The sequence below is a fragment of the Haliotis cracherodii genome, unplaced genomic scaffold, assembly GCF_022045235.1.
Source record: "Haliotis cracherodii isolate W230 unplaced genomic scaffold, xgHalCrac1.p SCAF_12, whole genome shotgun sequence".
NCBI classification, from domain to species: Eukaryota; Metazoa; Mollusca; class Gastropoda; order Lepetellida; family Haliotidae; genus Haliotis; species Haliotis cracherodii.
Window position 1 is genome coordinate 10,237,565 of NW_027266267.1, and position 72,089 is coordinate 10,309,653.

General features: G+C 39.9%; 2 protein-coding genes and 2 pseudogenes across 2 annotated transcripts; 3 read left to right on the forward strand and 1 right to left on the reverse strand.

The window, feature by feature from the left end:
* The first annotated feature begins 19,618 nt into the window (after nucleotides 1–19,618).
* LOC139457961 (uncharacterized) lies at nucleotides 19,619–20,456 on the forward strand (annotated as a pseudogene).
* A 1,152-nt stretch (nucleotides 20,457–21,608) lies between these two features.
* Nucleotides 21,609–23,585, forward strand: LOC139456985 (uncharacterized; annotated as a pseudogene).
* A 12,931-nt stretch (nucleotides 23,586–36,516) lies between these two features.
* LOC139456986 (uncharacterized) lies at nucleotides 36,517–41,780 on the reverse strand. Its single transcript, XM_071238445.1, has 4 exons — nucleotides 41,568–41,780; nucleotides 41,262–41,435; nucleotides 41,033–41,125; nucleotides 36,517–40,593 (listed from the first exon to the last, which is right to left on the reverse strand). Exons 1-4 carry the CDS (start codon nucleotides 41,778–41,780, stop codon nucleotides 36,517–36,519), a joined length of 4,557 nt encoding a protein of 1,518 aa, XP_071094546.1.
* Nucleotides 41,781–42,404: 624 nt separating this feature from the next.
* On the forward strand, nucleotides 42,405–42,956 carry LOC139456987 (uncharacterized). The gene has a single exon (XM_071238446.1). It carries the CDS (start codon nucleotides 42,405–42,407, stop codon nucleotides 42,954–42,956), a length of 552 nt encoding a protein of 183 aa, XP_071094547.1.
* The last annotated feature ends 29,133 nt before the right edge of the window (nucleotides 42,957–72,089 follow it).

Below are 72,089 nucleotides of genomic sequence, written 5' to 3' on the forward strand. Positions count from 1 at the left end.
CTGGCCAAGAATCCCAATGACAGTTTCTTATATTTGAAACACATTCGCTCATCCACACACTCTTTGAAACAGAGAATCAGTGACAGAGAATCAGTTCAGAAATGTTGTTGGTTTGAAGGACAATTTCGCTCATCCACACACTCTTTGAAACAGAGAATCAGTGACAGAGAATCAGTTCAGAAATGTTGTTGGTTTGAAGGACAATTTTGTAACGCTTTTGTTTTTCTTGATCCATGCACTTGAAGATGGAAATATCACCTTTCTGGCTGACACCTTGTTACTGCTTTATGTCAGTTAAGACGTTCCTTTTAGTTCGACAGATCAGCAACATTTCGTTGTAATATGTTCTATTGAAATGATAGCGAACTAGATTGATTCACTCTGACATGAACTAATCATCATCACGTTTGTATAAAGCCGCTCTCAATATATTCCAGCTAAAAGATGACAACCTGTAAATTATCAAGTCTGACCTAGACAAACCAGTACTTTACATACTAGGTTGACAAGGACCTATACTTTTCTGCAATCCCCACGTATTATGCTTATCATCCATTCTCTTATACTTCTGCTAGTGAGTAGCAAACCTCATTCCGCTGCAGTGATCTGTTGATCCTAAACTGCTTTTGATTCCTCAAATCAACATTCTGCTGATGCTATATTTTTTTCTGTGCATTAAACTTAAAATTAGTGTGTAGATAATTATTTGATACAACAATAAGAACTATTCTGCAACTGCGCTTTATCTGTAAGGGAAATGTTACAGTAAATGACATCGAGAGTTGTTAGTCATAAAGCTGAATTGAGAATTCCGGTATCGACACATAAACAGACTATTTCGCTAAGAAAATCGTCTTATCGATTCTACTGAGATGCTTCTGCTCTGATGTAATTCGAATTTATTATGATGCAATAACATCGTGGGGTGTAAATGTCATCTTAAGGAACTATGTCGTTACCTGTTACGGCTGAGACTATAGCTATAGAATCATGGGACGTGCATTTAAGTGTTGACTGTTTGTTTGTTTGTGGTTTAACGCAACCTAGTTTAAGTGCGATTCCTGCTATATGAAGGCTGTCTGTCTAATACTAGACCAAACAATCCCGTAATTGACATTTTGACCACAAGCATGGGCTGCGGATGATCTATTTTAACCCAGGTATTTGTCCAATGGAGAGAACAGTTGACAATACTTCACATTCGAAAAGATACGAGGGCTGGTAAAACAATTCGAAGCCTGACTATTGTTCAACTGTGGGCCATAACAAAGTGAACTAGAACATGTCGTACATCGTTTGCATCGTTCATCACATGTGTATTTGGTCTGTTGAGGCCGTGTGTATATAAGTGACAGCCGGTTGAATGTGGTAGGGGTCCAAATGGACACTGACATGAAAAACACCCACGAGTATCGAGCAGTCATCAATGTTTTTACTTGAGAGAAAAGTACTCCCCAATAAATTCATGACCGTCACAAGTGTATGGGGATAAGTGCAGTCGCTATTGCACTGTTAAAGGCTGGGAAGCTATGACACCCCTCAACTTCCATCAGTGAAGATTAAATCAAGGAGATAGTAAAACTTATACTGTCAAATAGAGGAATAACCTTGTTGAACTTCTGGAAGACACAGGTCTTAGTCATGGATCGGCCCATGCCAATTAATTGGAGACTGAATTCGGAGGTCAGCATCACCAGATTGGCCCATGAGCCACCGCCTTCTGGGCATAGGGCTTTAAGTAAGTTTATAGATTCAGTAGTATAGGTAATGGGGGTTCTGGACCACTTCCACTGGAGCTGGATTCATATACCTATACTGCTACTACAGGGGGAATTTTTTATGTGTAAATGACTATGCGATTCAACGATAGTCATGAGATTCAGCTCCAGCTCACCAATACCTGGGTCCAATCATTGCTTTAGATGAGTCTAAATGGTAATAAAAATATTCTTCATTATTTTTATCTATAAAGTGATATTCAACATTTTTATTAAGTTCTTCGTTCATTTTACTAGGAGACCAGACTATATAACTACACTCTTTTTGTAAATTGATAAGAAACAATTGATTACCGTATTTGGTTGGTTTGACATCACTGATATAATAAAACCCTTGTGGTAATTCTCTCCATTTAATAGTTTTTTCCATTATTATATATTTATGTAAGCATTTGTCTAAATGTAATCACACGATAGTAAGCAATTTGTTTTTAATCTCCAACCAGTTCTTTGGTTTTGGCACGGAATAATTGACGCGCTTGTTGCCTCCCCTGTTCTATGAACTTTTTTTTATCGTCTTCGCTAATACCATTGGTCTTACGAGAATTTGATCGAATCTCCTGCTTCATTTTATTGTATTTTGAGAGTTCCGACATCACTAAACGAAACTCCTCCTCGGATATCTTACAATCGGCCATTGCTGTCGAAATATGATCCTCGATGCTGTTCAACTTTGCTTCGGCGAGTATCCGAATACTATCGTGTTTTAATGCTTTCTTTTGCAACCTACGAGAAATGAATTTTATCGCTATTCCTGCCAGTCCCGAGACTCCAGCCGCTATTTCCATGCCGAGCACGATAGGCGCGGCGATTATAGTTGATAGTAAACCGACACCGGCTACACCGAGTCCCATGCCAGCTACTACAAGAGCGGTGTCAACTCCGTCCAGAGCATTCACGACTCTGCGATACTTTTTATACAATCCAAGTCTCAACTCCCTATCCTTTTCTATTCGATGTTTTATGTCGCTTATTTGATGTAATCGAAATCCATCAACAGTTTCCATCATTTCATCGAGCGCTGGATATAAACTCATAGTGTATATTACGAATATATAATAGTCTTTAATTGGTCTTGCTTAAATGTTTTGAGAGTATACATCAACCTTATCAAATGTATATTATACGGCAAGAATATCTTAGAAAGGGAAATACTACCACTTTTAATAATTTGAACCCCCTCGAGGGATGTAACGGGTGATGCACCGACATGAATAATACTGCAACGTTGACGCTCGTGTTTCTTGAGCCATTTAATCGATAGACCTGGTAATATTTCGAAGGCATCTACCGGTGCATCTCCGAACAAGACTTCAATAATAAGCGTAGAAATATTAGGTATTGCACTCAAGTTCTGTTTAATATCATCGAATTCTGTAACCAAATTTAAACTAACATTTTGGATTGCCGGACGACTATATAACATATGACCTGGTTTTTCTGGCAGGGGAGTGACTAACACACTTTTTCGTTTTGACGGGATATAGGCCGCGAGTAGGATACCACTATTTATTATCTTAGTTAAATTATGTCCCTTACCCATCATCGCATAAGGTGGGGTAATGACGATATTCAGTAGCCACTTGATGTTTGCCTCAACCATAGTCCATTTATTCTCACTGTTGTAAATGATATTGTACGGAGTGGTTTTAAGGAGTCTACTAACGTCAACATCTCTTAAATCTTCTAGATTACCCGTGAATGTGACTTCTTTCCGCTTGTATACATTATCGTGTAAGTGTAAAGCGTATAACTTACCATTGGTACCGGGTTTACCGAATCCTTCCGTGTCTCCGAGATCGGAAAGCGCAATTGTATTACATTGTCTGAGCGTTCCAGGGCCTGATGCATCAACCATTATTTATAATATGGAGTGTTACACTTAAGTATCCTATATGTACAGGTCGGTGTTTTACATCTAATACAGAAATTTTAAGGTCTGAAATAATTCCACGCTTTAATTTTTTATATTGTAATGTTGAAAAAGATTCCGTTCTACCGCTATTGTATTTTTCATCTTTCACTGGAACACTTCTGAGTAGAGTTGAAGGACTTTCTTGTTGAATATTATCCGTTGTACTGATTTGATCAAGATGGATGCACAACTCTTTATAGGGAACTAAATCGGGTAAATAGAGTCCCTGATCTGTTGTCTTGATTACTGTTATTTCTCCTCTCCATCCAAGTGTGTATGCTAAGTTCCTGTAAAGCTTTACATCCTTTTTTCCAGAGTTTAAAATCAGTAACCCATTTGACTCATTTTGTGTTAGACTAATTCCATTAGGCTTAAAAAATTCATCATTGAGTGAGCATACGCTGTAATACCCATCAGGTATAATGTATTTTTGACCATTTATTTCTGTCTCATTATTATAACCTCTCGTAGCATTTATATTGGTCCACCGCGGGTAATACGTTACATCGCATAGAACTACTTCGAGTTGTCCATCCGAGTTATCGATAGTACGAAGCAGTTCAATAGACTGACTATTTGTTATTCCCAGGAGTGTAACATACATATCAAATATACAATGATACTATATCATAACTTAAATATGGAATCAACCATTATTTATAATATGGAGTGTTACACTTAAGTATCCTACATGCACAGGTTGGTGTTTCACATCTAATACAGAAATTTTGAGGTCTGAAATAATACCACGCTTTAATTTTTTATATTGTAATAACGAGAAAGATTCCGTTCTACCACTATTGTATTTTACATCTTTCACTGGAACACTTCTGAGCAAAGTTGAAGGACTTTCTAGGTGAATATTATCCGTCGTGCTTATTTGATCAAGATGAATGAACAACTCTTTATAGGGAACTAAATCAGTTACGCCGCCAATACTTCCCATATATGTAGTTCTGTCATTAAATATTATTTCCTGCCCCAATCCAAGTGTGTTTGCTAAGTTATCACCAATAATTATATCTGGTCCTTCATGGATGATTTTCACTGCCCCAGTGGACTCATTTTGTGTGATACTAGTTTTAGGAGGATGAAAATATTCCTCATTAAAAAATTCATCATTGAGTGATCTTATGCTGTAATACCCATCAGGTATAGTAATAGATGTATTTTGGTCATCTATTTTAAATATCTTATTATTACCTCTCGCAGCACTTATATTGGTCCACCGTTGGTAATACGTTACATCGCATAGAGCTACTTCGAGTTGTCCATCCCAGTTATCGATAGTATGAAGCAGTTGAATAGACTGACCATTTGTTATTCCAGGTAGTGTAACATACATATTAAATATACAATGATATTATATCATAACTTAAATATGAAATCGAGATACATTACTAATCAATCGATTATAGTAACTGCCTCTGGTGCTGAATTTTTAGTTAAATTCCCCGATATCTTTGAAAAATACAGAGTCACGGCAACTAGCGATAAAATGGTGCACGATTGGTTTCACAATCCGATGCAATTTTGGCAGAATCAGTTAAACTTTGCCGTATGGTGTGCCACAACGGGATGTGGCGTATCTCTTTACGCTCCAGGATTTGAACTGAATAAGTCTGTTATGTCATTTCACGTGTACTATCAGATTAGACGTATACTTAAAGAAATTAGTGCTCCATTACCGCAGGATCGAGCGTGGAATTCCACAAATAATAATTATGATAGGTCCGCGTATGAGCGTATTTGTCAGGAATTTAATGTTTCTACGAGTAAAGATTGGCGTATTAAAGGAGCAAACCATGGTCTAGGTGTTCCTTACACAGAGGAAAATAAATCCGTCAAAGAAGAAAGCGATTATGTATATAGAGAACTTAATAAACCTCCAGTTAATTTTGGTAAGTTGTATAGTACCAGCAAACTTTACGCAAGAATATATGATCATTGGCATAAAACTGGTGATTGGTATAAAGGCTGGGAACTTTATAGTAATGATTGGAGAGGGGATATTATGAGTTTTAAGAGTGGTTTAATTTACATTGTTACAAAATTTATACAAATGAACGATACCGCAAACGCTTGGAATGAATTTCTTAATGATAAAACTGAAAATAATTTTACTAACCCAGGATTTGTAAGAGTTAATGAATCGATAAGAACTTATGTATGGGCAATTCTCGGTGCGCAATCGCAAACACGAACGTCCATTATCGGTTCTGGGACGGCGCTCGATGCGCAAAAACAGTTTGTCGCAAACGTGGAGGACGCCATTAATTCGCCAGTTGACATACCATCGTCTATAAAGCGTTTTCAAGATGCATTACAGTACGCTCAATCCAAAGTGGACTTTGTTTATGCGCCGGGACTATACATGTCTCCGAGTAATATGGAACTTAAGATCGGTCAAGTGATAGGCTATAATAATAAAATTGTTATCGCTACCGATCAACAAAAACCAGGTATAAATTCAGATATGAACGTCGAATTAATAACGCAAACGATCACGGGCGAAAAGGGAATAGTCAAGCCGCAAACATCTTTTAATGCGCAACCATCTACTGATGCGCAAGTGTCACCGCATATTGCGGCTAAAAATCAACAACATATCGATGAAAAAACAGCGCTTGTAGTGGGTGGAGTCTCGGTTGGCTTACTCATGATTTGGTGGTTAAATAGTTCTTAGCGAATACGTACAACAACCCTGCAATTGCTACGATCAACCCCCACAAGTTTTGACTAAGCCAAGTGGTGGTCTTAGCTAATAAATTCAATAGCCAGGAAACAACACTCCCTATTATACCGGGAAGTGCAGCCGCGGCTTTCTCGGCTAGCTTTCCCAGTGCTGAACCTAATGCTTTTAAATGCTTTTTTATCCACTCTCTTATACCGTTTTTATCGTTAGGCGGTGATCCGCCTCCACCACCTGTTAACGAGAGAGTCAAAGTCGATATGATAAATCCCAACGCGGTTAAAATACTAGCAATTGTTATTCCCTGTTCTCTGAACAATGTTTTAATTTTATCGGCCAGTGTAGTGTCATCGTTGAGGACTTGATCGATAGTTTCTCGAATACGACTGATTTGCGAACGAAGTGCCTTTCCATTACTGGAAGCAGCTTCGAGGCGGGCCAATCTTTCCTCTTCTAGGTTACGCAATCTTTCAGCAACGCGGCGTCTACTGAACTCATCGCCCGCCTGTTCGAGTTTTGTTTTCTCTTGAGCTATATGCTTGTCGATTTCGGATAGCTTGGCTGTATTATTGATGAGTTCTCCCCGCATAGTTTGCATTGCCTTGTCAAGACCTCGTAATTCCCTAATACTGAACTCTGAATATGGTGGTACCTGTAACGTGGAATTATCGTAATAGGTATCTAAGATTTCTCCGAGTCCGTTCGAGGCCACCATCGAGGCTGCTTCCAAATCATCTGTATTAACGAGTTCTTTCCTCATAGTCTGAAGAGCCTTAGTAGTCTTCGCGGGAAGTCGTCCGTATTCTACAAAATCTAATTTATCATGAACAAACTGGCGGCTATATCTGCCGGCTATAGTAGACAAGGCTAGGGGCTTACGAGTATTATAATGCATAAGATCAATATGCGGAGAGTCACGTACTCGCAATGTTCCTTTACTATCTAGCATAAACTTTGAATAGTCACGACCTATTGGGATAACATAATTTTTATCATCTTTTAATGCATCGTAATAATCATCAACGGCTGATTGTAAAAGTTCATCATTTACGGTTGGGATCATAAAGCTGGTTTCATCAGTACCCTCTTCGATGGTAATAGTATCAAGATCAAAGTCATTATGTTCAAAATTAGTCATTTTTATATTAAACATAGGGTACATGTTTTCAATATAACAATGTCTTCGCAATACGGACGCAAGTTAAACCCACAACGCAGACTTCGGGATCCATTAGGGGTCAAAGCAATTCGTCAGTCTGTAACTATAACTAATAACCCTAGTACCATCGATCAGAATCAAACGCTTCTGGTTCGCTTTCCTAATCTCGGCGCACACAATGTGTTAGTTCCGGGAACTGTCCGACTATCATTTACGATTGTTTTGAATTCTACCGACGTTAACAGGGAGCCGGTTCAGAACTTAGGTCGTGCTATCGTTAAGAAAATCGCGATTAAAATTAGCGGTAATGAGGTTTTGAGTATCGACGATAGCGATGTATACTATTGTTACATGGATCTCTGGAGAACGGATAAAGAGCGGGAAAACTTACAGTACCAAGGTATTTGTAATAAGAACACATTGAGACTGCGCGTAGATGCTTCTAGTGGTGATGGTACCATCGTAAAAGATCAGGCCGTTGCCGACGCATTAGGTAACAGATTCTATATTCCCCTAGACTTTGAATTACTAGATTCCCACATGCCCTTTTATCAAGCATCCCTAGGCGATAGGTTAGAATACGAACTCACTTTTAAAGACTACGGTAGAGTAATCAGATCCGCTAATGTAGATGCTAGCTATTCCATTGACAATATCTCGCTCGAGTACGATATGATAACGGATCCCGAATTAGCCAGACAAATTCGTAACCAGTATTCGGGAAGTTTAGCCATTTTGTACGATCGCGTGCTGCGACACCGAAAGATCACGAGGGACAAAAAAGATATGTTGTGGAATATCAATCTAAACGTCCCCACGAGGTCGTTGAAGGGTATTTTAATGTTGTTCGAGGACCCCTCCGATGCGTTTAAAAGAAATACCGAGAAGTTCTACAATCCCAAGATTACGAAAGTAGAATTGACTATCGAGGGCGTTCCTAATCAACTATATAGCCAAGGAATGCTATCGCATCAACAATGGGATGAGATTAAAAAACTTCCTTCTATAAAACGTTCTCCGGAAGTTAACGCGGTCGTGAAAGATCTGTCTCCCGGGAGTGTATCGATGGGTGAATACCTCACCTCGAAGTACGCGCTATGGCTCGACATGCGAACAACGGACGATGACCAATTACACGGCAGTGGGAGGAGAATAGAAAATGCTAGCGAGGGTGTCACCATACAGATAACGAAGCTCCTCGAAACCGATGGTAAATTAAACATATATTTGTACGTGATTATGGATGCGCAACTTAATATACAAAATGGGAGATTCGTGCAAGCAATCTATTGATAATCTTTTACCTAAAGATCCGCACTGCGCTATCATATGCGGGCAAACGGGCTGCGGAAAAACAGCCTTTATTCTAGATATTTTAGAAAGTCATTATCGGGACGTTTTCGATCATATTATTATTCTGTGCCCGACTATAAGCGTTAATAAAACGTACTTATCGAGAGATTGGGTAATGAATGACGACGGAATACACAGAGTCGATCCGGGCGATCGTTTACAAGACTGTCTCCGAGTATGTCACGAAAAATACAAAGGAGAATCAACCCTTTTCGTAATAGACGACTACAGCGCGAGTAAAGAATTAACAAAAAAGAAAGATATGCTTTCGTATTTAGCATTCTCCGGACGGCATACTCAACATAGCGTTTGGGTACTTACTCAAAAATACAACTCTGTCCTGAAAGATCTCAGAGAGCAGACCAAATGGGTAGCGCTGTTTCATTGCAAAGATCAAGATTCATTCGAGGAATGTTTACGGGAAAATGACGTCATTTATACCAAGAATGAACGTGACAAAGTCAGAAAAGTGTTAGCAGCAACGAAGCACTGTAAACTCGTATTAAAAACCGATCAACCAGCTGCTTATGCAATTGCTTAGCAAAATGTAGCAAATTGTAGTAAAATTATAGCAAAAATGTAGCAAATTATAGCAAAATGTAGCAAAAATGTAGCAAATTGAACATTAGCGGTTAATATTACATAAAATGTGGTTCGAAATCATCATTCTTTCGCAACAGTTCATTATTACGGGATGTATTGGATACGTCATATTATATTATGTTAGACTTAAATATCTCCTTAGGTATTACATTATGGAATGCGACGAACTCATCGAACAAATTCTCAAAGAATCTGATCCTGATCAACATGCAGATAAACATAGAGAAAGACTCGCGGCTTTGGTAGCCGGTGGAAAATGTTCCCAATATTTGGGAGAAAATTATACCATCGAAAAAATTGATAACATGACCGACGAAGAGATTAAAAAACTGTACGCGCGTTACGAGTCTAGACTGGGAGCTACCATGACTAAAACTATAGGGTCGTCTATATTACAACTATACACAGTCGTAGCTAGTACGTTTCTCCCCATCCCGGCAGAACATCGCATGTATTTATGCGAATCTCTAGAGAAAGACCCATTCATCGAACACGCTATAAGCTCAGTGAGCTGTGAGTTTTATCATAGATTCGGAATGTTCTTAGCTCCGCTCACCACAGCTTTAATAACGGCTAGGTATTGTCAATTTAAACATACGTGCCCACTTAATAATATAAATGGAGACACAACAGGTGACACCACAACAGATTGCGGAAACGCAACAACAGATTGCGGAAACAGAACCACAAGTGAATGAGGAACCACCAGTGAATGAGAAAACACAAAAACAAGCTAGAGTTACTAAGAACCCCCAAAAAATAGCCGCAGGAAGGAAGGGAGGGCTGGTGCGCAAAGCAAAATTAATAAATAATTCAAATCCGATTAAAACATGGGCACTAGTAGGAGTTGCTGGTATAGCGGCTGTATGGTTCTTTTATAAGACCGAAGAAGAGAAAACGTCACCCCCGCCGCAACAGCAAGTTCAATTAGAGGTTAGTCCTCATATAATGCTATAAGAAGCATGACTACTCCAGTTACAGATGGTAAAATGTTGGTAAACGCAACTTATCATTCAGCGGTGGTCACCGGCTTGGCCATTGGCTATGCCCGTATGGCTAAAATGATTACTAAAGCCACACCTCCGAAGCTAGATTTTAATGGATTTGATATAGGTATGATGGTTCTGGATATTGGATTAGCTATGGCAACGAAGGATATGCTCATCAAACAAGGACTTATCCCGGAAGACATAATGAAGTAATTAAACATTTGAATATTTATATTCATATGGCATCAATTGCGATGATGGTCGGTGGAGCTGTTGTTAATGCTCTAGCTTTTTCGGGGAGTAATTATTTATTTTCCAGTATGAGGGAATCAAACGCTAAAGAAGTTGAAGAGGAGCGTAAACGACATAACGAAGCATTAGAACAATACCAAGCAGCCCAGTTACAATATACGCAGCAGAGAATGAAGAGATTAGACTTTATTCATGAAAAACTGATTAAGGAAGGACATTCAATTCAAACGTTTAAGGATGTTGAATCCGCCATGCACGAATACTACCTCGTTTATGGGAAAAAACTCGACCCAATACCGAGACCAACAATGAGTCAGTTTTATACACCGTCAGAGGCTCAGAAAGACCGAGAGGTCGCATTTGTTATTATTGGGTTATCCGCAGTATTGATTTTCAGCTATACACTAGTGTAGATGTAATTTGCATTTAGACAAGTGATATGATAGATGTATATACCATGAATAACTGCAAGTTTACACTCATGGGGAAGACGACTCTATGTAACCGCCGCTGTGTTGATGTTTACTGCGGTATACACAATTATTACATCAAACGTGGACACATAAACTATAAGTGTTCTGAATGCGGGATAGGGGTCAAAGGTCATTATTGTTTATGTAAGAAACACGGTGCTGATAGGGTCAGGAATCAGATTATTTATGCTAGGAAGAGAGATTACATCAATGAGAGGAATAGGTTGGGGAGGATACGTATTTAGATATATGAAAACAACCAATTAGACAAATGAATCATTTTGCATATACCACAATGTTTTTTGTCAGAGAGTTAAAAGCTATGGCAAAGCAACGTGGTCTACGTGGATATTCTCGTATGAGAAAAGCTGAATTGATTACCTTACTCGGTTTGGAACCACCCCAGACTGTTAGAGAACTCAGAGTTCGAGCGAGAAACAGTGGGCTGAGAGGTTATTCTCGAATGAGAAGAGCTGAATTGATCGCTTTACTAGATAATAATCAACAAGACGAGGATGATAATGATGATGATAATAATCAACAACAACAACAAGAATTAATATTTGTACCCACATCCGCCGGCGTTGGTAAATATCTAAGAGGTTGGAAGATGGATATTAATTCCAACATGGATGTTAACGATATTAAGCCCATCATATCGAGTAAAATTAACGAGGAATTAGATGATTTACAAAGTATAAAATACCAGCTGACGATTAAAATGACATTGAGTAAAAGTAACGCAGACGATAGCGTCGAATATACCGAACCATATTTCCGTAGCAATCAAGAAGTTATAACCGAATCCGATACTATAAACGCATCATTAGATACATCAATTCAGAGGATACAGGAAACTTTAGAACGCTGGACTAATAGAGGTTCGGGTTGGGGTGTGGATAGAATCGATAGTTTATATTTAGATATAGCGAATTATATGCCCTTCAAAGGTGGATCTTATATAGATTTACCCCCGTATTATAAGAAGAAAAAAGCCATAATTAATGTAAAAAATAAATCCGATGATTGTTTAAGAATGATGATAAGATCTGCATTGTTCCCCGTAGACAAGCATCCGGATAGACCTTCTAGCTATCCCCAAAACGATGGACTCAACTTCGATGGTATAGACGAACCTACACCAATATCGCAAATTGATAAGGTGGAAAAGCAAAATAATTTAGCTATAAATGTTTTCGGACATTCTAAAGGAATTGTTGTACACAGAATAAGCTCCGCTCCGGAACATATTCCCAGAATCAATTCATTTCTGATCGAAAAAGATGGTAAATATCATTATACGTGGATAAAGAGTTTAAACAGGGTGCTATACGATCAAACTAAATATAAGGGAAAGAAATATTTCTGCGAAAGATGCCTGCATGGGTACAGTAGACAAGATCTATTAGAATCGCATAAAGAAGACTGTAGAGGTGTTGGACAGACAGCTATCAGGATCGATATGCCTAAAGAGGGAAAAAATATATTAAAATTTGAACATTATTGTAATCAAATGCCAGTACCGTACGTAATTTATGCCAACTTCGAAGCGCTTATCAAGCCCATAGAAAATACCAACCATAATAATCAAGAGAGTAGTTTTACGTACAAAACTCAAGAACATATTCCTTGTGGGTTTGGATATGTAGTTGTAAGGTATGATGGGAAAACAAACACTCCCGTGATTTACAGAGGTCCCGATGCAGCTGGAAAGTTCCTAGAATATCTACAAAATGAAGAGAGAATAATCAGGGAAGAATTATCGTGTAAGAAACCCATGCGTATGTCGATAGATGATTGGAGGGCCCACAAGAAGTCAACGAGTTGTCACGTTTGTAATAAACCTCTGGATGGGGATTCCGTAAGAGATCATTGTCACGTCACGGGTAATTATCGGGGAGCCGCTCATAACGAGTGTAACTTGAAACTAAAAATGAATGCTCAAACAATACCCATCCCCGTTGTGTTTCATAACCTTAGGGGATACGATTCACATCTCATTATGCAAGCTATCTCAAAGACCGACGGCGGTTTAACGTGCATTCCTAACAATATGGAAAAATACATTTCGTTCTCGTTGACTAAACCTATACATTATAGGGACAAGGATGGGAAATCTAGAATAAAACAAAGTAATGGGCTTAGATTCATAGACTCCGTACAGTTTCTGTTATCTTCCCTGGACAATTTAGCTAAAGCGAACAATCCCGATGACTTCGCTATAACAAATAAATATACCGATCAGATAACTCGTCATTTGCTGCTGAGAAAAGGTGTATATCCTTACGAATATATGGATGATTGGTCTAGATTCGAAGAAACTGAATTGCCACCCCTCGAATCATTCTATAGTAACTTAACGGAATCTAGAATAACAGATGCCGATTATGAACACGCTCTGACGGTCTGGGATAAATTAGGTTGTAAGAATTTAGGTGATTATCACGATCTGTACTTAAAAACCGATGTACTGTTACTCGCCGATATATTTGAGATATTTAGAAAGACGTGTTTAAAACAATACGGCTTGGACCCGGCATGGTACTATTCCAGTCCCGGACTATCGTGGGATGCATTGTTGAAGAAGACTGGCGTAGATCTAAAACTACTCACAGATTACGATATGCACTTGTTTATTGAGAAAGGATTAAGAGGGGGTATATCGATGGCAGCGAAAAGGTATTCTAAGGCTAATAATAAATTAGTGGAAGGATACGATCCGAGTAAACCCGACACGCATATATTATATCTCGACGCTAACAATTTGTACGGATGGGCTATGAGTCAACCTTTACCCACGGGTGGTTTTGAATGGGTCAATGTGAATGATATCAATGTGAATGATGAGAATAAAGGGTACATACTAGAAGTTGACTTGGAATATCCGAGTTCCTTACATAAAGACCATAACAGTTATCCGCTAGCTCCCGAAAGATTAATGGTTAATAAAGACTGGATGTCGGAATATCAACGTTCATTGATGGGTAATAGTAGGTTAGCTAACGTAGAAAAACTCGTACCAAATTTGATGGATAAGACAAAATATATGGTTCACTACAGAAATCTCCAGTTGTATCTATCGTTAGGTATGAAACTTAAGAAAATACACAGAGTTCTAAAGTTTGATCAAAGCCCTTGGATGGAGCCCTATATAAGGCTGAACACAGATTTAAGAAAGATAGCTACCAGCGATTTCGAAAAGAATCTGTATAAGCTCATGAATAACTCGGTATTCGGTAAAACTATGGAGAATCTAAGGAAGCGTGTTGATGTTAAATTAGTCAGATCTAATGAGGAAGAAAGACTCAGGAAACTTATAGCCAGTCCGGCTTTTAACAGAAGAAAGATATTCGATAACGACTTAGCCGCGTTGCATATGCAGAAAAGTAATATAAAATTCAACAGACCGGTGTACGTCGGTATGAGTATTCTCGACTTGTCAAAACACTTAATGTATGACTTTTATTACAACGAACTTAAGAAGCAATACGGCGATAGATGCGAGGTGTTATATACCGACACAGATTCTTTGTTGATGGAAATACAAACCAAGGATGTGTATAAAGATATGGCAGAAAAAATAGATATGTACAACACGAGCGATTACCCTAAAGATAATCCACTGCACAGCGTTGTAAATAAAAAGGTATTAGGTAAGATGAAGGATGAATGTGCTGGGACCCCTATAGCGGAGTATGTTGGATTAAGACCTAAGATGTATTCTATAAAGAAGTCCGATAATGGAGAGATAAGAAAAGCCAAGGGTGTTAAGAAGTATGTGGTAAAAAAGCATATCAAACATGAACAGTATAAAGAATCATTATTCAATGGTAGAACGTTCAAACACGAGATGAACTCTTTAAGAAGTTACGATCATAGGATATATGGATTAAGAATGAACAAGACATCATTATCCCCCTTAGGTACAAAGAGATGGATTGATAATGATGGTGTAACTACCTATGCTTATGGTTATGGTGGTAATACCGTACCGTCGGGAACTATGAACAACTCTTCTCGTACAAATGCCCTACCCGGTCCATCTTGAAGATAATAAAGAATAGGCTCTCCTTCTTTCGTAACCAATCTACTAATGTTATATGTCTTAAGGGACCATATGGGATCGGTTGCGCGACGTAGGCCTCCTTCGAGTTCACCTGCCTGGTATAAATATCTTACCCTTACTCTATCCGGAAGTTTTTGTTCTTTGCCTCTCCTCGGTGCCGAAGATTCGGAAGTCACGGATTTCATTTTAATCGCATCGGATGGTTTCTTCCCTATTAATCTCGTTTCTTCATTATTCAGCGCTGATACAACGGCTGATAATCGTGTCACCCATTCGGTTGATCTCAATCGCTCGGATTTCATTTCGATCCCATACTGATAGCCAAACAAACGTTCCGCTAGAATCCGGTTAAATCTTTCGACGATAGCTTGACTGCGGTGAGCCTCTCTTTCACCACGGACGATTTTGACGTTGTGCTTTGTTAAGAGTTTAGTTACCGATCCCATAAACTCTCGACCGGGATCTACTTGAAATAGCTTAGGCCATTTTAGCGGTCCGCGTTTAGCCACTAGCCACATCCACTACTGTCAAAGCGTATTTATACGTTTTGCGTTTTACCTTATCGTGAGGAAGAAACAAGAGGTCAGCCTGATGAACTTCATTCGTCGTAAAAATATCAAACTTCTTCCTCGGTATATAACGCGGTGCCGGTAAATATATTTGCCACATCGCTTGTTTCTTTAACCAATCCTTGGCCACATTTTTAGATACCTTAGCCGCGGTGGCTAATTTTTTTATTGCTCCTACACCTTTCCAATATCCTCGTGGGCTATAGTAAATTTTATTCATTATTAATTAATATTGATGTTTCGTTTAATACAAATCATGACTATCGTTGAATCGCATAATCATTTTGGCATAAAAAATTCCCCCTGTAGTAGCAGTATAGGTATATGAATCCAGCTCCAGTGGAAGTGGTCCAGAACCCCCATTACCTATACTACTGATTCATACATTTAGAATTGACATTTTGAATAAATTTAGTTTGAGTGAGTGAGTGAGTTTATGCTTTACGTCACATCGGCAATATTTCAGGCATATCATGACATGACAAGCGATTGATAGAATCGGGCCCATTCTACCGCCCGTCAAGGCGAAGTTAGGGTCGAATTGGTGTGTTGGACTAAGGAGCACTATTACCAGCTTCTTCGCCCTCTACCACCAGAATCTCTTCCTCTGTCGACAAAGGGTCGCAGCCCACGGCAAATGGGCTGCCCAATTCGGTTGCCTTTTACGACCAGCAGTGGGGTGCTGAGGACACACTCTTGTTTATCTTCCTCGGTTCCCCAAGGGGAGGTTGAGATGGAAGAAGGGGATGGTGCTTGCTGAGTGCGGAACTCATCAATTCAGCTTGAAACACACTAAACGTGTATCCATTTACATAGTGTAAACGTATCGCAAGGCAATAACTAATTCAGTTGGTGATTTGGACAAAGTTATTTCTGGCCTCCGTCATGTTGTTGGGATATTGCTGAGTGCAGCTTTAAACATACAGACATAGATGAGTGTCACTCAGAAAGCTACTCTGCTTTGTGCTGCATATCCCAGTATGTAGTGTCTCGTTTCAATGCTGTGAATTCCATGCAACACGTATACATCCGTCCATGCTGGTGAGCCTGGACTTAGAGAAAGTCTTGCAAGCATAACCCTGGAAGTGATCGAGGAAGGTTCGACATGCTAACAACGATTTAACTAATTCGAATGGTGGCATACATCACCGAAGTGCACTATGAGCTATGTCAAACCATTCTAAGATGCCATTTCGTTCATTCTGTACCAGTAGTAGGCAATTGTAGGCTATCCCTCCTTTGGAAAGGGCCCTATGAATAGTCATGTACCTAGTGTTACACTAACATGCATGCGTCAGAGAAAGGTCATTGGAATTGTAAAATTAATTCTTCTTTAGCAATTCCTTATGATTATGAAAATGTATATTTTACTTCTTAAAGTTCTTCTCTTCTTCTTATTGTTGATGCTGTTCTTTCTTTCTCCTTCTTCCTCTTCTCTTGATGTTGTTCTAATTCTTCCTTTTGTCATTATTATTATTATTACTTTTCTTACTTTTATTATTATTTTTATTATTATTATGTACATATCAAAATAACAGATGCAGCAAAGAGGGTTTTGGGTGATCCTGGCACAGTCAGGCTGTTTAGGCTCATCATCAGCTCAAGGCCCTTGCCCCCTCTACACGCAGCCCAGACAGCGAATGGGACTTCTCCAAGGAAGTGCTGCCTAGTCAAACCCCCTTGAGCTTTTTCGGAGAAAGTGAAAATTCCCTAACACTGCAACCTTCTGCATTACCCAGATTGTCAGAAGGGCTGTATTTCTGGTAGCAAACGCATGTAACCCCCCCCCCCCCCCACACACACACACACACACCCACCACCACACACACACACACACACACAGCCCCCAATGTCAGTCAACAGATTGGAAAGTACCAAAACTAAGGCATCATGAACAATGGGGAATCGGGCAACCTGGTGCTGTAGATGCGAGCGTGGCATCCTCATATTTGCGATGTTTTTTTCTGAATCTTGTCAATCACAATAGTGTCAAATGGGACAGAATTCAATGATTATAAATGACTTCATTGGATTTATGAAAAAGACAAGATCACGCTTGTTAGCTCGGATAGGTCTGAGGCTGTATACAGGTCTATTCCAAAGAATTGTTTATTTATCAATTTCCTTGACGTTCACTACACATTCTTGGTATTACCATGGATGGACCTCTATGTCAAAACTAAAAGCATTGCGAGGACGGTGATAAAATGATCAAGCCACGCCATCACGACGATTAAGATACTGTGTTTGTGCCACCAAATATTACTATTATTGCTGTTGTTATTATTATAAGGACCGCCTCCGTGGTCTAGTGGTAGAGCGTCCTCCCGGAGAGTGGAAGGTCCGGGGTTCGATCCCCGACCGCGTCATACCAAAATACGTTAAAAGATGGTACTTGTTGTTACCCTGTCTGGCGCTCGGCATTAAGGGGCTTAAACAAGGACTGGTCGGCTCGGAGTCAGTATACTGTGTCTGAGTGAGGTATTCATCTTAAACTGCGGCATGGTATCTCAGTGAGCTAGCACTATAAATCGGCATCAGTCCGGACTAGTACAAGCAGCCACACACACACACACGTGCATGCACGTCGCTATATAAGTGCAATAATCTTGGACGCGACGTTAAACCCCATTTCACCTCACCTATTATTATAACAGTAGCATTTGCCTAAACCCTTTGCAATGTCGTTTACTTGTATAGTTGAAGGATTTAACTTCATTTGAAAACTTGTTCACTCGTTTTAACATTATAGCTAAAAGGAAAATGTTTGCAGATGGCGATTAGGATCATTGATATTCATAAACACTTTCCTTGATCATCATTGTCAAACAACTATCTGGATACATATTTTAATCAAATATATGGGACAGGGTTGTGTTACACTCACCTTGTTCCGCACCACAGCAGTTTAAACCGTTGTCTGTAACCATTGATTATAATGTGTCAGCGACTCAACACTTCAATTATTCCTGTAATCATGTACTTCAAAACACATTGATGGTATCCGATGGTATCCGATTACAACATTTCTCAAATATACAGATTCAGTTGAATCTGAAAGTCAAATATGAAACAAGATGAATATATTCAGCAACCTGAACTCTCCGTGCTTTCGTTTGACTGCATAATTGAATTGAGCCTGTTCTGATGAAGGCAGCTGAAGGATCAGTTTTGAACTGTCCAAATAAAGGAAAGAACGGGTTACTGAAAAATATATTTGCTCAAAGTAACCTTCACATTTCACTATGAGAGCACACACAGCGTGGAAATCACTTTTCGACAGTCAATTGATGACATCATACAGTGTTTTACAAGAAGAGTCAAATGTCGTAGATAAAGTACATTGTAGCATCACATTCGCAGTTGTCAGAATCAATTTGCATCTTTTCATAAAATATTCTAATTTGTGAAAGCCAGTATGAAACAAATTTGTTTAAGAGGGAGGTTAGGCACCCTACCACGGTTCAGTGGATTTGCATTCCTTACACCAGTGTGTTTGTAATCGCAAACCGATCACGTGACGCACATGACTGCATCAAGCCTCTTTCTGCGTACACAAGCAAGCAGCCAAACGCGAATTTCATAGGCAACATATTATTTATCGTCTTAGTATAATTCCTTGTCCGTAAGTTTGGTGAGAAGAACGATGTCAGGTCGGAGATCGAGGAAGCGGAAGATCCAAACATCCAGCGACCGGAGATCGTCGCGGAAATCAGCTCGAGTCAACAAATCAACGAATCGAAGTTCTCAACCCGGCGATGCAGACGACATGGCATCAACTACCGTCCCCCGGTCATCGTAGCCCGTCGACGCGAGGAATGGATCAGGTGATGTATTACCTCCTGTTTTTAATAATGATGCACGGTCTCATGTAGTGATAGGCTTAGATACCCCAACTATCCCACTAGTACAGTCGGTAAATCACAACACACACGCTCTCGCCTCTGTTGCCATTGACAACGGTACGCTTAACATGCCTAATGCTAAGATTGCATGCAGTGGTGACAAAATGGTTGCTTTGTCAGATGACAATGTTGGTTCTTCATCCACTAACCAATAAGGGATAAAATACACAATGGGGAATATGTAGATCTGGCTACCCTCATTAAGGGATTGGATAAGGAGCAAACTATGGATAGCACTATCAGAGTAAACTCAATGGGTCAATTGGAAATGTCACGCCAGTCGAAGGACATACAGTCAGTGGAAGAGTGGACAACAGCCTTTATCATATTTGTCAGCATATACCTGGAGAAATTCCCCGAAAGCCACCAGCAAAATTATGATAAACAGTTTAGGTTGCGCATAAGTAGATCCACAGACAAGGCATGGGGCACAATCAATGCGGAATTGTGGATGCAATACATGAATGTCACTCCTCAACCTGTGAACCGCAGTTTCACCACTTTCAAGCAGCCTTCACAATCTCCAACTGCAAACACCTAAAAAAATGTTTTTTGCTGGGATTTCAATGACCCTGGAAAATTTGGTCGCAGGCAACATTGCCGTTTTCCCCATGTTTGTTATCAGTGTGGTGGGAGCCACCCATAGCCAAAGTGCCGTTTAAACCAATCAGTTACAGGAAATAAACTAACCCCAGAGGTTAATACATTTCAGTTTCGCAACAGAAACCTCCCAAAACGTGCAAGCATTGGGCCACACACCTATCAATGTAGATAAGCTATTAGCATACCTGGAGTCCTACCCATTGTTAAGTGATGCCGGTGTTCTTCGTTGTGGTTTCACCGAAGGATTTCATTTACATTACACAGGGCCCAGAGAGGCCAGTTAAGTTTGTAATAATCTAAAATCAGCTCAAGATCCCAATATAGAGCAAATCATACTTGGGAAACTTTCCAATAAAGTACAATTAGGCCGAATGGCCGGTCCATATCATAACCCACCTTTTCCAAACCTGAGGATCTCTCCTATTGGAATTGTTCCAAAGAAAGAAGTAGACGGGTACCCCATCATCCACCACTTATGGTATCCAGATGGTATGTCGGTAAATGATTTCATCAGCCCCAGCCTTTGTTCTGTAACGTACTCATCGATTGACGATGCAATTTTGATGATTCAGCAGCTTGGTCCGGGGGCATACTTAGCAAAGGCCGACATCAAAAGCGCTTTCAGGTAATGCATGGTGCATCCTCATAATTTTCACTTACTAGGAATAAAACTCTTACATAAATATTATGTCGACAAAGCATTACAATTTTGGTGTAGTATAAGCTGCTCAATATTTGAAAAAAAAAATCCACTTTCATCCAGTGGATAGTTCAATCAAAGTTAAATTATCAAGGTGAGTTGATGCATTACTTGGACGACTACCTATGCGGATGATCTGCAAGTGATAAGTCTGAATGTCAGTTAGTCCTGTCAACATTATTAGCAACTTGCGACGAACTCGGAATCCCTATAGCCAGTCACAAAACAGTAACACCAACAACATTAATCAGCTTCCTTGGATTTCAGCTAGACACAGTAAGAATGGAGTTAATCATACCAGCAGACAAAATACAGGATGCTAAGGATAAACTCAGGTTTGTCTTGTCAAAGTTCAAAGCAACCAAACAGCAAGTCGAAAGTCTCATTGGTTCACTAAATTACATAGGTAGGGCGATTCCAATCGGCAGGGCCCTCCTACGGAGATCCATTGATTCGATTTGTGGTATTAAGAAGCCCCATCATAAAGTTAGGGTTACAAGGAATATAAAAGATGATTTTCAGAATAAGTTTTTAATTCCTGGACAATCATAATGGAGCGTCATTATTCGTGGATCAATGCTGGATTACCAATGAAGCATTACACCTCTACACAGACAGTGCTTCAGGAGAGTCATGTGGGTTTGGTGCGTACTTTCATGGACGCTGGACCAACGGTTCATGGCCAGGACATTGGAGGACTTTAGGCCTAACACAAAACATCACACTGCTGGAATTCTTCCCGGTCTATGTTGCGGTTAACATTTGGGCTGATGCTCTCAGGGACAAAAGTTAATAATAAATAGTGATAAAGGAGCAGTAGTGTCTATACTGAACAAGCAGTCAACTAAATGTAAGAATACTATGCAGTTTGTGAGGCAGTTTGTACATCATTGTCTCAACATAAATTTATTTGTCAAAGGTCAGTATATTCCTGGTTTTAAAAACAGCATTGCAGATTCATTATCTCATTTTGATCTTCAGACGTTTCGTCAGCTGAAACCAGAAGCCAAAACCAAACCGACACAAGTACCCATGAATCTGTGGCTTATCTAAAATCCGCGGCCTTTGCCTTAATTAAAGCATCAGTGTCGAGCAATACTCAACACACCTATGCAGCTGCATTTGAGAAACTTCGTCACAATCATAAAATACCTATGATTTGGCCTGTGCTGGTAGATGATATTTTATGTTACGTAGCCAGTATGTCTAGGAAGGCCTTTGCAAGCTCAACTATAGCTCAACATCTCTTGGCAGACATCACAAAATTAATAGCTGGTCCGACCCTACTGAAAACTTGTTAGTTCGCAAGTGCATGCAGGGATGCAGAAATACAGCAGCTCTGGTGTCGAAGCCTTATGCAAGACACCCAATCACAATTGACATGTTGAAGAGGCTGCCTCGTGCCCTACAGGCTGTTTGTACATCAGGTTACAAAGCTTGTTACTTTGCTGCCAAGTTTAACTTGGCATTTTTTGCATTCCTACGGATTGGTGAGATTTGTGACCTAGATGAATCAGGACAGAACACTTAAATTGGCAGATGTCAGTATCATTGCACAGGTAGTGCACGTTAAGATTTGCTTTTCGAAGAAGGATCAACATGGCAAAGGCACAACTATGATAATCCCAGCTAAGTCTGATCCTACAATTTGCCCAGTCAGGTCATTAAGTGCATATCTGTCTTTACGCTTAGCCCAACCAGGCCAGTTCTTCATCCATTTTGTCACCAGATATCAGTTCTCTGCAGTACTCCGGAAAGCCTTACAGTTCCTCAATTTTTACAAACAAAACTACAACACACACTCATTCAGGATTGGAGTCACGACATATGCAGCAACACAGGTAATACCACATGAGCTACTTTGTACATAGGGCAGGTGGAAATCTGCTGCATACGCTAAGTATATTCGCATCTATATGTTGTAACAACTCATTTTTGACAGAAATATGGCTTTTTGGCCCCAGCCATATCTACTGGGCTAACCGGAGAGCAGTTGCAATGCCAGTGGGTTTGGACCTGGGTCTGCAGAAGTATGGACTCAGCTTAACATGGTATGGAAGTAGGGGAATGAAGTGGAAATCATTGTTGCTATTTCTTCAGCGAAAACTAAGGCGCAGTCCTCCACTAGCATGGCTCCTCCTTCATTTGGGAGGTAACGACCTTGCGGACGTGCCAACCACAGTATTATTACAAACGGTGAGTCGGGATCTTACAAAAAATCATCACATGATGCCCTTCACACAAGTCATATGGTCACATGGCGGGGTATACCAGACGGCGGGGTAATGGAGCGCAAGAGGAAGAGATTTAATAGATTTGGTAGGAAAGGTGTACTAGACCTTGGAGGTCGCGTTCTCGGGCACAATGAAATTAACATAGCAGACAGGGGTTTGTTCAGACAGGATGGTGTCAACCTGTCGGACATTGGCAATGACATTTTCGTGAACTCATTGCAGGGGGGGGGGGGGGGGGGGGGTCTTAAGTTATCTGCTGGTTTGTCCTCGTCAAGGCATTCATTTCAAAACTAGTGTCGCTCATATTCAGTTCTTATGCTTAATCCTCAGGGGAATGAACTTGCTATAAACCAAGCACAGTAGCAGAGGTCGTGGCAGGCAACTTTATTTTCTCATTAACACTCATTTACTGTAAGTAGGTTCAGCCTTAACATGCTAACTGCACCTCATGTAGTGTACCCAAACCACAGAGGATGACTGTATGTAATGACACAGGATGGACTGCAGCTCATGCCTCACGTTTTGTTTAGCCACGGAGGATGGACTGAACTGTCATCTCTATTCCGGCCCATTTGGTCATGTGTATATTCCGGCCCATTTGGTCATGATGTGTATATTCCGGCCCATGTGGTCATGCTGTGTATATTCCGGCCCATTTGGTCATGATGTGTATGTTAGGGCCCATTTGGTCATGATTTGCGTCACAATGTGCACCCATCTACACCTCGGACGCAAGCAATGTAACTGCATTGCTGTGTACTGTGTAACACTGCTTGTTGCGACTTCCGCCTGTATTGTTATGTAATAAAGCTGCGCCCGTTTTTTTGCCACTGAAGAAGCACCATGCTATCCTTTGTATTCTTTCATTCACACTTAATCTAATTTGTGAAAGCCAGTATGAAACAAATCTGTTTAAGTGGGAGGTTAGGAACCCTACCACAGTTCAGTGGATTTGCCTCCCTTACACCAGTGTGTTGGTAATCGCAAACCGATCACGTGACGCACGTGTCTGCATCAAGCCTTTTTCTGCGTATACCAGCAAGCAACCAAACGCGAATTTCATAGGCAACATATTATTTATCCCTTTCCTCCCAGCCCAATTTTGCTTTCTTTGTCCATGGGTTTACATGTTAATATTGTAATATAAACATGTTTTTTCATCAGGATCAAGTTAACTAAATCAATACGTCATGCATCATACTTCTTGCATAATGAGTATGCATATCTGTTCATTAGCAATATAAATTAATGTTTCAATGAATGCATAGGATGTGTTTTTTGCCCTAATTTTCTTCGTGTTTCAGTGCCTCTCACCAGTATACTATATAACTTGGTGCAGCAATAGTTGGCGGAGGTCGTGGCAGGCAACTCATTTTTCTCATTAACAATCATTAACTGTAAGTAAGTTCAGCCTCAACATGCTAACTGCACCTCATGAAGTGTACCCAAACCACAGAGGATGACAGTGTATGTAATGACACAGGATGGACTGCAGCTCATGCCTCACGTTGTGTTTAGCCACGGAGGATGAACTGAACTGTCATCTCTATTCCGGCCCATTTGGTCATGTGTATATTCCGGCCAATTTGGTCATGAGGTGTATATTCCAGCCAATTTGGTCATGATGTGGATATGCCGGCCCATTTGGTCATGATATGTATATTCCGGCCCATTTGGTCATGATGTGTATATTCCGGCCCATTTGGTCATGATGTGTATGTTCCAGCCCATTTGGTCATGATGCGTATGTTCCGGCCCATTTGGTCATAAGTTGGTAGTTACTCCATTGCGTCACGATGTGCACCCATCTAAACCTCGGACGCAAGCAATGTAACTGCATGTTACATATGATGATACCTTGACAGAATTTCAATGTTAATAACTCCCAATTCACAATAGTAATCCCCAAAAAAACGATTAAGTATGACAAGTCGTCTTATAGCCAGCATGATAATATATATTTTGATACAGACTTTTGTAATGAAATATTGTAGCATGAAGTTTACATAGTGGTAACATTTTATAGTTCTCACCTTAACACTTACGTAATAGACAAGGTTGCAATGGTGAGTTGGTCATTATTTTATTCCTTGCTTTATATTTATATATATACACTCTTCAAAAAAAGAATAGCAAAGGTAGGTTTTTAGTAAATTTATTGCACCTAATAAAGTCGATATATTTAATTTAATATCATAGATACAAAAATGAAATTTTGGAGCTCAATAGTTACATGTTTCCGTTGTACAAAGGTATTGAAAAAAACAATTGTCATGTCACATAAGGCCACAAGGTTTTGTTGAACTCAGTATCTCATGTGACCGCCCCGAGCAGCAATCACGGCTCTGCATCTCCTCGGCACTGACTGGAAAAGTGTACGAATTCTGGATAAGTGTACGCCATTCTGCCTATAACGTGTTGGCCAGTTGTGGGAGTGTCTCAACGGCCAGGGCAAGTGATTGATGTTGGCATTGTGAAGGTTGTCTACCTTGACACGAGCTGTGTGCGGTGGGGCGTTGTCCTGTTGAAGAACTGGAAGAAGGTGAGGTTGAATAATTTGATTCATGTAGCGAGACAAATTTCCCTAAACCACAACCAAGTCAGATCTGGTGTAGGACATGGCCCCCCACACCATCACACTTCCGCCACCGAAATTGTCGAATTCTCTTACACAATGTGTGGCAAAATGCTTATTTCAACGACGATAAACACATTGTGTTTCATCTCGCTGTTGAAGAAATAATCGTGATTCATCGCTAAACCACACTCTGGTTTCTTAAATTCCACTATTTCTCGATGTTCCTGACGATGTGCAATTATTCTCAGATGAACTTATCAAAATAGCCAATGAGTGAATTCCAAAGTCTTCTGCGAATCCTCACATACAAAAACCATGGTTTGATAATGACTGCAGACCAGCTAGGAAGTCAAGGAAACAAGCAGAGCATTATTTCCGTTGGTAATAATGCTCTGCTTGTAAGTTTCCGTTGCCATCCTGTGGTACATAATTTGAACAAATTTAAAGTTTTAAATGCTAAAGCACGGCGCACTTTCAAACAAAATAAACGCCAATCATGGCAGAAATATGTTTCAAAAATAAATTCCCTAACGCCGATGTCCAAAGTATGGAACATGATCAAAAAGATCAAAGATAAGTGTTCGAAACCGAGCATCCACCTCAGATATTGCTAATAAACTGGGGGAAATTTTAGCGAAACATCCTTCCTCGAATAACTATTTCAAAAATACCAAAAGCAGCAAGAAAAGAAAAAGATAAATTTTCAATCAGCTAATGGGGAAGACTACAATGACATATTTTCTATTCATGAGCTCCACACTGCCCTAGAGTGTGATACCGCAACAGGAGCTGATAACATACATTATCAACTACTGAAACATTTACCGTAACCTTGTTTATAAACTCTTTTGCTAATATTTGATGAAATTTGGATGTCTGGTATATTTCCTTCGTCATGGCCTGAAGCCATAGTTGTTCCCATACCAAAACCTGGACGGGATCATACCGATCCATCGACCCATTTCTTTCAATAGCTACGTTTGCAAAACTATGGAACGCATGATCAATAATAGATTGACATGGTACTTAGAAACTAATAATTTCATAAAAAAATATTCAGTGTGGTTTTCGTAAAAATCGCAGTACCATTTACCATTAAGTTCGATTGGAATGATTCGTTCAGATTGCAACAATAAACAAACAACATGCAGTGTCTATATTTTTCCATCTAGAAAAAGCATATCACACTGCATGGAAACACGGTATTTTAAAAGATTTACATGACTTTGGATTAAAAGACTGCTTGCCTCAATTTATATCCGGGTTTTTATCTGACAGGCAATTTCAGGTCTGCTTGGGTTCTACCCTGTCTGATCATTATCATCAGGACGAGCGTGTTCCACAAGGCAGTAGTTTGTCTTTCACATTGTTTAGCATAAAAGTAAATAGCCTCTCTAAAGTTTTAAATGATTCAATTGATGGATAACTTTTTGTGGATGATTTCAACGTATCTTGTCGTGGGAGAAATATGCATACTATTGAGAGACAATTACAATTGTGTCTAAAGAAAATACATAAAAGGTCCTTAGAAAACGGTTTTAAATTTTCAAAATCTAAAACAAATTGTATTTACTTTTGTAGAAAATATAAACCTCACAGAGACACAGATATAGTTTTGGACGACAATCCTATTTAGGTTGTCAAGAAGGAAAAGTTTTTGGGGTGTTTTTTTGACAGCCATTTGACGTTTTTACCTCACATCAAATATTTTTAAAAAAAAGCCTGAAGGCCCTAGATTTGTTGAAAGACGTTTCGAATTCAAAGAGGGGAGGGGATCAGAAAACCCTCCTCCAACTGTACAAAACACTCATTTGCTCAAAACTAGATTATGGCTCCATCATCTACGATGGGGCCTGTAAAAGTAATTTAACAATATTAGATAGAATCCATCATCAAGGTCTGATGCCTTGCCTTGGTGCCTTCAGAACTTCTCCTATCAATAGTTTATATGTTGAGACTGATGATCCATCACTCAAACACCGTCGCTTAAAACTATCCTTACAATACATTGCTAAACTTTTTTCCAATCCGTCTAATCCAGCGCATCGCTGTGTTTTGAATCCTCTATATCAGGATCTCTATCATAAGAAACAATCCCTTATTCCGCCTCCTGGCATAAGAATTAAACCTGACATTTCTGCTGCAAAAATTGAACTTACTGAAATATCTCCCACCAAATTACTGTCGTCACCCCCCGTGGCAACTCGTAAAACCACAGGTATATATTGAATTAACAAAACTGAAGAAATCACAAACAGATCCACCAATGTATCAGAAAGAATATAATCAGTTACGAAATACCTACACTACTTACAGATCTATATTTACAGATGGTTCCAAAGATGGTGGTGCAGTTGCTAGCGCCACTGTCATTGGATCGAAAACATTCTTGTCAAGACTTCCAGATGCATGTTCCATTTTCACAGTGGAATCCAAAGCTATTCTAACAGCCCTAGAATACATTAATCACAAATCTAAATATAAACAATTTATCATCTTTTCTGGCTCTCTCTGATGTCTTCAGGCTATTCAAAATAATGCATGTCATCATCCACTTTGATTAGAAATTGTTGAATTATATAATGATATTGCTGCTGGCCAACAGACATTGTTTTTTGTTGGTTGCCCAGCCATGTTGGAATAACTGGTAACACAATGGCTGATGCTGCAGCTAAAGCAGCTCTCAACAAATCTGTGACACCACTTCAGATTCCATACATTGATTATAAACCAGTGATCAGATGTTACATCCGAGATCTGATGCAAAAGAAGTGGGACACCCAAGTAGGTATGAATAAATTACATGAAATTAAACCGAATATCGGTTATACCTACTTGGGTTGTCAGTCCAGATTTGATGAAGTCAATAAGCCAAGGGCACTCGTGAAGAGCAACCTCCTCGTGGTGAGTGCTGGGTAGCGCTAATAGCTCTTCCCCCGTGTGGAACCGGGGCAGAATATTTCCACAGCCTCCCATTGCTGGTCGTATGAGGCGACTAAAATGGGCAACCTGTTTGCCGTGGGTTGCGTCCCTGTGTTGGCGGAGGACGGGAGTCTGGTAGTCGAGGGCACTGGTTCCTGGAACTGTGTTCCTTTGCCCAACACACTACTTCGACCCTTACTTCGCCTAGACGGGTGGTAAGATGGGCCCGGTCTTATCAATCGGCTGGTCATGCCAGGCCCTGTGCGTAATATTGTATATGCACTCCTGTGTTGTATTATAATGTATATTTTGGTCTTGGCCATGCATACTTTGTATGAATTACCAATTTTTGATGGAATAAATTGCCTAGAGTCTTACGCCAGAAGGCGGTGGCTCATGGGCCAATCTGGTGATGTTGACCTCTGTATTCTGTATGTCTCCAGTTTCTTGTCATGGACTGAACCTGCCTGGCACTACATCTGGTAGATAAATATAGCTATTCAAGTCATATTTGCTGGAGTATAACATCCCTGTATCCCTGGTGTTTGCATGCTGGAAATCCGATGCGCTACAACACTGTCCTTGTTGACACTCCATGTTGGGTGGGGAACAGGTATGCTGAAACACTTTTATTTCACCATGGCTCACAATCATTCTGGTTCAAAGCGTCGACATTTAGAATCAAGCTCATCTAATGAGGCTGTTGAAAATTTTGATTCCTGGGCTCGATTTCTCGTGATCGAAGCTAAAGATCATCAACCTATCAAACTTAATCCCTTTGCCATTTCTAAGGCAATCCATGGCTATTGTGGTGATGTTAAAAATGTGACCCGACTTCGTTCTGGCTCCCTTCTTGTTGAATGTGTCAGAAAACAACCATCCCTCAATCTATTATCAGTAAGTACATTTGCCAATGTTGAGGTTGTTGTTACTGAACACCGTACACTGAACACATGCAGAGGCATTGTTCGTGACAGGACTCATTCCTTGTCCGACATGTCAGAACAAGAAATAGCAGATGAATTGGAAAATCAAGGAGTGTCTTCTGTGAAACGTTTCACAAGAAAGAAGGACGATTCAACTATTGAAAAGACTAACACCTACCTATTCACATTTTGTAGATCTTCATTACCTCAGTCAATCAAAGCTGGTTACGTCAACATCGGAGTGGAGGTGTATGTCCCCAATCCACTCCGGTGCTTTAGGTGTCAACATTTTGGCCATGGCTCTAAATCATGTACTCGCGCCTTTGTTTGCCAACGTTGTGGTGACAACCATGACAGCACTGATTGCCAGCAAACACTCAAATGTGTAAACTGTGATGGAAAACATATGGCATCCTCTAAACTCTGCCCTGTATGGCAAAATGAATAAAAAATACTGAAAATAAAATGTTAAAAAAACATCACCTTTGGAGAGACTAGACAACTCTTTAAATCTCAGTCACCGCCTCAATCAACCCTTCACTACTCTGCTGCTATCTCTAAGCAAGTTCAATCTTCATCTGTCTCGTGTCAGACGGAATTGACTTGGGTCAAATCTGATCGACCCGTGGCAACTACAACTGATATCGAGCTTGACAAATCTAATGCTCCTACATTAGCACCACCTACAACATCTCAGGCAGAGAGTCAGACTCCTCCTGACTTAGTACTTAAACGACCTGCAACTGAATCTGTCCATCGGAAAAAAAATGAAAAGAAAAAGTCCCAAAGAAATAAACCATCCAGGAATCTCGACCTTTCAGAGGTGCCTATCCACAACTCTTACAGTGCTCTGGAAGTAACTCCATCCTCACAGCATACTGATGGGAGTTCTCAACCCTCACGTACCCGTGAGAGATCGACTATTGAACCACCATGAGTCATTCACCTACTATACTCCAATGGAATTGTAGAGGACTTAGGAATAATTTTAATGACCTTCAATTATTGATACAGGATCTCTTTATGCTTTATGTCTACAGGAGACATACCTCAAAAGTACAGATAAATTTGATATTAGGCAGTATAACTGTCATCATTCATATTCCCCCCCAGGTGACAAAGCAACTGGAGGGTCGTCTATCTTGGTTAGACAGGGCGTGATTCACAGCCCTGTTGCCCTCAATTCAAATCTTCAAGCTGTTGCTGTTCGTTTAACTTTGAACATTGTCTTTACTCTGTGTTCCTTGTATATTCCTCCATCTACTTTGCTTCGTCAATCTGATCTTCAAAATCTGTATGATCAGCTCCCCAAGCCATGTATCATCGTGGGTGATCTGAATGGACACAACCCCCTGTGGGGAAGTGTTACCACAAACAATAAAGGGAAAATACTTGAGGAATTCATTTCTGATAATAATTTGTGTATATGTAATGATGATTCGAACACCTATCTACATCCTGCCACTGGAACATACTCAGCACTTGATCTGTCTCTCACAGATTCAAATCTGTTTAACGAGTATGAATGGCTTGTCCATGATGACCTCTGCAGAAGCGATCACTTTCCCACCATTCTTAAATCTGTGAACCCGAATCCTGAAACCTCCACAGCCAGGTGGAATTTTACAAAGGCCAATTGGTCATTGTATGAAACATTGTGTACTGCAAAATTAATCCCTCATCATTTTCAAAATGTTGAAGATCCGATTCAATTGTTTTCAGATCAGCTCCTTGCAATAGCTGATGAGGCAATTCCTAAGTCCTCTGCAAATCCTCATATTCGCAAACCGTGGTTTACCTACGAATGTAAACAGGCACGGAAGTGTAGGAAGAAAGCTGAACAGTTCTTCCGCCGACATCCCACTGTTCATAATTTAGATCAAGTAAATATTACAAATGCAAAAGCTCAGGCGGGCTTATAAACAAAATAAGCGCCAATCTTGGAGGAACTACGTCTCCAGGATAAATTCCCGTACTCCTATATCCAAAGTATGGAACATGATACAAAAAATTAAAGGCAAAGGATCAAAGACTACTGTTCACCATCTTAAGGAAGGTGATCAGTTATTAACTGATAAATCAGACATTGCCAATAAACTTGGTGAAACATTGGAAAAACATTCATCATCGTCTAATTATGTCCCTGAATTCATAAAATATCAGAAACAACAGGAAAAGAAAACTGTTAATTTTAACTCTGATAACGGGGAGGACTATAATGAAGTGTTTTCCTTCCATGAGCTAATTACAGCCCTGGGGCAAGCTCATGATACAGCGGCTGGTGCTGATAATATTCACTATCAGCTCCTAAAACATTTGCCTATATCATGTCTAGAAACACTTTTAGATATATTTGACCAAATATGGACGTCGGGGAATTTTCCTCCTTCTTGGCATAATGCCATTGTAGTCCCTATCCCAAAACATGGTCGGGATCATACAGATCCATCAAATTACCGTCCTATATCTTTAACCAGTTGTGTCTGTAAAACCATGGAGCGAATGGTAAATAACAGATTAGTTTGGTTCTTAGAAACCAATAACCTACTAACAAATATTCAATGTGGTTTCCGCAAAAATCGTAGTACTATTGATCATTTAGTACGATTGGAATCGTTTTTGAAAAATGCTATTGTTAACAAACAACATGCAGTGTTTTTTGATCTTGAGAAAGCTTACGACACTACCTGGAAGCATGGCATTTTAAAAGATTTACACGAGTTTGGTCTGAGAGGCCGCTTACCACATTTTATATCACAGTTTTTAACCGGCAGGCAATTTCAAGTCCGAGTGGGCTCAACCCTGTCTGACCATTATAATCAGGAGCAGGGTGTCCCACAAGGAAGTATTTTGTCAGTTACTCTATTTAGTATTAAAATAAATAGTCTTTCAAAGGTTTTAAATGATGCAGTGGATGGGTCACTTTTCGTAGATGATTTTAATATATCTTCTCGTGGTAAAAATATGCACACTATTGAGACAGCTACAATTATGCCTCAATATAATACAGAAATGGTGTCTAGAGAATGGGTTTAAGTTCTCCAAAGTCAAAACAAACTGTATCCATTTTTGCCGCAAATATAAGCCGCATAAAGACCCTGAACTATTTTTGGCTGGTTTTCCTATTAAAGTTGTTAAGGAAGCCAAGTTCTTGGGTATTATATTTGATAATCATCTAACATTTTTACCACATATCAAATATCTGAAGATTAAATGTCTGAAGGCAATTGACTTGTTGAAAGTTGTTTCTCGTTCAAAATGGGGAGGGGATCGGACAACACTCCTTCATTTATATCGTTCTCTCATCCGTTCCAAACTCGATTATGGCTCTATCATTTATGGTGGGGCCTGTAAAAGCAACTTAAAATTATTAGATTCAGTACATCATCAAGGCCTGAGACTTTGTCTTGGAGCCTTTCGAACTTCACCAGTCGATAGCCTATATGTAGAGGCCGATGAGCCATCTCTAAAACAACGTCGAATCAAACTTTCGTTACAATATGTGACTAAATTGTACTCAAACCCTTCGAATCCAGCATATGATTGTGTGTTTAATCCCATGTATGCCAAATTATTTCAATCCAAACCAAAACTTGTTCCTCCTCTGGGGTTCAGAATTCAGCCACATATTACAGCAGCTAATATTGATCTTTCTATTATCTCACCTTCCCGGCTACTGTCTACACCTCCTTGGCAACTAGTTAAACAAGAGGTAGACCTAACTCTAACTACCCTAAAGAAATCTGACACCAACCCATTGGTATATCAACAAGAATATGCCCAATTAAGGTCCAAATTTGATTCTCATCGATCTATTTTTACCGATGGTTCAAAGGATGGTGGCAAAGTTTCAAGTGCCACTGTCATTGGATCTAAAAGAGTGTCTTCGAGAATTCCTGGTACTAGCTCTATTTTTACAGCTGAGGCCAATGCTATTCTTATAGCATTGGAATACATTCAAAACCAATCATCTCAACAGTTCATCATCTTTTCTGATTCCTTGTCATGCCTTCAGGCCATACATAATTGTTCTTCAGATCATCCGCTGATTCTTAATATTTTAGAATTGAATAATACCCTCGCCACTGCCCAATACGACATCGTATTTTGCTGGCTGCCCAGTCATGTTGGAATTGCTGGTAACACTATGGCTGATACTGCTGCAAAGGCAGCACTCAACAAATCAGTAACACCACTTCTTTAACCTTACAGTGATTACAAGCCAATAATTAGATCCTACATCACAGATCTAATGCAAAAGAAGTGGAACACTCAAGTAGGTATAAACAAACTTTATGCTATAAAACCAACAATAGGGTATACCTACTTGGGTTGCCATTCGAGACGAAGTTGTTTTGCAACAATGTCGTATTGGACACAGTCGATGTACACACGAGTATCTTTTAAAAGGTGAAGATCCTCCATTTTGTGTCCCTTGTGATGAGAGAATCACAGTCAAGCATGTTTTGCTTGACTGTGTTGATTTTTCTCTCATAAGGGGCAACTATTATCATTCAACGTCTTTCAAGGATATTTTTTATAATACCAGTGCTCATTTAATACTCGGATTTTTAAAAGAAATACTATTATTTGATAAATTTTGAATTGTTTTAGAATAGTTGGATATTCTTGTCAACTGAAATGTACGAAGGCGGTGCCACTCAGGGGGTTAAAGTAGTGTAAAATTATTGTCCCCCTGACTGTGGCACATGAGTCCATCTATATTGAAGTAATTAACATCAACTAGTGTTTTAATTCCTTGATTGTGTTTTGATTTTTTAATATTGGTTAATATTTCATACAACCACACGTGACCAAAGTGATGACATAAATCCTGCTGGGAATCATGCAGGAAGCAAAAGTACTGTAAGTCCCCATGATCCCTAGTTAGGTGGTTTAGCTTTGGTTACCAGTGGTCTATAGCCTGGTTTTACTTTCTAATAACTAATACACTGAAAACTTCTTTGTTTTGATATTGCTCAGGTAAGTTTTATGTCTACACTGTGATAATTACCTTACTGTTTTACTGTCCTTTGTCGACAGGTATTTTTATAATAATAAACTTGTTCTCATCGCGATATGGCTGCAATATTGCCGATGCGATGTAAAATCATAACTCACTCACTCATTAAGCCACGATGTCGTATTGGCCATTCAAGATAACTAATGAATATATATTGAAAGGTGAGGATCCTCCATTCTGTATCCCTTGTGATGAAAGAATCACAGTCAAGCATGTACTGCTTGACTGTATTGATTTTTCTATCACAAGGGATACATATTTGATTGCAACATCAATAATAGATCTTTTTAATAATGTTTAGTCTCATTTAATAATTAGCTTTTTAAAAGAAATAGAATTAATAGATACGTTTTGATTATAATATATATAGTATAAAGTAAGTGATTTTTAATTTGGTAGAATGAATTAATAACTGAGATTGTTAGTGGCTGTGTCCTCACGTTGAAGTATCGTAAAACAGTTGGTCCCCTGAGAGGGTACGTGAGTCCGGTATCATTCAAAGTATTTTTTTCATTTCACTTTGATTTTAATCGTAGTGTTATTGTTGTTTTAAACTGTTTGGCTAATCTTTCTGACCATCGCCAGTTGCCAGAGGGATGGTGTAAATCCGGCTGGGGTAGCATGTAGGTACCATAAGTCCCCATGGTCCCTAGTATGGTGGCCTAATGTTGGTTGCTGGCGATCTACTGCCTGTTTTTATAATGTGTCGTCAGTAGTATACAGTGCACTTATGCCCGTTTTTTAATTGCAGCCCTCCCATTGGCTGATTTCTGCCCGTCATATATTGCAGCCCTCCCATTGGCTGATTCTACCCGCAGGGTCCCACCTCCCAACCCAGAGTAATGACGTCATATATTTCTACCCGCAGGGGCCCCTCCCCCACCCAGGGGTCCCACCCCTCCACCCAGGGCCCCATCCCATTATGATTTGAGCGCTGATATGTAACTTATTCATAATTAAACCTAGTGAATGCTATTCTAGACTTAGTGCATACTAAAATAAAAGAATTGTGTTGAATTTTTTCTGCCCTGTGGTTTTAAGTGGAGCTTAGCATTTACACGTCTCCTTTCTCCAACATTCTCGAGTCGAATGGTCTTCTCGCAGTGTTGACAACACTCTAAATCACGTGACTAGTCTAAACCAATCGCTAATGTACTCCAGACAACCACGTGACTGTCGGTAAGCGTGGACCAATCAGATATTAATATCCAAGGGTGTTGACCACACGCTAAACCACGTGACTAGTCTAAACCAATCGCTAATCTACTCCAGACAACCACGTGACTGTCGGTAAGCGTAGCCCAATCAGACATTACCACTCATTGGTAGCACCCGTAATAACGATATTACTTGCCCGACTACTCGTCGTGTCAAGTAAATAAAAAAAACATATGCTATTTTCATATGGTAACAATAATTATTTATTAATGAAAATATGTACAGAATCAATACCATAAAACAATTCAAGCTCTTATTATAAAATGTTTTGCAACAATTAGGCAACAATAATCGAATTAAATACATACATTCATACATACACATATAGTTATAAAACAAACTTCAGTATTGTTACATGGTATACACAACGATGACGTACAGTAGTTGTCAAAACTGGAATACAGGTATTAATCAAGCCTCAAATAATACAGTGTATTCAAAGTGCAACACGTATAATGTACAAACATGCTGATGACTACAGATACATATTTTTCACATGAAATATAGTAATAATAATATATACAGATATCAAATGACAGTTAAAAAACTAAAAAGAATCTATTCAACCCAGCCATAAGGTAGCGTTTCTGCCTGTATTCCCTCTGTATTTGAAAGCAGTCTACGTTTTGTATAAACACGTCTGTATTTCTTCGACACGTGTTTAGACACGATTTCATTATTTTTTCGCAGGCCTCCCCGGATTATCTGAGAAGGATAATCAATGGTTATTGTATCTTCACCATTGTTAATAATCAACTCTTTCATGGTCTCCATGTTTAATTTCTTACTGGCTTGATAATTCAAAGTGAAGCCTCTCACTTTACAGGTAGTTTGTGTACCGTCCTTCCTGGGTTTGGCTAGCAAATAGCTATAATTCTTCGGACCGGCCGATACGAATGTTTGAATGGAATTCCCATCCAATTCGTCTGTAAGTTCTCCTAGAGAATCGCCCAGCGGTGGATTCCATTCTTCTGGACGGTGTACGTAGATCACGCTGTCTGTATCGAAATAGAGCACTCGCCGGTCCAATGGTTTTATGTAGCTGTAAAGCTTTAGTCTAGCTTGAGCAGTCACCCAGGCGGCGATGACAACATTGGAAGCCGAGTGCGGTGTGAGATAATCGTTCTCGGGTTCATAAGAGACGAACAATAGGTTATCATTGATCACCAGTACGCTCTGTACCCGTAAGCTTTCATCCAATAGCATATGAAAAAACGTCATTGGATCGGACAAATATTCTGATTTAGTAACCGATTCCTGTTGAGCCAGTTTACCCCAGAAATTATTGAGACAAGCCTTGCCCAACATTCTGAGTCCAGGGTTTTTCACTACGTTTGCCTCGTTAAGTCTCACGCCTTCTTTGTCGAATATGGTCTGGACATACTCTTGAAGGTTTTCACACTGTTCGGGAGGTCCACTGGCTTCTTGCTTCAACTTGAAGAAATTGTTGACATAGTCAGTGAATAATCCCCCTTGCCTGCTGTCCTTGTCATACTGTGCAAATTCCTCAAAATGCCAAGCCTCGAATATGTGTAGAACTTCATAGTCGCATTCCCTCACAGCTTCCTGAACTTCTACCGTGGCGTAAGTCCCAACCCAGGCTCTCTCCTCATCGGTGTGGGAACACGTCTCCTGCTGTTGAGAGTCAGCACATGTCCTACATAAGGGGAACATGAGTTTGCCACAGGTTCTGTAGGGAAGCAGGGGATGGTATAACCGCTTTGGTGGGAGTATGCGACACATGACGAGACCATGTAAATCAAACAGTCTCGACACGTCCGGCTTATCTACTATCTTTGGATGACCCACTGGGTATCTACCGTATTTGTTGATGTATGGGTAAAGTGAACACACATCCACATACATGATTTTTTCATCTTCCCCAGCCTCATGAAATAATTTGGTAGCGTTAGTACGCCCTCCAAAAAAAGCATCGCGGGGGTTCAAAGGCATGGGTAGATATTCAAAACCCTTGAGAAAATTGCCTAATTCAGGGTTCTCTTTTGTCTGCCCTTGAAAACCGCATTCCCATATAGTCACTACAGCGTTGACCTCAGGATGGTTTCTTAGTAAAGCCAGTCTGAAGTGGGTTTGATGTAAAGTCTCGGCCATAGAGATTCCCAGGGTGGGATGAGGCTTACTTCTACTGGTTTTATAACATCTAGCACAGCCGTGCCAGAAACATCCCAAGTATTCGTACACTGTTTTTGTCTTCTTGTCGAAGCCATCTACGCTGTAGGTTTTTCCATTGGAACAGTGAAATCTCATTTCACCACCATTTCGTGAATGTTGTATGTCCAAAGTTGGATCAACATTCATTAACCACGCCAACCACTGTAGTGACTGAATAGAATAGCGAACATGAGGTCTGTAACCCAGAGGTGGGATAATGGCGATCGTATTTTCAGGAAGATAATTCTGTCTGTAAACCAGCATACAGGCCATGGGGAGGGTTATCGCATCGTTAAAGGGATCAACCCGGTTTTGATCGATAAAGAGTTGTCGGAAGGCAGCACATCCTCTCCTCAAAATATCGACATCACTCAGACAGTAGGCTAAAATTTCTTCCCCCATGTCAAATACAGCATTTTGGGCTATCTTGCCATCGTACCATTTCATGAAAGCTTCTCTATCCGTGATAGACATGTTGTCAGCGCCATAACTCTCAACTGGGGGATAAGGTCCGACGTAATCTTCATTGGCAGCAGTATTGAAGAAATGAGGAAAGTAGCCCTTCTGCAGCTCCGACAATCCAAAGGTCTTCGGGAAGTTTTTAAGAGGCATGGAGAGGAAATTTAGTGAATCTTTAAAAGTCACTCGACCAACCTTCATTTGCAGTATTTGCTGACCACGCATAAGTATCTCAGGAGGTTTCACTATCTTCTTATGAAGATACTGTAGCAGAAGGTGACCGTCATATCCCCTATAATTGTGGGCTATGGCTATAATGGCCTCTTCCTCATCATCGTCCCCTTCATCCGTACCATCCTCAGAGTCACCGTCTGACTGTCTCTTTCTTTTCTTTCCCTTTTTCTTCGTTCCACCGTCGGCAACCCTGAGCAACCAGTCGCCCATATCGTTCAGCGAGGATGCACCTTTAAATACCTTGACTCGGCTTGGTCCCTCTCCTTCAGCTCGCCATGGACAGGTATCGCACAAGTTGTCAGACTTGTTTCCAATACATCCCCCACACCCTAAGTGTGTCACGCATAAATTGGGCACGTGTTTACCGGTGTCTTGAGCGGTCTCGAAATCGTAAAATATGAATCGACGTTTGGCCCTTTCCTGGGGTATATCGCGTTTCCTACAATCTCGAGACGCTCCCGGCATCCCTTGGAGCAACTGCTGCATCATTTCCTCATCCTGTATTGGCTGGATATAACATCGATGGTCCAGAGACAAGGACTGCTTGCAAATCTTACAGTCTCTGTTTTCCGAACAAACGTGATCAATCGACGTTTTAAATTCCTCCAGACATTGCTTGCAGCGATGAAACACATCACAGATAGACGCTCCATCGATGGCTCGTGTCAAATGACGTTGATAGCATCGGACATTGACGAACCATCGATTACAGGTCAAACAGCTCACACCCATGTTGATCTTAGCCCCGCAAAAACCAGGCCGTTTACACTGATAACAGTGGAAGTCGCGGGTACATTTATGATTGTTGACTGTACTGTAGCCAATATCGCAAACTTCGCAGTATCCATTATATCCAGTGAATCCTGTCATGGTAGTGATCACGTCATAATGATTGTCATTATGAAACAGATGTAGGATGTTTTCAGCATCTACAACGGGGGTTTTGTACATCAGCTTGTTGAAAATATCTGCTGAATATATCTTTAGCTGATAAGTAGGAGCCAGGTGTCTGCCTAATGCTTCCCATGTTTCCCGACCTAGACACGGACCCACGACAATCCCAGCGTTCTGCATTAGGTTAATCGCTTCATCTCTTTGCCTGTCACCTTTCTTACGAATTTCTGTCAGGGATCTGAGCTTTTTACGCCAGGCGACATAATCGGGATGTTTTCTGTCCAACGGTTCGGGTTTTGAACAGTAGTGTATGGCTGTCACAAGGGCCCTAGCAAAACAGAGATCATCATTGTTCCTTATCTTCACAATAGACCTCTTCATATCTTTAAAACATTCTATACTTATTGGAGCTTTTTTAGATCTATGACCTCTTCCTTCGCCAACACGGTTTGGATCCTCGACGTGTAAAAATTCGATGGTCATAGTATCATCTACCGCGAGATCGACATTACTTTGATGAAACTTTTTAATCAGGTTCATAATGTCTTCTCCTCTTAGCTCTATATGGCGACGGAAACCTATCCTCATTGGAGCGTCCAAAGCTGGATGACGAATAGCTAACCCTACTCTGTCATTATCTTGACCATCTACCTGATGACGTAGATCCTCCAGTATACGGTCAAACATCCTTCTCAAGACGACTGGTAAATTCTCGGGTCTCTGAACATTTAACCACTCACGATTAAATCGCAAGCGGTAGTTGTTGACATTGAGTCTGAATCTTCGAACCCTCTGTCGTTCGAATATCTCGAGTTCGTACGGTTCAACTTCACCCCCCAACTGTTCAACGTCTTGAGTACTATCAGTATCTTCACCCTACAAAGAATGATAATTGATGCTATATTAAATAACTTGAATCGGCCATAAATAATAAATATAATAACTCGTCTACATCGAAGAAATATATTGTCGAGAAATAGTTATACTCAAAGTAGCATGTGAACATAAGTAAAACGTGGAATTCAGTACAAATGTTTTATTACATTCTTTTTAATCGTCAGTAAAATTCACCAGTACTGACCTCTGATTCTTCCTCGCTCGTGGAAATCATGAGGTTTCCCACATCACAAGACATGTCTTCCGATGTATCGCAATTGATCAGTTCCTTGAACGAAAATATAGGAAATAGTAAATAAAGATTTACCAGAATACACCTCAGTACACGTACATCGTATACGAATATATTTATAGAAAATAGATTACATAGAGCCGAATACGTTATAAAACACTACTTTTATACTCGGTTTAAACATACCTCCGTATCCGTATTATGATCGCTATCATCCTGGGTGTCATAGGAAACGGTAAATATTTCGTTGTCCCAGTTGCCGGACCACGAAACCTCTTCCTACAATAGAAAATATAATTCAGGCTATTTTATAGTATATGCAAGGTTTTCATACTCGTTAAACAATTTGAACGGTAAGTGGTTGCACGCTTTGACTAGCTCAGAAAAAAACAAAAACAACCAAAAAACAACATACCCCGAAATCCGATTCAAAATCCTGACTCTGTTCAGCGGGAACGTTTTCAACATTCGCAATTATGACGTCATCATCATCTTCCTCGTTGACCCTTTCGGCTTCCAATAGTCCTGCCAATAGCTCCAAATCAGTGACGCCATCGCTCCACGAATCAGTGTCTGTTTCAGATGCTTTCTAAAATAGCGGTAATAATTCCATACATTACTAACGGTACAATTACACACGTTTTTGTTTTTTTACATAATAAATGTGTCTATAAAATACATTAGCTACACACTAGTATTTTAGAAAACAATTCAAACATACCTCAAGATCAGCTTGCGTAGACATTTCTCGTTCTACATTCTCTAAGTGTTCTACTAAGATCGAGTCATCATCGTCATTTTCGAACTGATCTTCAACAGTGACCGATAGTTGATCCTCTTCTTCCTCGCGGAGATGTTCTAAGAAGGCGAGAACTTTGTCTAGGTTATCAGAAGTCAAAGTCTTCAGGTACTCGGTTATTTGTTCCTGGGCCATGATCGTATCGTAGAAATGTACTTTCGAAAGGCGCACTCACCAGTTAATATAGCAGTTAACTACCTGTCATTAAATGTCATGTATGGACGATAACGATCAAACAATATTATGCTGACACGACAGCCGGATTCAATTACGAATGCATCGATGTTAAAGGAGATATCGAGGACAAAGAGAGGTCACGTGTCCTCTCACTAATTAAGTAAATAGTTGTCCTTTGTAATACACTGGTCAGTGGAAAACTTACCCCACCACTTTGACACCTAGTCACAGGCACAGATGGGTCGACAGCATTCTCGTCGCCACGGCTTTTCATTAAAATAATTCTTATCATAAGGGTTGACCAGCGGTCATGAGTCGAAGGGTTACGAGTTGGAGATAAACTTAATACATGTAATATCATTGAATGACACTGGACAGATCCTGTCCAGATACTGTCCAGATACTGACCCGATACTGTACACATGCACACCAGCTGCTAACCAGATGCAGAGAATTGTATAGGTAATCTAACTTGTGCTATCTAATAACTACGTTTCTCGGACAATGGGCGGAGATTTAAGGCACTATTTATTGGCGAACATCTACGTGTTTCATTCCTGCAGCAAACTACTCTTTGCAAACATGTCAGATAGCTCACGTCCCGTCAACGGTCAGCGCTGTCACCTGGAACTCGGCAATGATGTGTTCGTGGTAGCGTCTACTTGGCGAGGTGTCCTTAAAATTCATGTACGTGAATACAGAAGGTCGGGGGAAAAGTACATCCCAACCAAACGAGGTATTACCTTAACATTACAACGGTGGAATGAGCTCGTGTCAAACAGATCCAGGATCGAAGAAACTATAGAAGGCGGTGAAGGCGGCGAAGGCGGCGAATTCAAATGTCATCTCGGCGGGAATGTGTACGCTAATATGCAATCAGACTACCCCGGACTGGACATTCGCAAATGGTATTGGAATGGCGAAGAAGACACGATAAAACCGTACAGCCGCCCGGGAATTAAACTCTTGCCAAATCAGCTGGAGAGTCTGCTGCACTGTTTTATTGCGCTGCCCGATTATGTGCCCGAACTAAACATAACCGTACCGTGTTATATGGAAGCCGACCATATGAACCAAATGGGTTATTATATGTGTTCGGAGTGTAACCCGAATGGACTGTCGGTGTGGAACTAATACGTCGTTACCGATGACCCCTTTACCTGTAGCGTCGGTCATCCTGACAACTTTGTTCCCGTGACGTCTACACGTTTTCTAAGAATAAACATACATCAATCGTTCTCAATGTTTTTTGTCTTTATTCTGACCGTCTCTAGTGGTCATTTCAGGTGTCAATATTGCTGGAGTATTGCTAAAAGCGGCGTAAAACCATTCCCACTCACTCACTCACTAAAGCCAATTTCACCTTTGTCTTTATTCGATATTTATAACGTTTTCTGCTCGGGTGTTCGACATTAGGTGGACTGCCGCCGACATGTCAGGACACGTAGAACTATCGTGGGATACATTCACGTTTAAACACCCTTTCCGCGTATTGATAAGTGGAAGTAGCGGTGTTGGAAAGACAACCTTTGTATATAAGTTGCTGCAGAGTTTAGATAACGATTTACCACTGTGCGAAAAACCCGATGTCATCGTGTGGGTATTTAGCGAACAACAGGTTCTGTACGATGAAATATCGTCTTTCTGCGAGAAACACGGTATAACCATATATTTTATACGTAACGTCATCGAAGCAGAAATGTTAGTTCGAGATAAGAGTTGGATAGTCGTAGACGATTTTCTGGGCGATATTACGTCAGAGGAAGAGTCAGAGTTACTTAGATGGTTTGTGAAAAAGTCGAGTCACAGAAATGTATCACTGATATATTTACAGCAAAATTTATTTGCTAAAACGAAACACCATCGAGCTATAAGTTTAAATAGTAGTCATATGGTAGTTTATAAAAACCCGAGAGATGGGTCTCAAATCGAAACATTAGCTCGTCAAGTATATCCCACGAAAATAAAATTTATACGAGAGGCGTATTACAAGGCGACGAAATTGCCTCATACTTATTTGATGTTAGATCTGACTCCCGCTACACCCGAAACGTATAGATTTAGAGGGAATATATTTGACGGGGCAATAGATGTATACATACCTTACTCGTAACGCAAACACGCGTTACCTTAAAGCGCTACGTTACGGTATATAACTGTCAAAATAATGCGCTAGTGTTTATCCATAACGTTACATCCATTGCCTTAAAGGGGAACGGTATAACGATGCTAGTATTATAAGAGGTTAACCCTAGAGGTCTACGCGCATTGTCTCGTGGTACCGCTGTTACGCCTTAAAGGGCAGCTCTACGTATAAAATCAGAACTCGTAGTCCAACCGTATGGGTATAAAGGGTGACACTGTCGACCTTAAGAGGTATTAATACACGAAATTACCTCGCCCTCATCATTCGATATCGTCATGGCGTGGTGTCAACAAGGTTGTAAATCGTGGGACCGCGTGCATAGTGCTGATAAGGATGGAGCCTATAGTAGCGAAAGTTGTAGTAGCGATTCCCGGGACAGTAGTGACGAAAGCGCGACGTCTGAGTACGACTTCACCGACACTAGTGACTACGATACATCTACAACTGAAACTAGTTCGGAAGAAGGGAGTAGTACCGACACCGACGATGAAAATGTTAACGTAAATCCGGCGAAAACGATCGATAATCACGTGACTAAGCCGAAGACGTGCGGGGTACAAAAGAATAAATCTAACGCTAACCGTCTCAAATTGAAGCTAGACATTCCTCCGGCTACATCTTGGGAAGAGTCATGAATAAGAGTATAGTGAAGAAAAATGCCGATATATTACACTTTATGTGTAGAGCGACGCCTCGCGTTAGAAACAAGCTTATACGTCATTTACCTAAAGAAGTCGTAGACGCGATATCCGAGGTAGCGTCGAATATATTTCTCGGACACGTACCGATGAGTGTCAGTCAGAGAAAATCCTTACTCAAACACAGAACAAAACTACACGAGCTCAGAAAAAAGCGAGGGTCTGTAAAACATAAAAAACGAATACTACAGCAAAAAGGAGGATTTATAGGGGCATTAGCGGCAGTTTTAGCGCCTCTGGCTATTAAGGTGTTGTCGGGTATAGTATCGTAATGTCATCGGATCAAGCCAGACGTATGATTTTAATCCCCTATTCTCTATACGAGACTCTGACGCAAAAACGGGATAACGGTATATTGAAAAAAGATTTTATTTTCAATCAGTCGAGGAAAACTAATTTAAACGAGATTCGAGAAACGCTGGAAAACGACGACACTACTTCCTATGACCGGCTACAGAAATACAACGGTCTCTTAGAAAAAGCTTTAAGTTTACAACGTCGAGCTAGAATACAGGAGGAAAAGCCGCGAAAGGCATTATCCGTCGACGAAATACCGCCGAAGCAAAAGCCAGTCCAGACCAGTCACGACGGATTTAGCGTAGTGTCGGATACGTTGCAAACTCTACCTAAAACGTATAAAAATACCGCTCTCTCGATACTGGAACGCATAACAAAACATCCTAGATTGGGGTGGGACGAATATGGGAGGTTAAAGGTCGATGGTCAGTCTTTACGAGATCATAGGGTTGCCGATATCGTAAGGGATTTATCTCGCACTAAAACGACAGCCTCGCCCCCTAAGGGTTGGGATATCGTCCTGGGGTTATTAAAGGAACAGGGTTTAAATAGGGAGATGATAGGTAATAGGCGACGTTGGCGAGAGTTAGAGTGGCAGTACGGGCACGAAGACACTGAACATGAACAAATTTACACCTCGAGTCCCAAGAAGAAAACAAAAAGTTCGAGAAAAAGTTTATCGTGGGAAGCCACGCATTCTAAGTAAAAAGTGGTCTGATTGGTTAAAAAGAGTTTATTACGACAGAAAGCATGTCGCGAGTTATGGCGGCGTTACACCTTTAATGGATGCTATAGGTCGGACTAGGAAACGCAATAAACCTACGCGTGGAATGGTACAAAACTGGTTAGAAAGTCAGACAGCGTATACGCTGCACAGAGATGTACGAAATAAGTTTCAGAGAGATTCGTTTAATTCGTCTATCGTTACAAGCGACCAGTTGTGGCAAATGGATTTGACCGTTATGGCGTCTTTGGCTAGCGAGAATGACTCGTATAAGTATATCTTGTGCGTTATAGACGTGTTTAGTAAAATGGTATGGGTGGAGCTTTTGAAATTAAAAAATCCTTTACACGTTCTCGAAGGTTTTAAACGCATTCTCAAACGCGCTGAACCTCGAACTCCTGAAAGTATTCAAAGCGATAAGGGAAAAGAATTCGATAACAAATTATTTAAAAGTTTTGTAAAAAATGAAATGCAGTCCAACTATTATACTAGTCAGAATCCTCAAACCAAGTGCGCGGTTGTTGAAAGATTTCAAAGAACCCTAAAACAACGTATGTGGAGGTATTTTACTAAAACCCGTTCTTACAAGTATATCGACATATTACAAGATTTGGTGACGGCTTACAATTCGAGTTATCATAGAACTATAGGCAGAAAACCTCTGGAAGTCAGACGAGATAACCCGGTAGTTGAAATAGGCGTGCTCGATTTCATAAAAAGTTCGCAAAAGAAACGCCTGAAAAAATTAGCGTTAAAGGTTGGTACTCCCGTTAGATTAAGTAAAAGTAAAATGGCGTTCGAGAAAGGTTATACTTCTAACTGGACACGGGAAGTGTTTTACATTACGAGAGTAGTTAAAGGTAGACTGCCCCTGGTGTATAAAGTGGGAGACTATTCGCGGAATGAATTAGTTGGAACGTTTTATCGGGAGGAACTACAGCCGGTTAAAGAGCCCGATATGTACGAAATTGATAACATCATATCAGAAAGAATTAATCCTGAAACTGGGCTGCCCGAGGCGTTTGTTTCTTGGAAAGGGTACTCAAAAATTTTCAATCAGTGGTTACCGAAAGATAGTATTTTACAAATCGTGTAGCTTATATACGGATCGATCGAGAGGTTAAAGGGGTAATACCGCGATGGATTCAAACCATACAAACCTTTACGTTACGCTACCGAGTGACGCCTCTATGGTTAACAGGCCTGAAAACAAAGCCAATGAGTACACGACTGATTTACCTTATCCATTACATTTCAATAGACACGAATGGGAAGTAGGGGTATCTCAAGTTCAAATACCCGTGACATGGCGAAACGTACATAACCCTCTCAACACCCTCAGCGTATCGATCGTCGGTAAAATCCTTACGACCTCAAGCGGTTCCCGTGGCAACGTGGATTTGCCTTTCGCGCATGCCTGTTCGCTAACCATTCCCGAAGGACATTATACCGGCAGCCAATTAGTTGCGGTGATCAACGAATCGTTACAGAGAAGTATCAAGTCCGAAACCAAGAAATTGTCGGATGTAGATGCTAATGAATTTTATTACTATCCAACGGATTGGGAGTTTTTAACTATTAAGAACCACACCGTATATTTCAAATTACCTCCTGTTTCCAAAGAAGAAGAAAAACAATATACCCGAGTAAGGCTTTTCAAAATATCGATAAAACTTCACCCAGCCTTAGCGAGATTATTGGGTTTTGTGACAAAGTCCGATGAACACGTGTTTACGTTACACGAGGAAAAGCAGGCGGCTACCTTACCCCTTCATACCCTTAAAGATCAAACATTCCATAACCTGTACCTGTACAGCGACATTATCGAGTTTCAAGTTGTTGGAAACGCATTAACTCCATTACTCACTCACGTACCCGTTAGTAAAGCTATGTTGGACGATTTTGTCTACGTCAAAGACTATAACCCTATACTGTACGTACCATTACGATATGAAACTGTGCGAAGTATTAGTATCTATATTAAAGACGATGCGGGCAGAAGTGTATCATTTCAAAGCGGACGGTCAATGGTTAAACTACACTTTCGAAAGAGAAGCGCATAATGCTTCATCCATATTGTAGAAAGAGACGTTCTCGACTTCAGTTTGGTGGGGGCGTACCCGTTTATACGGGACGATATTATCAAGCGGGCGGAGGATTTGGGAACATACTCGGTGCTTTGGGGAGAATCGCGTTACCTATGATAAAATCGTTGGGAAAGAGTGCGCTCAGAAGCGGAGTTAAGAAATTATCTAATGTCGTTCGAGATGTGGTGGAGGACGGCGTAAGTCCGCGGACAGCATTTAAGAGAAGAGCTGGGGAATTTTTGTCAGAAGGCGTTCAATCCGTGAACGGGTCAATACGTGCCCCGCCGGCTAAAATACGCAGAAAGAGGAAGAGAAATAAACCGCGTAGACGATGATTCGTGCCGAGGCTATAGAATGTGCAAAGTCTGAACTAGATTTATTTTCAGTACCGGGTGTTGTGACGAGCATGACCGATAGTCAATGGGTGCGATATACTCCGACAACCTCTACAATTGGGTCTGGACCCATACGATTCGATATCCTAAATCCCGTTAATAGTTATATCGATTTAGCCCAGTGTTATTTGCGAATTGTTGTCAAAGTAACTAAAAGTAATGGCGACAATACAAACCCGAGAGCATCGGGACAAGATAATAATATACCTCCGGACCACGTGGCGCCTATAAATAATTCCCTTCACAGTCTTTTCCGCGATGTAAGGGTACAACTCGGTCAAAATCAGCAGGAGGTCACGCCCAGTCTCGGTACGTACCCCTACCGGAGTTATGTGGAATCGCTACTGTCCTTCGACGAAGAATCTAAACAGAGTTTTATGACGTGTCAAGGATGGTATATGGACGAAGCCAACAAATTTGACGATCTCAATATGGACAATGCTCGCTGCAACTCGGGGACGAAAAAACGGTGGAAATCAATAGTTCCCACGCGTGAAGTAGAATACATGTCAAGACTTAATTGCGATATATTTTTACAACCCCGTTATCTCATAGACGGCGTTAATATAAAACTAGAACTGATTCGTTCATCGGATCAGTTTTGGTTGATGTACGCCGGTGGTGGGACTACTTATAAAAGTGAGATCGTCAGAGCGGAATTTTACGTGAGACAAGTGGAAGTTTCGCCACGAATAAGAGAACTACACATTAAAGCTTTACAGAAAGGGATAACTGCAAAATATCCTATAACGCGAGTCAAGACAACTGCTCACGATATACCAACGGGTGTAAGAGATTATCATAATCAAACTATTGTCAACGGAGATCTCCCGAAACGTATGGTCGTTGGTTTGGTGGAAAATAATGCGTATGCCGGTACATGCCATTTGAACCCTTTCAAATTTGGTCATCAAAGTTTGACAAATCTAAACGTAAAATTGAATGGCCAAGAGGTACACGGTAAATCTATCCACGTAGATTACGACGACGACTCTTCCAGATTGTACGAAACTTACTTAGACCTGTTTCGTAATGGCGGTGGACTGTGGCGAAATGGATTACACGGTATAACGGCCGAACAATTCCGTGGCGGTTTTACCCTGTACATTATAGATTTTAGTAACGATCTAGGCGCGGATGAAGGACATCACTACCCTAAACAATCGGGCAAAGTAGGAATCGAACTGTACTTTTCACAACCGCTAGCTCACCCTTTGACCATGATTACCTATTTGGAAATGAATAACTGCATTGAAGTGGACGCGTACCGTAATGTTATGATGACGTAAAGATGCTGTACACCTCGGATATAGACGCTTTCGTGCGAGGCGACCACGAGTTACAGGACATCTACAAAGGCACATTACCTAGGGATTATTTACTACGTACGCATAAACGAGAGACTTTACCGGCAGCCTATATCGTGAACACTGCGCCAGCTTCGCATTCGGGATTACACTGGATTTGCTTTTACGTACCGAATAAAGATACCGTAGAAAGTTTTGATTCATTCGGTTTGAATAATTCGCTTATGTATGCTGAATTCAATAGTTTTAAATATATATACGGTAGACGTGCGTACAAATATTCTAGTAGAAAGCTTCAATGTTACGATAGCGTTGTTTGCGGTTACTATTGTCTTTATTTTCTATATTATCGGTGTCGACACAACTCCATGAGTCGTATTTTAAACAGTTTCACCGATGACTTTACTATAAACGATGATATCGTACACTCTTGGTATTGGAATAAAAAAGCGTTAAAAACGTATATGCTACTATTTTGTTGTTTATTCGGATATTAAAGCAACGTACGGCTACAGGTTAAACGGTTGATAATAAGTATGACATGTTGGTACATTCGATATAATAGGGTGTAAATAGCTCCCGTCAACGGATCGGTCAGACGTATTCAGCGTCAGCGATCCGTAATACCAGCTGCTGCGCAACAGCCTCTGGTGATTAACCGATAACAACGGCGATGCGGTCAGCGTCAATGTCGCTCACGCACGGTGTCATAACTATTGTTTAGAAGCGACAGTTTCAAAATGTTCGCGACTATAGAAGGTAATGAAAACGGTATGATATTTTTTAATACATAAACGTGTTTAAATACGACATTGGGAAAGCTTATGTATAAAGACAGTGTCTATTCACGACATATTATACGTTGTCTCGCCTATTATGGAAGGTCTACACTTTCCAGTAACGTTAAACAATCCGAGTTCAGTCTTTATCAAAGGTAGCAATTGTAGCATCGTTCTCCATTCTTGCATGGTCATTGCTATTCCTTTAATGGTGGCCTTACCGGCCAGAAACATTCTCACGTCCAAAACTGTACGGTTTTCAACTCGACATACGTTTAGCCTGGTCACTGCCGACAATTTGAACTGATTAAGCGAACACTTTTCGCCACGGGTGTTCAGACTTTTTATAGCCTCAGATCTGGGTAGATATTTTAATGTCTGGAAAATAGCGTTAGAGGCTTCGATCGGAGAATTATTAGTTGTCCTAGTGATCCATTCGGCTACCGAAGAACCGGTTAGAAGACACATCAGGATAGATGTACCTATAATCATAATACGTTTCTTTCCTTTAATGGACAAATTTCTACCCAACAACCCGCATTTAGCGGTAGCGATCATGGGAGGTTCGTCAACAGGCTGTTCCATGCTTTCTCAACTGTTGAATTAGCTAGTCGTTCGCCGGTTACGTGTATACTATTTAATTCCGCAAACCGGTGTTATATATATATATATATATATATAAATCTAAGTTACCGGGTTTGAGTGCGGGTCACTGACCCGGAACTGTCACGTGATTGTCCGGCGTTGGACGTTCATTGGTTATCCGGCTGGTCACGTGATTTTGATCGCCGGACCGTCATCGCGGATTTATCATTGCGGCTCGAACTGTTGGAGATATCGGACGTGAAAATGGATTCTCCAGATTTAAGCGCGGATTGCGAAGCTAGTGTCGACTACGGATGTAAATGTTTGGATGCGGATAGCTGTCGGAGTTCGTGGACAGTGAAGTCGGATATTATGGTCATTCCCGATCACCCTTCCTACAGGTATTTTAAAAATCGTTTAGATACCTACTACAAATTTCCTATTCAAATTAAGCAGACTCCTCTCGAGCTGTCCAGGTGCGGGTTATTCTACACGGGAATGAACGATTGCGTTCAGTGCTATATGTGCGGTATTAAACTGTACAAATGGAAATATGAAGACAAAATATTACAAGAACATAGAAGACATTCCCCCAACTGCGTCTACCTGAAGACCGTATTTGGCTCACCATCCACGACGATCTAAGACGTCGTCAACATCCACGTGTACAGCGTACGCACAGGTTCCTTATGGAACCACCAAATCTCCCAAAAGGAAACTTTTAACATTTTGCTGAGACGCTTTCAATAAAGATATCCTTTCTCTATTTCTTTTTTCAGCTGGATAATTTCACTTTGTATTTTTTAATTTCTTTTCTATTATTATTGTATACACTAAGTATAGAATAGCATTCACTAGGTTTAATTATGAATAAGTTACATATCAGCGCTCAAATCATAATGGGATGGGACCCTGGGTGGAGGGGTGGGACCCCTGGGTGGGGGAGGGGTCCCTGCGGGTAGAAATATATGACGTCATTACTCTGGGTTGGGAGGTGGGACCCTGCGGGTAGAATCAGCCAATGGGAGGGCTGCAATATATGACGGGCAGAAATCAGCCAATGGGAGGGCTGCAATTAAAAAACGGGCATAAGTGCACTGTATACTACTGTCGTCTGTTATAATCTGATCATTGTATTATTCTAAAACTAGTTTTACAATTATAATCTGTGATATATTGCTGGTTGTTATACTGTTCTTCGTTGACAGCTTATATATATACTCTTAAAAAAGAGAAACTTGACATAGATGTAAAAAACACTTTTTGCCAAATATCTGAAATAATTACATTAAATGAAAACCAAATAGGTCAAACAGAAAGATGATGTGTCTAGAATTCGCGAAAACACATTCAAAGCTCGTAAACGTACCGTTTGGGGGTCAGTTTTACACCGTCATCCAGACGCAACTGCCTGTAAAAAACGTGCAGCACAGGATCCTGAATTTTGGAATGCAGGCCCCCCTGCTGATTGGGTATAAAAATCCACATCAACGGCTGTTCATACGGTCCTTATAACGGCAGTTGAGGCGGTGACAGAATGCCAAGACTGAATGCAGATCAAAGGAACAACGCAATTGGGAGATTACATGCCGGAGCAACTCAGCAAAGAGTGGCCAGGCACTTTGGCGTATCCAGACAGACAATTTCCTCACTGTGGACCCGATACAACAACACCAACAGAGGTCAGGAAGACCAAGGGTGACAACCCAAGCACAAGATCGATACATCTGGCTGCGACACTTCCGAGACCGCACTACCACAGCCACGTCTACAACCACACAGATCCCTGGGGTACGCAGAATATCAGATCAAACGGTACGCCACAGACTGAGGGAGGCCGGACTGTTTGGACGATGACCTGTTCGACGTCATGTATTGACCCCACGTCATCTGGCGGATCGTCTGCTTTGGTGCCAACAGAAGGTTAGATGGGCACGTGCAAGGTGGAGAAATGTACTGTTTACTGACAAAGTCCCGTTTCCTAATCACACGTGCTGATGGGCGCGCACCTGTCTAAGACGGCGAGTTGAACGTTACGCCCCCAACTGTGTGCAGCAGGTTGTCCCATTTGGCGGCGGGAGTGTCATGGTATGGGCCGGAATTCGTCACGGAGGTAGGACGACTCTCGTGCATGTGGCAGGTGCATTGACAGATGTGCGTTACAGAGACTTGATCCTACAGCCTAACGGTCTTCCTCACGTCAACGATCATGGCGGACAGCAGGACAACGCTCGACCGCATATTGCACGTGTTTGTCAGGACTTCTTACACCACAACAGCATCCAGACATTGCCTTGGCCAGCCCGGTCACCAGATTTGTCCCCGATTGAGCATCTGTGAGACGAGTTGGATCGACGCGTTCGCAGAAGGAATCCATCCCCCCCCCCCCCCCCCCCCCCCCCCCCCAAACACTTCCGGCGCTTCTTGATGCACTTCAGCATGAATGGCAGCACATCCAACTTGATTGCATCTATGGGTCGTCGGTGTCAAGCGTTGATTGATGCACGTGGTAGGCACAACCGATACTGACATTTTCTGTACCCCTGTGACATTAACTGTATCGTGTACGTGTGTCTGTCTAGGTGACCCGATTAATGTTTTGAACATTGTGTAGACTGATCTTCAAACAGCGTTTCAATTATGGTTTCTGTGTCCTATTTTGAATCGCATTATATTACATTTTGAAAGTCAGTGTCAAGTCTCTTTTTTTGAAGAGTATATATAACACAAATGCATAACAGCTTTACTGTTTTCCTCCGTGACATTTTTGAACAAGTGTGAAAACAATGCCATATAAGACATTGCAAATCGATAATGGCTGCGTTTTGACGCACAGTTTGTCGAATATCAGGCCACCAACATTTTCCAATAACATATGTCAAATTTATATACCGGATTTTTTGTGTAGTCAGGTTCAACGAACTACATACTACCTGTGCGTTTCCCTTTTTTGAAGAGTGTATATATAAACCTCAGAGATATTTTATATAAATTGATTCAAATTGACTTAATATTCTTTTAAATTTGCTTCAAAACAAATATCGCATAATAGGGTCTCCCTAGTGTAGTACTACATGTAGGTGTGACGGCACGTGTCCTTGATCAGTGTCATTAGTGAGTACACAAGAAACCACTGGTCAATAAAGTACAAACTATTGCTTTTTGGCAGTGAGTGAGTGAGTTGGGTTTAACGCCGTTTTTAACCTTATTCCAGTTACATCACGGCGTGTCAGCTTGATGTGGGAAGAAAGCCCGAAGTGATGCAGGTCTCGGACGTTTACCACTTAGGTGAAACCCACGAGCTCGGGTATGGTGCTGGCAAACCTAGAAATATAACCAAGTGAACCGGGATTCGAACCCACAATCATAGGTGTCTGGCGTGCCCATGGGACGCATCTCTGCACAGCGAATCGCGGCGCCTCAGACGACTGGACCACTCGTGCCATCTTTTGGCAGTGCATTTTCTTGTTGAACAATGATTGTAAATGCGTTACATTGTTTATGCTGAAATTCTTCAGACGCTCATTGCATTGTGTTTGAAAGATGATTTGTCGTCAGGAATAAAGTTTTATGTAATGTAAGCACTTGTCAGGAAGTTACTATATTAAGATGCTGGTGTGGTGTGTAAACTTCCGGCACGGGATACAGCGAATGGTAAAGTGTGTTGGAGAAACATATGGAATGTTCCAGTGCAGCTAGTCGGGTGAGAGCACTGTGCAGAAATTTCCAGTAGCTAGTTAGGCTGTTTATACAGTGGGACAAGGGCGTGTTTACGCATCTCTCACACTTTTCATCACTTCAAGACCAACTTTAGTGTGTGCATAACTCATCACCCCAGAATCCTGCCTTGGCCCATCTTGGAAGCTTGGCCGCTGTTGCCGAAAATGGAATATATGTTATTATCACTGACTTTTCCTATCACCTCTGTAATGTTGTGTTTGCTACTGACCACTGCCATCATATGATGTATTGCCATTGAATATTGTACTACCACTCTATTATGTATTGCGATTGTATTTGCTGTGCAGTATTTTGCACTGATTTGTAAACCTTGTGATTTTTTTGTATTTCATATGTGGATTGTGTCCCATTTGTTGATTGATTGATGGTTTCATAGTAAGTTTTTTTACGAATAGATTTCTGGGTTAACATATTGTTTTAATTTGGGAATCGACACGTAACACTATAGAGAAAAAAAGCTGTTCACCATTTACAATTAATCACATTATGAATTATCTTCATCTGATCACCAAAGAAAGTAAAACTCCATATATTTTAACCAGTACCGGTGCTAGACAAGGGTGCATACGTAATCCCATATTGTTAATATTGTTTTATAAACCAACTACCAAGATGTGTAAGTGTTGTCGTCGAATGTTTTTATCTAAAAAGTATTATGCATCTGAGGATATTGTTTTGTTTGATCATGCTGTTTCCGGTTTAAGAAAATTGATATATATTTTCTGATATTTCAGAACATTGTGCTTTTCAAATGTGAGCGGTCCGTTAATTTAAACAAGATTAAAGTAATTGCTCTCAGGCAAGGGCAGGTGAGATGGAATTTAACGTCGTGTACAAGATAACTGCACTTACAAAGCAACACACATGCGCCAGTGTTTGGTGGCTTGTACTGGTCCGGACTAAAGCCGATTTAAAAGTGCTAGCCCACAGATATACCATGCCTTAGTTTAACACGAATACCCCACTCAGACACAGTACACTGACTCCGAGCCGACTTGCTCTTGTTTAGCCCCTTAAGTGAACGGCATTTAGATGGGATACACATACAGAAGATAAATTATAGATGTCAACCTTTTTATTATGAGGAACACGTTTCGGAGAAAATACTGACTCCTTCAAACTTAACAAGGGAAGGATCAGTGGCTCTGATAGGTTACAAGCAATAGACAATGGAAGCCAACACTTCACAGTAATTAGTGCTGATAGTTGGTCATGAAGGGCAACTGGAAGCCATGACTTAAATCATGACCAACTATCTGGCTTCCTTTGTATGTTACGTTTCCACCTTTTGTTATTTTATTACGTTTGTTGTTTTTACATGTACATACCTGTGCTCTCTGCCTCATGGAAACCATTTACCTGATAAAGGAATAAGTATATACTCCGAAACGTTGTGTTCCTTATAATAAAGGGGGCGGTCGGGTAGCCTAGTGGTTAAAGCGTTCGCTCGTCATGCCGAAGCCCCTGGTTCGATTCCTGACATGGGTACAATGTGTGAAGCCCACCGCCATGATATTGCTGGAATATTGCTAAACCGGGCGTAAAACCATACTCACTCAGTCACTCGCTCATAATAAAGACGATGACATCCATCAATTCTCTTCCTTCCTTGTATAATCTATAAACGTGTCTGAGTATGATGCGGTCGGGGATCATGCCCCCGACCTTCGCTTCGGCAGACGCTCTACCACTATCAATGGAGGTGGTTATTGATTTTACAATCCTGATTGGTAAATTTTATAGGTCACAATGCTCAAGATTTTTATTATTATAGAATTACCATGATGCTAGTAGCATTTAGAAATACTTATTTTTTTATTAGTTTTATATCAGTCTCTCTACAAAGTTCTCCCTGGACATGTGCAAATGTTCGCCAGTGAGGACAGTGTTGAACAATAATATATATGTGATATCTGCTGCAATTGGGAGGTAATGTTGAACTTTTCTCACTATTTACTTAAAACATAATTTAACTGTAGAGACGTAGGTGATTTTAAAACAATCCACCAATTTTTGCGTAAAATGTAATGGATTTATCTATGGCCCTTTTCAGTTGTATGTGACCATCTCGCCGAAAGCGCGTGGCAGATCATGACAATACGCTCTAAATAAATCAGGTTAAAATCTAAATATATACTATATATAAAAGTTAGAAGACTTTGGTTAATTAGTCTTGGTTGATTGTTTTGCAAAAATACAATCTTATAATTTTGGATGTTCTATAACTAGTTTTCGGTAGTATATGATGTTTCAGTGTATCATAAATGTTTTTTTTGACATTTGATGTATGTTTAACTTGAATTGTGTTTCTTGTCTTGCGCAAATCTACAAATATATGTACTTGCATATATTAATTTGATAAACACCGCTGTGAGTGAGTGAGTGGGAATGGTTTCACGTCGCTTTTAATAATAATCCAGTAATATCACGGGGAACACCAGAAATGGGCTTCACACATTGTACCCATGTCGGGAATCGAACTGGGTCTTCGGGTTGACGATCGAACGCTTTAACCACTAGGCTACCCCACTGCCCCCATCGCTGTGGCGTTACCACAGCTGATATGTGTACTTGTGTAACTACACATATGGAGAGACATAATTAGTGTGGCCACATAGTTAAGGTTGGTAACAATCATTATAATATGCTATGTATATCTAAAGTATAGTTTTGTCAAAATTATATGTGTGTGTGTGTGTGTGTGTGTGTGTGTGTGTGTTTGTGTGTTTGTGTGTGAGTGTGTGTGTGTCCGACTCATTGTCTGTGTAAAAAGGTAGTAGATAACTACATAACTCACATCAGAACGCACAATTGTTAACCATACAGTTCAAATGGATAGAGAATTGCTACATGAATATGTATATTCCTGTCTGAGCCTATACTATAATTGGATATCTAGTCTCTCCTGGCGGAAAAGTTAAACTATATTTTACAAGCACTTTAGCATTAAATTTCATTCCCGAAGACAGTTTGATCGAAAGTCATTCGAAAGAAACGCGAGTTGTTTTTAAAATATATATACGACGCATTTCATTTCTGTTGTCCAAGGAATGGGGTTACGGGTTAATGACGCTCTCAAAAGTCGTATATATGACTTAAGGTAGAGACATATATTTAAATCATCTGTATTTTGTAAGGGAAAAATAACTGTGTACATGTACATCTTTTGTTTGCATAATGTGCATGCAACTTAATGAACATAATTGTGATCCCGAAATCGGACGAGCACATATTCGGCTTCAATTCCAAATCTAATGACCGAAAAAAATAATTCTTTGGACGTTGTAAACAATACAAACTGGCTAAAAAAACTGACAATTATTTGTCAATAGATGATCTCCTTTTTATCAGTTTTAAAATTGATAGAGGAATGAGGGGAGGATACTATGAACAAAATGAAAATATGAACAGTGACTATCTGTATTCTGTGAATCTTGCTTATGTATTACACTTAAGAAAATATACACGCTAAACGAGAAAAAATTACCTGTGTTTTTTGTAACATATTTATCTACTACAAGATGTTTAAAAAATATTATCATAAGAGGCAAAATAGCGGTGAGATTTACAGGAATGGATCACTAAATGTCAGCAAAAACCGTTTAAATGTACGGCATTATGGGAAATATCGCTTTCTCGCTTTATTGCTTTCTCGCTCTATCGCTTTCTCGCTTTATCGCTCTATCGCTTTCTTGGTATGTCGCTTTATCGCTCTATCGCTTTCTCGCTTTCTCGCTTTTTCGCTTTTTAGCTTTATCGCTGTATCGCTCTATTGCTTCATCTAATGACAAACCATAGTCATATGAAGGAATCGGGTGTTCTTTAACTTCTTTTGAATAGTATGTACTGTAAATCTTGAAATTAACGTTAGAGTTAATAATAAATGCAAACAAATTAGCGTAGACTTAATTACCGCATTCGACGTAATAAGTGTCCAGGGCGCTCTCAAAATTAGAATATTATTTTGGTGTAAAAAAAGTTGAGTTGAAAGATGAATTTCGTGGTTTATGCTGACAGCCTGAAATGTTTATGTACGACAGATATATTTTTCCCGAATTTAATCGCCCATAATTAAGTGTGCATATAACGAGTGCTTATTATACACAAACAAATAAGTCTTGTGTACATTAATCAATCGGAAGGAGTGCTGGGATTGTTCACTAGCCATTATATTAGCAAATAACGCCGTGGGCGTTTATTAGAGGGGGGCTCTTATTACGTCGAATACACCAATTATACTTTGCATTTATGTCTCAGAAATGACTGTTGATAAGACGGCCTCACTGAACACTTTGAATAGCGGAAAAACCAACTTGAATATAAAACCAATCAACGATCTATTTCCACATTACAGTTACTGAGAACAATATGTCATCCAAAAACTAGAAATTACATAATGAACATCCGGTAGTACTACCATTGCTTGCGTGAGGACATCCACTTTGATGACATCTACTTCGCAAACAGAATAAGCATTGATATTAGCATTGTTTTTAGGAAAACGCTTTTGCCTTTTAGGAAGTACGTCCTACTCAGCGCTACTGAGCGGTGTTATTTGCTATTTGTTCCGATAACTTGGCCTGGGGGTGGGGAATCCAAGAGTTAAATAGGGCCATAAATCAATCAAATTCTTTTTTACGCAGAAATACGTGGATTGTTATAAAAGCACATATGTCTGTCATGTTAAATTATATTTAAGTAGATAGTGAGAAAATTTCAACATTCTCCGTCCATATGTATAATTTGAAATGCGACTTGGAAAAATCTCAGCTCTCTTTTATGATTATGCGACCCATATCGTGGCCAAGAGGGAATATTGCTGTACCGCGAGAAATTGAGAAAGTGAGAAAGCGAGAAAGCGATAGAGCGAGAAAGCGATAAAGCGAGAAAGCGATAGAGCGAGAAAGCGATAAAGCGAGAAAGCGATGTCCCCTCTCGGCCACCATAGTAGTTCAGTTGAAGCAAATTTACCCTTGTTTCAGACGACATTGTTCACATACTAGAGAGCCAGAACACTTGAAACAGCTACTGATTATGGAGAAAGCATTGCTTTTAAGGTATCATTAGTGGATAATTTTAAACATGCTATTTCAACACATGCACTCAAATCGCCTCAAATATAAAATCAAGAAATATCGAAATATTTGTATGAACATATCTCACCTGAACAGCCACCTTATCCGCTGTGTCGATACGCCTTTGCACAACGTTCTGTTTCACTGTGTATACATCACGATGCACAATAATCACAGTTTAACATTTTGTGCTGCGAATATTATTGAAAATCCTCCTGACTCATTGTATTGGTATTGAAATCTAATCTATGTACCGGACACTGAACATGTAGTGTATCGAAACGCAGGTGAAGGAACAAGATAAATGGTAACTCATTGCATATGCCTCTGTCACACGTTTAAGCAACACAATGATTCCGAAACATACCAACAATCGGAACTGATAACAATGACCTGACGGTTAACTGCTTGTGTATGCATTCATTCTCATATCTAACGGACTTTCCTTGTTATGATCTGAACAAACCATCGAGTCACACTAAAAGGCTGAACCCTCATATAATGCGTGATCGAATTTCGTCATAGTTGACCGACCTTTCTGCATCAGTCAGCTTTACATCATCATGATCAAATAATATCTGTACACACATCTCGAATACATGCGTTGGAAGGTGTACAAGTCTAAATATTTGTAAGGTTGTATTGCTCGAATGTTAATAAATAGTCTAAAGGGAGAGTACCTTGAAATGTTTTGTATTATTAATTTGCTATATTTTGGTACAAATAATGCGTTAATATCCGAGGTGTACAGCATAAATAAGACATCATACCATTTCTAAAACAATCAATGTGTATGAGTTTATCGTACTCTTGATCACAAATTAGCGTGAATGGGTTAGCTTGACCTTGCGAAAAGTGCAGTTCTATTCCGAACTGGGGATTTGGTCGCAGATAACCAATGCAACTACATTATACATAAGATAGCGATCCAGAGTTGTTTGTCGGTCGAGTCCTTCTCGTAACTGAACACCATGAGGGTTACTCAAACAACATATAAGGATAATGAAAAATGCTGTAATCCGTATGCTGAAATGCCTGAACATTTCCATTTAGTAGACATTAGTGATGCTAGATTCGGGGATCTACTGGTTGAATATTTTAGGGTAGGTTTTCCAAGACACAACTATTTCTGACACACCCGTCTAGGGGTTTAATCTCGGCGATATAATCTTCTCTATTTCGTATGTCGATGGTTCTTGGACGAGTTGTATCTCCTCATGATAAAAAGGTCCAACTTATTCGTTCCCAACGTAATCCCTTAATGTATACACCACGGGCAATCTTCCAGAAACGACGCTACCGATATTAAATACTTCCTTTGTCCAAGTATATTTCGAGTAACGTTAATAAAATCTATTATAGCTAAAATGGATAGAATTATCATTAAACCACCCGCACGTTATCAGAAATGTACGGGCCACTGCAACTTGATAATGCCCTCATATTGCTTGACGACTGGCTATTGTCAAGCCCGTTGTTAGGTGACGTCATATGGTAGAGAAAGTGACGTCACGTATTATAGTGACGTCATCTGGTTTGTTCTATGACGTTTCCATATTTGTAAAATTAGGTCAGTGGCATTCGTGTTGATTGCAGTAAATGTTTCAAAACCGATATTGTTGTTTATTTTTATTTGATAACAAATTCCATCCATTTTAGCTATAATAACAGTAACGTTTTTTTTCAGGGCATTAATGGAAGACCTCGGGCTTCTGCAAATGATAATGCCCTGAAAAATAGTGTTACCCTTATAATATTTCTAATAGTATTTCTGTTGACAAATCTCCCGCAATTACTTCTTCAGGTTTTCTCCCTATCGTTCTCTGATAACTAAAATTGCAACCTTTCACTAAATCTTGAACTTTGTATACGTATTTGCGCGTTCTCTGTTTTGTAATGTAGCGCCACATACGTTGTTTATACTTTCTTTGAAATCGCTTAACCACTGCCCATTTTCCTCTATATTTGGACTGGTGTAATACTGTATACCCAATTTTTTTTTTTATCAATTATCACATTGTTTTCCCTTATCGCTCTGAATATGTTCAGGACTGCGAGTCGAAGCACGTGTCAAATACGTTTAAAGCCTTCTGAAACTTGTATAGGCATGTTTATCTTTCAATGTTCTACTCGTGCCATTTTGCTAAACACGTCTAAAACACGTAATAAATACTTATATCCGTCATTCTCGCCAAAGAGATTAACACGGTTAAATCCGTTTCCCATAACTGATCTACAGTGCTAATGCTAGACTCTGGGTCCGTTGCCTATCACCAATTAGTGTTGATATAAATCCTGACTTCCAGTTGTCCATCGCCTCCAACTATCAGTCCTTATTTACTGTTAAATGTTGGCTTCCATTTGTCCATTGCTTATCATCTATCAGCGATAAGTTTCCACCCTTGTTGTCTTACACTTTCGTTGCTCTTAGAGATACATATATATGTTCCTGCCTTATAGCAATTATTCACCGAAAGAGTAGGTGTCTACTCCGAAACGTTGCGTTCTTCATAATGAAGAAGTTGACATCCATAAATTCTCTTCCTTGTGTGTATCACTTCTAAGTTCTTTGCCAAGACTTGACCTCTCAGAAAGGTTACAAGACATCTCTGAGATAAATTTAAGTCGTCTCTCAGATAGGATATACGTCTTCTCTCGGATATGGTTCAAGTCCTCACTTACATATAAACTAAGTCTTCTCCCAGATTAGGTATTATTCGTCTCTCTGAAAGGGTATAACTTCTCTCTCTGATGGAGTATATGACGCCTCTCATATAGGGAAAAAGTCGTCTCTCAGAGAGAATATGTCGTCTCTCAGAGACAATATAAATTGACTTTCAGAAAGGGTATAAGTGTCACAGATTGTGTATTTGTTGTCTCTCAGAGAGAATGTAGTTCGTCTCTCATATAGGGCATAATTCATCTCTCAGATAGGGTATAAATCGTTTCTTAGGCAGGGTATTAATCATTTCTCACATTGGGTCAACCTCGTCTCTAAGATAGTGTAAGCATGTAAGTCATGTCACAGGTAAGATATAAGTCTTTTCTTTGATGGGGTATAAGTAGTCTCCCAGATAGTGTATAAATCGTCCCACAGATAGAATATATGTCATATCTCAAATAGGGTAAGATCCATGTCACAGGTATGGTATTACTCATCTCTCAGAGATATGAGGCAGGGTATAAGGTAGTTCTCAAAAAGGGTATAGGCTGCTACATGGGAATGTAAGTAGTCTCTCAGATACAATATACGTCGTCTCTCAGATAAGATATATAAGGCTATTGTATTGGTAAGATTCAATAAGTAATCCTAGTAGTAGACCTGAATCTAATGAATCATAGGTATCAGTGGCAGAATGTCTTGAGTGAGGCACATGATCCGTCATTAAATCCAGCATATACTGTCAGAATCCGATGACAGCTGTCCCATAGTGGATAGAGCGTGTGTCCCGAGAGCGGAAGGTCGGTGGTTCGATCCGCTGGTTTTATTACCCACGTGGTGTAGATACAGGTGGTAAGATACTAAATCCGTACGTCACACGTGTGTCGTACAAGGTTGACCTTGTTTTATTCGTTTTGATTGGATAACCGTGACCTCTGTCACACCGGGACTACTTTTTTCACTCATAAAAAAATCGCGAGACGTCATTCATTTTGCGATTACAAGGCAGAACTGAAGAAATTCATGAGAACGAGAGATATTTACAAACACTTTATTAAACCAAACAAGATAGTCACACGCATCAAATTCGGTTTGCATTCTATATAAGTTATGCATAGAGGTCCTACAGACATATAATCGAGCTAGATCTATAAATCGATTTACAATGTACGACTGCCGATCGAGCGCGTCCCTTGAGCGTGACGCACCCGACCACTTTCGCAACTTTCAATTTGATTTAACGTAAAAGTATAAGCGTGGTGAAATGAAGTCTGTTTAAACTATCTGGACAGATATCGAGACTTACTTCGGATGATCCGGTTGTGCCATCGGTGTCCCCTTTGAAGCGTATTTGTGGCGCTGTTTCGGGGGGTGTTCATGAATGAACGAACACGACAGCACGACCAGATCACTAAAGTTCGCAGTTCCGATACAAACCATTCGAAAACTGTGTGCCTGACTTCTGATTTTGTTGCCCCAAACATCCCAAATGTGAACAATAACATTCCCTATCTCTAGCGTAAAACGCTGTGAGTGGATCGCGGTTGTCTTTTCTTATTCCGGTGGCGACCTTGCCCTTCGATCGTTCGAAGCTGTCACTGACATGCAAGCAGATTTGAGTTTGTTGATTTTCACGTCTTCAGTATATACATGTAGGGTGGTACAGTTAACATGAATGTCTTTGGCGAACAGTCTGATTTCCCAAAATGGTACGGACATGATATATATTCAGCTTATAGATCAAGGAAACCGAACCATTTTGATTGCAAAGACGGGACCCCGGCAGTGCGAGTGACCGACTGTTGGTCCAATATTCAAAGTGCGGCGCTAATGTGACATTTCCAATTTTCTTATCGGTGTCCTGCGTACTAACAACATGGCGCTTGAATTACCATAAGTTGAAGACTTTCTTCCAAAAGGATCTTGAGCGTCGGTGCTGGTTTGTTTGCAAATAGAACAGCAGGCGCATGTTCTTAATGCGTATGCATAACCATGTCAACAATGCCCATATTTGGTCATGTATCAATATTCATGCGCAACTAGATTTTGCAACCGGTTTCAGTTTGGTCTGTCAACGAACGAAAGTTGTGGTGTATTTACACTTACATATATATTTAACGTGGGTAATAAATAAAATTCCACACTCATTCTCGTTAGATACCATTTTTACGAAACTCGAGAACTTTCGCTCGATCAGATAACATAGAAAGTCCACTCGTTTCGTAAAAAAAGGGATCTAACGAGAATGAGTGTCCCGAGAGCGGAAGGTCGGTGGTTCGATCCGCTGGTTTTATCATGCCACATGACGTCAAAATTTGGTTCCCGTTGTTATCCTGCCCGACTCTCGGCACTAAAGGGATGAAATAAAGATGAGGTGGATCTGAGTCAGAATACATGTATCTGATCATGACTGGGGTATGCATGTTAACTGTTGCATAGTGTCTCTATAAAACAGGAAAAAAGTCCGGATTAGCACAAGCAGACAAACACCCATGTGCATGAACATCGCCATATAAGTGCAATAAACCCCCTTGGACCTCACCTCATACGTCACTCCATAAACTTTCAGATTCTCCTCGAAGAAAAGTGAGGGTTTCCTTTATTTCATCGATGGAAGCAGGTTATTGTTCAATGAATTTATGACTGTGGTTTACTTGTGTAGGTGTAGCATTGGCAATCAAGGCAGCCTTACAGTTGTCATGGTTGAAGAAAGAAACTTCTTCACCCACTGCATGACAATGGAAGGCCTCTGTTGCTGTGGCATCAACGAAGGACACAATGATGAGTTTCTGATCCTATAATCATTTGCTGCTTCTGTAGCAGCAATTTATGTTGGTTTTGTTCGGAAATAATTGAACATAGTTTTGCTTACCTTTGTAATCGGCAAATAAGTAAACGCGAATGAATATATAAGCCTAGTTTCAGAACACAATGTGATATGCCACAGTGGAAGAATCTCCCTTTGTCTCTTCACAGTTAAGTCCGGTTTTGAAGCTTTGAGAGAACTGTATCTTTGTTTTTTGTTTTACACTGCAGTAATTAATATTTCAGCTATGATGACATCGCACAATACGTTTGATAGACATTTAGATTGTGGATATGTATCTGATGACGTTGTAGCGCGGATGATCAACTTTTTTATTATAGTTGTAGATGTTGTAATCTTGATTCTTACGCCGTTACAAAACATGCATAGGGTGATGGCTAGCTTTACAGTAATCACTTAGCATACTAGCAGTTTCAGTCAAATAATGAAACCTAACGTTAAGAAGAGCAATCTGCTGTACATGTAACAGTTTAGTGCATGTCTTTTAGCGTGAACAAACACATGCTACGGGTTGAGGTCTTTATTGCAATGCGATGAGTTAGAACAAGGATGTAAGATATCAGACACCCTGAAACACATTATTACATAATATGATAAACATTATCACCAATGCTAGATACATATTATTACAAGTAAGTATTACATATATCAGTCATCCATTAAAGCACTAGATAGACTGTACGCTAAACGATTATACTAGAACATATAAAAGTAATATTCATGCGACACAAGACCGACATCCAAGGGATACAACTCCTTGACTTTAATTTGGCTGTATAATGCACACACAATATATATACATGATGCCTATACATTCTGTATAAACATCTTCACTACTTTGAGACAGACATTAATGATATTATAATATTACATTAAATGTGGTCATAACAAGTATATTACATCTTAAGTCTGAGACAAATATAAAAAAAAACAATGCAGACCCTGTAGGTGATAGAAGGTTATGGATCACAACTGCCACACTTATGAGAGCACCATAGTTATTGATCTGAATAAATAATAAATAGACTAAAACACTATTTAACAGTTAATATATTGAACAAGATAATACACACATTCTATTCAAAATGATTTGCATGTATCACCTCTGAATCTGTTCATTACAAAGATTTGTTTAAAACATTCTTGAAGTAAAAACACTTTCACACATATTTCATAGAAGTCATAGAATATATTTCAGGGAAAAAAATATGGTTGTTTGGCTTACCTTATTCAAGTAATTAGACATAACCAACATTTGAATCAGATTGCATACATTTAGTTTACTTAATATAACACTTTAAACATACTGTATTGTTTCAATACAACACAAAATACCGATAATAACCATTTAATTCACCTGACTGAAGATGATACCTTGATGCTTTGCTGGTCTAAGCAGTTCTGTCAGTTGATGTGCTGGGAGAGGATGCAGTGTAATCAAAGCATGCAGTTTACAATAGGTGTTAGCTTGGCCAATAAGCATATGAAGCCTCTTACCATTGGGCACACAGCAAAAAAAATGCAGTTTCCGGTATCCGGATACCTGCCGGATACCACCGGACACTTACCCAAAACGCGTCCGGGTATCCGGTGGCAGATACCTTGCCGGATACCAGATCTGTGGTATCCGGCATGGACACCTCACCGGAAAGTATGTCACCTGGAATCCGGGTATCCGGCACCGGATACCTCACCGGATACCTCAATCTGGGTGTCCAGGGATCCGGCACCGGATACCTCATTCTGAGTTTCCAAAAAAATGTCACAATTTGGGGGGTGCATTTTGTTCAATTAAGTGTGAAACACCTAAAAATATATTGGAAACTAACCATGAAAATTGAACATTGCTGAAGGTATCCGGCAGGTATCCGGCAGGTATCCGGATGCAATTTTTCAAGATGTCTTTCTCCTAGTAAATAATGTTAGCCTGGGCATAGCAGATAGCTGTAGTAATATTCTGTGCTATTTTAGTTGTAAATATCCCCTTGAAGTTGAGATCTATGGGCATGTACTTTTGGTGAAAACATTTTTCAAGTTCATATATATTTCTATTTAGATGTTCAGCGTATTAAATGAAAAGCATTCAGTCCTGGTATGATGGTATCCTTACATTTCATCTTCATATTCCCAGTTTGTTCTAGCCTAGTGGTTTAAGCGTTCGATTCACCACATCGGTACATTGCTTGGTGTCACCCATCATGATATTGTTTGAATTTTGCTCATAAAGTGGCATAGCACCATACTCACTCTGACAAAAAAATGAAAGTCATTGGCTATGTGCTCACTTGGGCCTTTGTTCCTGGTGAGATTAAAAGATTATTTTGGAACTGTATCAATACTGGTTACATCTTGACAGACGAGTTTCATTGAAGTTCGAAACAGAATATCATTAACCCAAATGGGTGCATAAGACTAATGGCATCCACAGAAAACACCTAATAAAGTACTGGTACATAAAAATATCAATGTAACTTTTCTACTGACATGGAACTAAAAACTTCGTTCAGTGAGCTGTATTAATTGTAGGAAAACATTCAGGGCATTAGTATATTTGATATATGTTAGCACCTATGTTATGAATGATCAATATCATATTTCTTTAAAGAAGCAAAACAAAAAAATTGTTAATATAAAAAATCATATTTATTGATTTTATGACATTTCATTGTTTCAGTAACCAGAGGTGTTTGCAAGAACATTCAAAAACAGAAACAGATGCTTCAATGCCATTTTCTAAATAAACAAATTAGTCAAATCTCAGAAGAATTTCAAGGTAGGAGAATATCTAAAGTCAATTGTGTTTGTGCAGTAAACCACAAAAGTCATTCAGATTTGTATAGTCAGTGTACACCACATAAACATAGTCTCACTGCCGTGGTATTAATTCCTTTAGACTTGATTAATATGTAATAAAACAACCTACAGAATCACACTGATGTAGCATTATTCATTCAGAATCTTCACTTTCTGAAGTGAACCTGTTAGTTGTTCTGGGGAGGATTATTCATCATCCGGAGAGTCCTTTGTATGACTTGTCTGATCTGGTGTCATTGTGAAATCCAGATGCCTGAAACAATTTATGACATCTTTAAAAGCTTGTTATTAAAAATATAAGAAACACACATATATTGACAAAGGGTAAAAAGTTGGTTTCTCAATGAGTAAGGCAATGACAATTTATCAAGCAACTGTTAACCAAACCATGTTAACCAATGTAAAAAAGCCATAGCAAACAGTAAATTTTACAGAAAATACAAGTTGTAATTGATCTTCTAAAAACAATTCCTGTAGTGCCATAAGGCAGGCTCACCTGAATTTTTCTCAAATGTTTGCATTACATCAAAACATAAGGAAAGGTAAACAAGGCAATGTAAATTGCATAAAATAGGTTCTTATACATAAAAACAGAACTAACGTATTTGACGTAATAAGCGCCTCGCTCTAATAAGCGCCCACGGGAATATTTGCTAATATATTGGCTAGTGAACAATCCCAATTAGCACCCTTTCCAATTAATCAATGTATACAAGACTTATTTATTTGCGTTTAATACACACTTCCGTGTGATAAGCATTATCATATTTTTATCATTTATCCTATCTTTAATTAAGATTAACAATAACGGCAAAAACTGCCAAATATATTGGTCAAGTGTAATCATAATTTAAATAGTTCTATTTGGTTTTGGAACTTTTCAAGGGTAATTGTAAATATATGTGTATACCTATTTGATTGTTATAAAGTTACACAGTATTGCATCTATCGTCTGTTTCTAAATACAGTGGAACCTATCTTTGACTTGTGTGACATAATTAAATCATACCCCAAGTTCATTATGCATTGTTATGCATCTGCACAGAGTGGTCAAAGTCCTTGTCACACACATAGTTTGCTACAAGGCAGATTCCAATAAGTACAGTTGAGACATCAGGTTGTATCCAGACAAACTGTCTGATAATCTCAAGTATGGTCTTGGTCGCATCAAGGGATGTAGCTAATCCTAAATAAACATTAAACAAGTGACATAATCTCTTCTACAGAACACTTGATCAAAGCCTGCCCCACCTTTGATGTTTATCATCTCGTTACGCTCACAACAGCTCATTAGCAAGATGAACTCAATGTCAACTCATGGTGGATTAGGGATTAACAGGGCAATTAGTGTCAGGTGGGTATTATCACTTGCAATTGTCTGTTTATTACTTAATTGAGTAGTGACGGCTTAGTTATTCAAGTATTCAATGGGAAGTACACGGGGTACCACTAGGTAGTGACCACTTCCCCATAAATATAACTATAGGAGACGTAAACATCCCATCACCAGCCCCAAACCAGGAACCTAAATTCCACTACAACAAAGCCGACTGGGACAAATTTCAGGACATTTGCAACCAGGCTAACCTAGCTGACCTAGAAAGTAACGACCCCGAAATCTACTGTAAAAACCTCACTGACTATATAATAAACGCAGCTAAAAACTCCATTCCTTTCAAAACAACCAGCATAGGCAAACCCTCTGTTCCTTGGTGGAACGAGGAGATAGAACAAACTAGGCGTAAACGCAAATCCGCAATCAATAAAGCCAAACGTCACTTCAAACACCTAAAGATAGCACATGAACTAAATCACAAAGTACAAAGCTTAGTTAAAACAGCTAAAACAAGAGACTGGAAAAAATTTTGCGAAGAAATTAACCACCATACAGACGCCAGAACAGTTTGGCGCAAAATCCACGCCATTAGAGGCATTAAACGTCATAAAAAAACTCCCAACGTAAACAATTCAACAAACCCCACTGAAAAAGCTAATAACCTAGCAAATCACTTCTCGGCCGTCAGTAGCAATAGCAACTTCAACCAAAAATTCCAGGAACAACTAAAAGCAGAAACCAAATTTACCAAAGAGCCAAAAGATAATAACCTAGAAATTAATCTCCATTTCACAATGGAAGAACTACTCCACGTCCTACAAAATAGGAAAAAGGGCACAGCCCCAGGCTTAGACCTTACTTCATACCAGATAATTAAACAACTACCACCCAAACTACTCCAAACTCTACTGAAACTCTATAACCTCATATATCTAAACGGACAGGTCCCATCACCTTGGAAACAAGCCCTGGTCATACCAATCCCCAAACCCAATAAACCAGCTGACCAGGCTAATTCATACAGACCAATCTCCCTAACTTCTAACTTATGCAAAGTAATGGAATCAATGGCCAAAAACAGGTTACAACACTACTTAGAACAAAACAACATAATAAATCCAGACCAAAGCGGTTTCACTCCGGGACGCTCAACCTTAGATAACCTCGCCCGACTAGAGCAGGACATTAAAACAGGCCAACTTAACAAACAATATACTACAGGCATCTTTCTAGACTTCTCCAAAGCATTCGACATGGTTTGGCATAACGGGCTAATACAAAAACTACAAAACATAGGACTTAAAGGTCAAATAATTAACTACATCCAAAGTTTCCTAACAAACTATCCCCCAAAGTAAACACATCAAAATTCGCGGATGATGGAGCCCTCTGGATCCGCACTAAAAGCATTAAAATGGCCAAAACTTACTACATAAATCTCTAAATAAAATACAAAAATGGGCTGACAAATGGGGCTTCTCCCTAAACTCAGAAAAAACCACAGGAATAGTATTTAAACACAAAAATATGCAACCCGCCACCCTAAACCTCCAACTAAACAACAAACCAATCAAATTCCAAAAACAAACCAAATTCTTAGGATTAATCTTCGATGAACATCTCACCTGGGATGCTCACATTAAAAACCTTGTAACCAGATGCAGCAAAGACCTAAACACGTTAAGATGCCTAACCGGCTCCAATTGGGGGGCCTCTAAAAACACCCTCCTCTCACTCTATATATCACTAATTAGGTCCAAACTAGACTATGGCAGTGCCATTTACGACACCTTAAACAACTCTCTCATTAAAAAACTAGACTCAATCCAGTATCAGGCCCTAAAACTAATCACACGAACTCAACATGGCACCTCTTCCACCTCACTCCAGGCCTTAACAGGAGAAATGCCACTTAAACTACGTAGGGAACAACTTACCCTAAACTTCTGGGCCGCGTCCCAATCAAACCCACTAATCGAAAACTTAATAAAACAAAATATTAGCCCTAGAAACCAAGCCCTAGCCCGGAAACATCCACTACTTACTCCAATTTCCCAAAGAATAACCAATTACCTAAACGAACACAAAATAAATAATCTTAAACAAAACAATAAATCATCCAATATCTTCACCCCAAAACTTAAAATACCAAAAATAGACACAACACTAGCCGATACACTAAATAAACAGACCGACCCTAACATCGCTAAAACCACCACACTAGCATACATACATGAAAATTGGCCAAATTGGTGTCACATATACACAGACGGATCCTCAGATCCGATCTCAAAACACACAGGTTTCGGAGTCCACATCGCACAACCAACCAAAGACACACAATCTTACCGACTCCCAAACAACCAATCCATATTCACGGCCGAACTAATGGGCATGGCCTCAGCACTACACAATCAGCAATCTAAAAATCACCAAAAAATCCTCATCCTAACCGACTCCCTCAGTGGACTACAAGCCCTCAAAAATAAAAACACTAAAAACCGCCCCAAACTAATAAATCAAATACTCAATAGCTCAAACAACTTAACTAAGGTAGGTAAACAAATAGAGTTCATTTGGATCCCCGCCCACGTAGGAATCTTTGGAAATGAAAAGGCAGACAAAGCAGCAAAATTATCCCTTAAACTCCCAGAAATAAGCTTAAACTTACCCAGCTCAAAATCAGAAATCAAAAGTGTCACTAAACAAAAAATTAACAAAAAATGGCAAAATATATACCAAAACTCAAATAGCCAAATCAGGAAAGTACTCAAAAAACCCCTAAATAAACCCA

Excerpts from the sequence above, each read along its gene's own strand:
- LOC139456987 (XM_071238446.1), top strand. The coding sequence starts at position 42,405 with ATGTCAGATAGCTCACGTCCCGTCAACGGTCAGCGCTGTCACCTGGAA.
- LOC139456986 (XM_071238445.1), bottom strand. The coding sequence starts at position 41,780 with ATGGCCCAGGAACAAATAACCGAGTACCTGAAGACTTTGACTTCTGAT. Across the intron at positions 41,126-41,261 it reads ATTTTGAATCGGATTTCGGG|GAAGAGGTTTCGTGGTCCGG; the intron begins GTATGTTGTTTT and ends TTTCTATTGTAG. Across the intron at positions 40,594-41,032 it reads ATCATAATACGGATACGGAG|GGTGAAGATACTGATAGTAC; the intron begins GTATGTTTAAAC and ends CATTCTTTGTAG.